The sequence below is a fragment of the Anguilla anguilla genome, chromosome 9 (genome assembly GCF_013347855.1).
Source record: "Anguilla anguilla isolate fAngAng1 chromosome 9, fAngAng1.pri, whole genome shotgun sequence".
In the NCBI taxonomy this organism is placed as follows: Eukaryota; Metazoa; Chordata; class Actinopteri; order Anguilliformes; family Anguillidae; genus Anguilla; species Anguilla anguilla.
The window spans coordinates 11,366,625-11,431,555 of record NC_049209.1 but is presented as its reverse complement, the minus strand read 5'-3'; the positions used below and the strand labels follow the sequence as shown (position 1 = coordinate 11,431,555).

The 64,931-nt window shown below is 41.6% G+C and overlaps 3 protein-coding genes across 12 annotated transcripts; 2 read left to right on the top strand and 1 right to left on the bottom strand.

Annotated features, from left to right (window-relative positions):
- Window positions 1–3,330: 3,330 nt before the first annotated feature.
- Window positions 3,331–21,893, top strand: tbc1d8b (TBC1 domain family member 8B). 4 transcript variants are annotated; one of them, XM_035434040.1, is made up of 21 exons: window positions 3,331–3,579; window positions 7,035–7,145; window positions 8,172–8,290; window positions 8,477–8,702; window positions 9,389–9,629; window positions 10,072–10,279; window positions 10,967–11,134; window positions 13,384–13,545; window positions 14,065–14,215; window positions 14,798–15,012; window positions 15,132–15,249; window positions 15,455–15,740; window positions 16,028–16,157; window positions 16,296–16,394; window positions 16,564–16,632; window positions 18,082–18,322; window positions 18,451–18,516; window positions 18,757–18,861; window positions 19,264–19,317; window positions 19,749–19,846; window positions 20,149–21,893. In XM_035434040.1, the coding sequence occupies exons 1-21, from the start codon at window positions 3,453–3,455 to the stop codon at window positions 20,542–20,544; spliced, it is 3,390 nt and encodes a 1,129-aa protein (XP_035289931.1). In that variant the 5' UTR covers window positions 3,331–3,452; the 3' UTR covers window positions 20,545–21,893. The 4 variants fall into 4 exon arrangements, with proteins under 4 accessions (XP_035289931.1, XP_035289933.1, XP_035289932.1 ...); XM_035434042.1 differs by lacking the exon at window positions 18,757–18,861; XM_035434041.1 differs by lacking the exon at window positions 19,264–19,317.
- Window positions 21,894–28,812: 6,919 nt separating this feature from the next.
- LOC118235727 (zinc finger MYM-type protein 3-like) lies at window positions 28,813–55,458 on the top strand. Of its 7 annotated transcripts, none has more exons than XM_035433434.1 (25): window positions 28,813–28,955; window positions 30,953–31,754; window positions 31,996–32,066; window positions 32,188–32,257; window positions 32,531–32,948; window positions 33,161–33,335; window positions 35,438–35,650; window positions 39,020–39,170; window positions 39,266–39,381; window positions 39,935–40,021; window positions 40,160–40,310; window positions 40,533–40,705; window positions 41,314–41,479; window positions 42,005–42,048; window positions 42,839–43,004; window positions 44,734–44,849; window positions 45,424–45,598; window positions 46,112–46,261; window positions 46,941–47,044; window positions 48,752–48,899; window positions 49,065–49,216; window positions 50,201–50,315; window positions 51,890–52,144; window positions 54,736–54,853; window positions 55,200–55,458. In XM_035433434.1, exons 2-25 carry the CDS (start codon window positions 30,968–30,970, stop codon window positions 55,384–55,386), a joined length of 4,308 nt encoding a protein of 1,435 aa, XP_035289325.1. In that variant the 5' UTR covers window positions 28,813–28,955; window positions 30,953–30,967; the 3' UTR covers window positions 55,387–55,458. The 7 variants fall into 7 exon arrangements, with proteins under 7 accessions (XP_035289325.1, XP_035289323.1, XP_035289329.1 ...); XM_035433432.1 differs by having other exon boundaries at window positions 28,828–28,972; XM_035433438.1 differs by lacking the exon at window positions 41,314–41,479 and adding an exon at window positions 41,181–41,256 and having other exon boundaries at window positions 28,828–28,972.
- A 2,832-nt stretch (window positions 55,459–58,290) lies between these two features.
- Window positions 58,291–64,442, bottom strand: cx39.9 (connexin 39.9). The gene is made up of 2 exons (XM_035433439.1): window positions 63,988–64,442; window positions 58,291–60,136 (listed from the first exon to the last, which is right to left on the bottom strand). Exon 2 carries the CDS (start codon window positions 60,085–60,087, stop codon window positions 59,002–59,004), a length of 1,086 nt encoding a protein of 361 aa, XP_035289330.1. The 5' UTR covers window positions 60,088–60,136; window positions 63,988–64,442; the 3' UTR covers window positions 58,291–59,001.
- Window positions 64,443–64,931: the final 489 nt, after the last annotated feature.

Here is a 64,931-nt window from a genome sequence, read left to right as displayed (position 1 = left end):
TTAATACAAGAGTGAATGTCTAGCGTGTAGGCCACTTCGATATGGACAGCTCTGATGGTCAGACAGGAGAAGAACACACCATATCTCTCCACGATGCTTCGGCCTTGCTTGACTTCAAAGCTTCCAAAGAAATACACTCCAACATTTGTGAAGGGTGCTTTGCCTGGTAACGAGCAATCTTCTGGGAGCCTTTTTCAGCCTTTTTCTGCTCTCCAGCTTTGGCACAAACACTTCTGCACAATTTGCAGCTTGAGATGAGCTTTCTAATAACTGAATTAGCTTGCAGGGTTCAATATTTTTGTTGCAGCCTTAAGAGCTTGTGATTCAATCCATAATGTCCAAACTCTTGGTGGATGTGTCGGAGAATCAGAGTGGTGACCTTTAAATCTTTGAAGAGAATGAATGGGTGCCTCTTCTGGCATAGTGGATTTGTTTAGTCTCCCACCAACTCTCAGTACTCCAGCTTGCAGAATGGGGTCCAGCTTGTATATGTAACTACTCTCTTCATGTCGCCTTTTGTAATGCTTTGATTTCCTCAGGGTACTTCTCTCTACAGTGTATGATCACTACCTCCGCATTGGACAAGGTAAGAGATTGCATTTGAATAGCACTTTTTTGCCTTTGAATGTGTTGTTTGACAAGCATGGTCTGTTTCACAGGATCACTCTCAGAATGGCTGACTGTCTCTTGAAACTCCTCTCTTCTTATTTTCTGGTGTAGCAGCACTTCTCTTCAGTCTGAGAAGCCATGCAACAGGTTTCTACAGTTTGCATCATTTTGAGTAGCGCTCAATACACTTGTTCACTGTGTCAAAGTTCCCTTCTGCACTTGTAAGACTGGCTGTGATGGATTTTTGAATCACAATGCCATCCTCCAGAACTTCACTCACAGTATCTGGTTGCACTGGCCAGTCACTCTCTGGTTTCATCAGGAAACTTGGGCCTTGAATCCAAGTCTTACTCTGCTTGAAGCTTTCAGCCTTTAAACCTCTCTAAGCTTGACCCTCAGGATCCACTAGGCTGTTGACACACTTCTACGTTGACGTTGTTAAAGCTTCTCAAATAGCTGCGATTCTATTAGCCACAAAGATCTTGAAGTGTGTAGTCATGTTCTAAACATACGGCGATGCATAATTTTTTGGCACTGGCAATAATTTGTGTCATGCTTAGAAAATGTGGTCCTATGTCTTTGACTTTGGTGGATCTTTCTACCTCTGGGGTAGACACTAAAACAGCTCTACTATTGCTCGCCCATTTCAAGTGAAACCCTTCACTGGAACACAAAATTCTGAGATCTCTTGATCCCTTAACTGCTTGGTCTTCTGAAGACACAGACTTTAAACAGTAATCAATGTAGAAATGTCTAAGTACTGTCTTCCATCTTTATATTCATGTTCATGGCACCACTTTTGCTATTTAAGTTATGTGACACCAGAAGAGCAATACACTGCATTTGTTTAGTTCCGTCCACATCAGAATTGTAAGAAATAAAGTGAGAATTCCGAGAAATAAATTGTGAGAGATAATTGCAATTCAGCAAACTTTTTTTCTGTGGCGAAAATGGGCTTCCGTACATAACCACGGTTTCATTCTTGAACAGAGTTTTTTTTTATTAAATGTAGTGACACTGTCTGCTGTTTTCATAGAATGCAGCCACTTGAATTGTCCATGTAAACAAGTAAACGATGAAAACATGTCACAATGTAACTTTGTTAGAAAAGTTTACATGAAAGTAAAAGATACAGACTTTATTCAACAAACTGATGACAGTTGCCTAATTTAACATCTGAAAAGATGTAAAATTAGACAAACTGAATTTAACAAACTGAAAAGATGGCGATGATGTAACAGTAGTATAATATAACAGTGCATCAAATAGGGAAATTTTTATATAAGTAAGAAATTCCAGTGTACTTACAAATTTTTATCATACTAAAATTGTGGTTAGTGTATTTATCTAACAGAAGGTTCACAGATTACAGTTATTAAATCACTCATGAAATCCAAAACATGAAATATTTTTCCATTTTCTTTACTTATTTATAGCTCATACAGTGGAATGTATCTTTTTAATATCTGTATGTAGTTCATCAATTTTTATGTACAAGTTTGTTTCCACTACTATTTTTCTTAAAATCTTATTTCTGATGTATGTCATTCAGTAGCATGCTTGCAGGTGCCACACTACAATACCACTTGTCACCTGCCCCAGGTCAATACATATTTGCATAAGTATACATCTATGCATATTAGATATTTTCAGACACTACTTCATTAAGCCTGCAGCCATACCACCATGCACCATGCTCCTGTAAAATGGCTGAAGCTAAGCAAATGTGGGCTTGGTTAGTACCTGGATTGTACCAGCAGGGGGCAGTCTTCACGCTAGAAAATCCCCAGTGCGGTGAAGGGGACACTGTGCCAGAGGAGATGCCATCTTTCGGGTGAGATGTTAAACTGAGGTCCTGACTTGTTGTGGTCAGGTAGAGGCTACACATTGGTGGTGGCTGAGGTGAAGCACTGTGAAACACTTTGTGCATCTGGAAAAGTTCTCTATAAAGGCAAAGGTTCATCCATTAATGATGCTGACAGTACACTACTGACAGCATGTACATGCTGACATTAATCAATCTAAAATAATCATTAAAATCCATGTTATTATTAAGAAATATGAATGATTCAAAGGAACTGTCTAAGAGGGCACTTCAGTTGTAATTTGAAATATGTAATGCAAAATAAATTTCTGTTGAAAAGTATTATGTGTTATGATGCTCTTCATCTAATCTTTTAAATCTTTGAAATGTAATTGATAGGTACACTGTTTGAAATGTGCTGGCAGACCCATGGGGTGAATGTAATTGGGCAGTGTATCCAGGGAGGGTTTTAGTCGCCAGGACTGTCCTCATCTCAAGTCCTCCAGTGAGTCCACCTGCGGTCTGCCTGTGTGACCTGCGCCTGAACTGTATTCTTTGATACAATGGCACTTAATAATGAGAAGCATTGGCCCTTTAAAACATACGTATTCAGCACTATTTGAAAAATAACTTGAAGTTATATAATTTTCCTGGGATTTATTTTTTGTGAAATAATCACTGTGCATGGTAAAACGATTTCGCCGGATGTCGTTATAAAACTTACAATGCGCACATTAATTTGCAAACATGTTCCAATTGCTTGTATTACTGAACCAGTTTTACGCTGTAAAAAATCCTGGATTTTAGTGACTGAGAAGGATCATGGGAAACGAAGTTTTTATGTAGATGGCGCTCGTGCTATACGAACAACCAAAACATTTAATAAAACTACTGTCCCAGAAGCACCTACGCGATTGACTCTGGCAAGCTTTCTGTCGACGTGGGAAAGAATCCACTTGCAAACAGAAACATTCATGGGTGTAGGTGGCTTCCGCGATGAACATCTGGACATGCAAATTGGAGATATATGAACTGAAATATGTGGCTAAAACCAGAAGAAGTGCTCCTGAAGAATGCATTGAAACTATGGGTGACGGAAACATCAAATGATTATTTCGTTTTGCAAAGGAGACGAGGGTATGGAGAGGGAGGAGGTGGCTTGACAGGTAGGGGACAATTGAATCAACTGCAAAATGTGATACCGTAACGTATTAAACTGTGTTTGAATGTGCTAAACATCCCATGTTACATTGTGTCTCGCTGTAGACTCCGTCATTTATATAATGTACGCATATGTACGATCATGGGCAGCTGTTATTCTCTATTTAAGTTTTGTTTTTCGTTCGTAGGCTATTCCCTCACAAAGGTCAATTCCCTCTTTGGATTTGTGTTTGGTCACTAAACTATACGTGCTCATTTAGCACAGTGTCGACCAACAAGTGTTTTCCATATTGGTCGCTCCTGTGCACACGTTTTGTAAGGTAGCCTATAACTGTGACGACCTGTCCGTCGTTTTGCTGCATCTTACGGCGAGTAAAAGGGCGCATCAAAATACGTCCACGGGGCACTGTGACTACCAGCTCACCCGGTCGCTTTACAGGCCAGCTAGTTTGCCCCTTGTATACTCGTTCTGGTATTTCGAGTACTCTAATCGCATGTCTCTCTGAAGGGATGTGGCAGTTATGTAGCCTGTTTACCTACGGTGCAAGAAATCGTGTCCGAAGAACAGAATCCTGCTAATTGTGACAGTTTTAGGTCTCACTTAGGCGCATCAGTGACGCATAAGTCATAAATAAGTTTATTGAATGCAGCCTCTGCATGACTTAAAATCATAGGCTATTTTGTCTTTCATTCCGTCGTCATTTGGTGGGCGTCGCTACATGATCAACAATGGCTCAAAACAATACGTTATAATTGTGCAAATAGCTGTATTATTGTTCAGATGTGTCCAAGGGACTAAGGGTACACTGAACTTTTCTTTCGTCAACTGTGTGGTTTCTAAGTACGGATATACAGTCATAGAAATAATATGAAATCATGCCATGATCCAGAATTGTACCGCGGTGAATATCGGATATAAAACAAACTTCACCGCAGTCAGAATTGTTACACAGCATCGCATGCCTTAACAATGCAATATTAGAAAATTTAGTCCACTGCCACTTAGATCATGCAAGTCTTTTTTAGTAACCTTTGATATTGAGCCATACTGACGGCATTTTGTGGAAATGTAGCCTATTATATGGCATAGCCCCAGGCATTTTCAAGCTTGAGATTGTGAGAAAATTATCCAGTCATTGCTTTGTAGACAGTGTTTGTTTCAGAAGTTTGATTTGCCAGTGCTGCCCTGCCCCTGACAGCAGGCTGCTTCTCTTTTCTTTGCTGAAGTCCTCTGTTTTATTTCCCCGATAAGCCTGAAATTGTTGCATTTGAGGTTGTGTTGCTGAAGTAGTTGTACTAAAAGTGACCAAACTCTGCTGTGCCTCCATGGGATGTGATGTTGTTAGGCCTCAACATTCAGACTAAGAGACTTGAAAGGAGAAGAGCCAAAAAATATACATATATCATTTGGAGAAAGTGTGTTTTTGGCAGAGGTGATATCAAACAGTCAATCACTGAATACAGGGCTGCTAGGTGAAATTCCCAGTCCTGGTACAAAATTATATTATTATTATTATATTTTTCTGGGACTGTGACAGTAATCAAAAATATTCTGCCAAACGCACATTTTCTTGCCTGTTGAAATGTTGATTCTTGCTCAGTGGACAGATTTTTTTTAATCAATAAAAATTGATTGATTATTATTGATTAAAAATAATAAATTCTATAGAATCTCACTCTCATGAGTGCAATGATCCTTGTTTCACATGGAAGAATAATACTGGCTTCAGAAATGGTGAAATTTTAAGAAACCTAGGCTGAGGCCACATGCTTTTAGCAGTATTTAGACTTGCATCCATCCCATTAAGCCATGAGCCAGAAATATCATTACAATCCTATCAAGAAAACTGGGGGTAAATTGCAGTTTAGTATAACCTGTATATTGCAGTTGTTTCTGCAAAGGGAATTGAAAATCTATGAGATAATTTACTCTATGTAAAAAACACTGCCCATTTCAGTTCCCATTACACTCTGCTTCTCAGAAGATACATTTTACTCTATGATAATTGAAAGGAAAATCAGGCTTCATATTTTCAGATTCAGTTTTGCCATTTTTTAAAATATGCACAGGTTATAATGCTGTGGTCACTGAATCAGGAATAGCTATTTATTAGGTGTAATATTCTGTGCTTTATTCTGTGAATTCTTACAACAGGACTGATTGCTTCTCCTTCAAATGGCACTGGACATGCTAATAAATATGTTGATAACCATTCGTATAAAATTGTGGATTGTGGATTGACATGAGGTGGATATCGGTAATCTCGTGTATTGAATTAAATAAGGTTTGAATCAAAGCACCTCAACACCTCTCCCATCAGAGTGACTTCTCTGACAAACAGAAGGTCATGAGCTCGGCCCCTAGGGTGAGTCATACCGGGTCCCTCATTTGGCTGAATTAGATGGCTTCAGCATTAGGATGTAGCCTTTGGAAAGGCTTCTCACAGTGGCCACCTGCGCTGTTCTATTTTTCTCTTGACAGGCTGCGAATGGGTTTTATTGAGGGTTACTACCAAGGAGTGACTCAGAGAAGAGTGGTAGTTGTGAGCACAGTCCCCATTACTCTGAGTGCCGGGGCCGCAGTTACGTCCAATTAACAGGCTATGACATGAAATTAATCGTGATTGTGGTGTTGCCCTCCCCCCAGTGGCACTAAAGAGGCTGCAGGCACTCTCCACTCTCTTAAGAGCCTCTTCTAGTGCCTTTTCAGGGTCATTTTCTGATTGGTGTATGCACCCAGATCACAAAATGCTACCGCAGGCATTGTTTCTATATGTGGCTAGCCTTCATAGGGAATCTCTGTGGACAGTTGTAACCTGAGCAGATGGTGCAGATAAGATTAATGGGACTAATGTTTATGTGTTGCTTATCCCTCTATACAGCGCCTCTGCTTTGGCTAATAGTGTCGTTGTTTGCTACTGCTCGCAATTTACAAGCACCTGCAGGCTGAATTTGGAAATGTATGTCATTTTAAAATGCTGGTGTGTCACACACAAGAAGGCTGCTAAAGGAAGTGGGTGTTACATGGAAGGACGCATTTGTCCTCGAGGCTCAGTTGCGGATATGATTAGGTGAACAGCCTCTGTGTCACACTCAGCAGGTAATCAGGAAGCTTGAATTGTACTTCTGACCTTTATTACAATTCATGAAGGGTAAATCACAGAAGGGTAATTTGACTCAACTAGCTTGAGTCAGTGGCGGTGGAGCAGCCATTCACTTAATTGAAATGCAAATTATCCATCGGAAAGGGAAGATCTTGTTCACAGCTGCGTTTGCTGTGGGATAAATGGGATAGCGGGTCCCCGGGAGAATTTGAATATTGCACCTGACGTCCAAACAAAATCCCCATTCCTGGAGAGCCCTCCCCGTGTCCTAGATGCGCAGCATTATGGTTGCGCTGTACGCGATGCCTGATGATATTTCAGCTGTATCGTTTGTCTCTGTGTCTTCTGGGAGACAGGCCTCCTGGTGGGGACTCTGGACACGGTCCTGGACTCCACAGCCAAGGTGGCTCCCTTCCGCATCCTCCATCAGACGCCGGACTCCCAGGTCTACTGGTCAGTAGCATGTGGTGAGAGACGGCTTTACTCTAATAACATTTTAACGACTCGGAGAAGTTCGGAGTGACCACAGTGCTGCTTAACTTACTACTTCATATAGACTATGCGAGAGAGGAAATATGTGTATGCAATGGAAAAAATAGAGTCAATGCAAAATTGCATGTTTACATGTGCTGTGCCCTGGGGAAGAGTATTTTAGTTATTCAATTATTACAACTTCTATTACAACTTATTACGATTTGCTTGTGGAATTGGGCTTTGAGGCAAAGAAGATCAGATGTGAGTCTTGCACTGTGAATTTACTCATTTCATTTGGTTTGGGTCTTATTAAATCACTTGATTCTGTCATCAATTTAACCAATATTTTAGTTCAGCCATTCTATTCCACTGTCAAATGGAATCGCATCAGTCACATCATTGTTTAGTTCCCCAGGTCCTTGGCTCCATTTTAGACATGCTGAGATCAATAAGAACAGAGGGCGTTGTAAAGCTTTGATCTCTCGCCATTCTTAGTAATTCCATTTTCTGCTGAGTAATGCAGGAAAGATCACAGGCCCCAGGAACAATAAACCAAAGACAGTGGCTGCATGTGCTTCCCCTCAGTACTAATGGTAAATCTAAACTATTACTTTACATTATTTATTTTCTCAGCAGGCATCCTTATCTATATGTGACTTTGGACACATCATGCAGTTGGATATTTACTGAATCAATTTAGGTGAATTTCTTTAGACTGTTGTACTGAAGCAGTATTGCGAAGCTGTTATTCAGACCTTTAGTGTCTACATAGGGCCAGTTTTTCAAGTACACTGGGGATTGGATTTTGCAATCTATTCCCAGTTATTTTTAGGCATTTAGCCGACGCTCTTATTCACAGCTTACGTTTCGCTTACAATCAATTTATACAGCCAGATATTTTACTGAAGCAATTCGGGTTCAGTACCTTGCTCAAGGGTACAAACGTGCTGCCATCCCCTTCGCTTTCAGAATTTTTTCTGTGGTGTTTAGTGACTTGCTCTTTCTCTGTTGTTGTTCAGGTGCCACAAAAGAAGAGATCAGCCAGCACTGGGAGTGGCTCCAGCAGAATGTCATGAGGACTCTGTCTGTCTTTGACTCCAGTGAAGACATCACCAGCTTTGTCCAGGGCAAGATCCGAGTGCGTTCCTCTGAAGCGTCCATTTGCCTCACTATCATGGGGGCTTTCCATTTGGTTCCAGGGTGACATATCCGGCCCAGGCCCATTCTTTCTGCCATGATCGTGCCAGAGCCTGGTGACTGACTCTCCATGCCATTTTATAGTGATAGTAACCGTTGCCTGCCTCTCCCCTTCTTTTTTTCTCAGGGTCTAATTGCGGAGGAGGGGAAGGCCTCCCTGGTGCTGGAGGACGACCCGGAGAAGTTCCGAGAAGCGTTGCTGAGATTTGAGAAGTGGTTCGGCCTTCCGGAAAAAGAAAAGTTGGTGACCTACTACTCCTGCAGCTACTGGAGGGGCCGGGTTCCCTGTCAAGGCTGGCTCTACCTCAGCACCAACTTTCTCAGCTTCTACTCCTACCTCCTGGGGGCTGAGGGTGAGGCGGAGAGCAAGCCCCACACCCCCTCTTTTCCCACAGTTTCTAACCACATAATGCATGCATACTTGGACTTCCTCTAAGTTCTTTTAGAGGGATAAAAATGTAGTGCAAAAAGTCTCAGTTTTTGTAATTGTTGTTCTGAGTGAACGTGCAGTCATGAAGCCAACATGAATACTTGCAGAGGACATGCCTGCTTTTCAGGCAACCACACTGCTTGGTACAGAAAGCATGAAATGACATCTGTCTGGCCGACATGTCTTTATTAGTTGTGTTGCCATTTACAACCATGTACTTGGAGTCATTTAAAGTGCTGAAGAGTGAACAGAGCTGATGCATCACATTATGTTTAGAAATACTTTTAAACAGATTGGCTTACACATTGTTACATTTCTGTGTACTATTTTTTGTCTGTATTGAAGCTAAATAGTTACTAAAGCAACTCACATCACCTTGCTAAAGGGTACTGCGACAGTGGGCAGTGAACCTGCAACTCTTGGTTTACAGGCCCAGTTCCCTAACCATTATGCTTCACTGCTGCTCTCAGATTCACCTGTACTTAAATCCTCTGTGCTGTGGGACAGGCTTCTGCACAGTGATTAAGGGGAAGGTACAGACTTAAGTTCAGTAGCAGGGCCCGGTGCATTGAATTGCTGTTGATAATTATAATGTCTCTGCACCCTCAGTGAAATTCATAATTTCATGGGCTGAGATCTGGAAGCTGGAGAAGACGACCAACGTGATCCTGGCAGAGAGCATCCACGTGGTGGCGCACGGCGAAGATCATTACTTCTCCATGTTCCTGCACCTCCACGAGACCTTCCTTCTCATGGAGCAGCTCGCCGACTACGCCATCAAGAGGCTGTTTGACAAGGAGACTTTCCAGGGTGACCCTGCTCTCGGAGACCCATTGCAGATCACCAAGAGGTACTGCCTTTCACCCCACGGCCTGGCTCAGAGTCAGCCAGGACAATGACTGCTGGGAGCCATGTCACACGGTCTATCACTGCCATTGGAAAGTGATTTTTACCATTGCTCTAACAACCATTTAACCCAGAATCAGTCAGGGTTACTGTTTTGTCTGTCAAATACGCCTAAAGTGGAGACATTACTGAACACATCTTATCTTTACTGCAGTTGCTGACCAATATTCATTGGAAAAAAAATACAGGTTGCATTCAGGCACTTGAAGGTGAGGTTTGAAAAATACAATTTTATTTCCTGTCTCTCCTCTCCACAAACCATCCTCTGCTGTCCCTCCCGTCCTTCAAACCTGCTTTCCTCCCTTTCCTCTACTATCCCTCCTCTTCTGTCCCTCCTCCCTTCTTCCCCCGTTGGCCTATCGACCCGGCGCCTCCCCCTCTGACAGGGGCCTGGAGACGCGGGCGCGGAACGAGCAGTTCAGGGCCTTCTTCCGGCTGCCGCGGGAGGAGAACCTGCTGGAGGTGTACGAGGGCTTCCTGTGGGTGCCCTTCAGCCACTTCAACACGCTGGGCAAGATCTGCGTCTCCGAGGGCTACCTGTGCTTCGCCAGCCAGGACGGCAGCCAGTGCTACGTCATCATCCCCGTCAGAGAGGCAAGCAGCCGGGCCTGCCCTTCACATGTTTTCGGCTATATTTGCTTTGCTCAAATAAAAAAAAATGTTTTTATGGTGCCTTTGTATTTACTTGTGGCGCTCGCATTGTGATACCTACAGTAGAACCGCTGATATACAAATGTTTTGGGAATGTGGGCTGTTCAGAAAAATATTTAATAAAGTCACATGAAAGTTAAGTCAATCCTTCTTTACATCAAACACTATTGACTTCCCCACATTGTATGGTTAATTGTAACTTTTTTAGCTAATAGGGTTAATTTTGGAATTATTTCTTGTTCTTTGTCAGTTGAAAGTTTCTATTTAATGTTTCCTTTTCTGTATCAGCAGTGATAAAAAAAAGAAAATGTTCATCTGATAACAAGGAGCTTGATAAGGCATAAATGTGCATGCGACTTCTGGTTTCATATGTGCTGGGTAGACCGGTCATTTCCATGAAACTCACGATTCATGTCTCTGAAGTTCTGCTAAGCTCATTAATGACTGCTTGGTACTGCCAACCCAATGCCGTCCCTGAGCTATATTGTTCTATGATAAGTCTGTCTTTATCAGACGGTATAATGACTGTGTCGTTTTATAGTTCTCTAGGATTCTTCCTCAGCAGTAATAAGCCAGATCAGCCTTTGAGATAGATCTTCCTGCAGCTCCTGAGCTAGCCTCTCTCTGTAGGTAGTCAGCGTTGAGAAACCGGACAGCTCCAGCAGGGCGGTGACCGTGTGTGTTCGTGGAAAGCGAGCGCTGCGCTTTTCTGAGGTCCGGGACTACGAGCGCCTGGCCAATGGGATTCGCAGGAGGTGCGGGGCTGTGGCCAGCCCCCAGCATGTAGCAGGGGGAGAGGTAAGGTGACCCTTTGTCTTGGTCATCGACTTAACTAATTTGATCCATCCGTCACCCCGAGTTCATCTTTGTGTATACCACATTTCATACGCAGGCCTACAATGCAATTTGCTTCACAGTAATAAAAACAATGAAAAAGTAATTAAATAAAATGAAAAAATAAAAGGCATAATCATGCTTTCTAACTCTTGGAAGCAGTGAACCCATTTGTGTGTGCTGTTGATTGTATAATAATCCTGTCACAATGATTTCAAACCATAAAGCAATGGTCAGTACTGCAGCATGTGAATTATGAGAAGAAAACTAAAGCCTTTGCAGCTATTATAAGCACATTTCACATTATGATAAATAACGTCCATGACTTTCCAAGTTCATCATTAGGGCAGCATGTTCTGTCACTGGTCCTCCCCTGAGGTATCGCAATGAAAATCTGAACTGGGGCTCATGAACCTAGAAGTTCACTCATTTCAAATCTATTAGTGAATATGCATTGCAGTAGGAATTATTTCCAGATGGCCTGACAGAAGAGGCGGTGATTCAGGCTTCAAGTCACCGAACCAGTAAATGTTCATCGAGCTCTGGAATTATGTCTGTGGGAATGCTCAGTGATCCATTTTCACTGGCCGCTTTATCTGGTTCCTCAGCTTCTGTTGTAATCTCATTGCGTACACTTTATATCGTATCATTGTATCAATCTGATTAATATTTTAGAATACATTTTCTGATGATTCATGGTCTTAAGTCACAGAACTTTAAAACACATACAGTGAGCTCCATAATATTTGGGACAAAGACATTTTTTCTTCTTGATTGGGTTCTCTACTCCCATGCACCGGGCCCCAGGTCCGATGAGGTACTATACTCATTTTGTACAGTTATTCGTAGCCATACCAAACACCTGTCCGACAAATCGGAAACACTCAATAGGAGGAGGGGTAGAGCGCTTGCAAAAAATATTTTTAGTAGACTCCAGGTAGCGCAAACTAAGGTGCTCTTGAAGGCATGGTGCCTATAAAAAATTTGACTTGCTTGAAACTTCAGGCACACTTGCACAAAGGAAAATATTTTAAAAGTCTTTATTGTAGGGGTATATTTGCTGATATTAAGTTTAAAAAAAGGCTTTTTTTTGTGTCTTCATCTAGGTGTGTCAGTTTTAATGCTTTTTCACATTCACAAACTGGTCAGAAATATTTCCAAATGATTCTTACAAAAAAAAAAAAAAAAAACCTGGGCTGAACTTGGCTTGCTTTCCTCCTTAGCTAAACGCCAGTAGGTTGGGTTAACTGTATGTTAGTTACGGTAACAAAATATGTTAAGCCCAAAGAAATCCTTTGTACATGTAAAATGTCGTGCGGACACGGCAAGCTAAGTTGAAAAGCATTGCTCCTTCTCTGGATGCAGAGAAAGCAATATGCTTTTTTATTTTCCTAAAAATGAAGATACCTGCAAGAAATGGGTTTTATTTCTGGAGCCCACAGGTACTGCAATATTGCAACAACCCTTACAGATAGAATTTGCAGTGCCCATTTTCACCCGGAACTTGTCACTGAACAGACGCATGATGGATGAGTAAGGCCTACCATTAGATAGCGATAATTATATAGCTTTCAAGCTTCGACATGCAGAATCAAAGCCTTTCTTTATTCGGGCGTATTGTCCGGAGTTTCAGACTGCTGTAGAGTCTAACATTAGTGTACGGTAGCTCAGTGTTACAACTTCATTCCGCATTGAATGATCTTCAGTTTTAACTATACGATGGGAATGCCTAGTTTATGTTGCTGTCTTTCATTGTGTCTGGCAGTGTTACTGCATGACACAATCTATCTAGCAATGAGAAATGGTTTACATATGACTGGTCTTGCGGATACGAATGTTAATGGGTTTGGGGTACACGCCCACCTTTTCGTTGTCTGCTGAACAGATCATGATAATATAATAGTGATAATTACAATTTAATGGTTATAACTGGGTTAAAAACTTGAACGAAATATTAAGAAAATAATCAATTGTCACTTCTGAGTAATGTAACCACAATTTGAATCCGGTTTCCTGGACCGTTAAATGTAGTGTACGTAGGGTTATTGAGTTTAGGGTTCATTGATCCGGGATGAACCGAGCTGCTTTCCGAGCTGCTGTTTGAGAAAACCTGTGAAATAATCGTCGTCCAGAGATTTCTTCCCAAGCTGTTAATCTGAAAATAGCGACGGGTCGCTCGTCACTAACGAACGTGACTGCATGTTCCCCTGCAGGTGTCCGGAGAGGCCTGTCAGGCCCTCATCGAGCACTTTGAGGACAACCCAGAGGAAGTGACCTTGATGGTGGGACAGAAAAGCAGTGGCCAAGCTGTCAGCACCGAGGCGCTCATGACTGTCTTCCACCCCCAGGATGCAGAAAACCTCGACCCTAAAATGGTACTGAGAAAACCATGCCTTCTGGATTTCGAATAATTATTAACAGGAGAGTCTGAATTGTCCACTATTTCAGTAGTTTAGATGTTCCTTCAAAATGCTGATGTGATTAATCACTTGCTGCTCATTTGGATGTGAGGAGATCACTGGTTTTTATTTATGAGATGTTAGTATCAATCTCACATGCATTGCCTGCCTTTTATGTATTCATTTCATTTTAGAAAATACACGTCACATTACATTTTCATGATAATAATTCAAAGCTCCTAAATAATGCAGTTAATAATAAAGCGGTAATCATTCGTGTTTTTGCCTATTTTCTCTTTATCAAAATAGTTTTTAAAAAATGCCCAAAGGTATACATAAATGACTATTGCTGTCAGTTCTTGAATAAATGCATTGTTTATATTTATTGAAGGGGGCTATTGCTTTTGTTTATTGAATGAGTGCATTGCTTTTAGGATTTATCTGCTTGGGAATGTTGGCCATGAGTGTTCTTTTTGTGCGTTCTCTGTGGTGAAGCTGAAGGAGAAGATGAAGGAACAGTCCTGGAACATTCACTTTGCGGAATATGGACGCGGGACGAGCATGTTCCGTACCAAGAAGACGCGGGACCTGATCGTGCGTGGAGTCCCAGAGGCCCTGAGGGGAGAGCTGTGGCTGCTCTTTTCAGGTGCATTCTAACCTCCAACTCCTAACCCCAGTGGCCTTGGAATACTACTGTAAGCAGAGAGCAGAGGAAGTGGAGCATGCATAAAATCTGCTGTGTTCTGTTCATAGAAATAGTCCAGAACTATTTCCATTGTTCTAGACCCTACAGAAAACAAGTGGCTGTTACTAGACAACTCTTAAGAATTCTGATAAAAACAAGGTTACTCTTGTATACAGTAATAAAGGTAATGAAATTAGATTACTAAAGTATGGTGCCTTTAATCTCAGTGTATTTTAATGAGGGGCGTGATTCATCTCAAGCGTCACTATAGTGTAGCATCAAAGACTTTTGCTGCAGAATACTCAACACAAATCAGTTGAGATGGAGAGGAGAAGATTGGCTTACCCAGTTGAACTGGCAGGTTACCACAGGGTAAAATTCAGAGTATTTGGAGTTTGGTCTGGGTAGTGGGGAAGCCTTTCTTCCCTATGCTCCTTTGTAAGTGCCGCATTGAGCCAGGACCTGGACTACTGGCTTTTAAGCTGATAATGAAGGGGTCACTGTGAATGCTGACTGTACCTGTTGCTTAATTCCTCGTGCCAGGTGCGGTGAACGACATGGCCACTCACCCGGGTTACTACTCGGAGCTGGTGGAGCAGTCGCTGGGCACGAGCACCCTGGCCACCGACGAGATCGAGAGGGACCTGCACCGCTCCCTGCCGGACCACCCGGCCTTCCAGAGCGACACCGGCATCTCCGCCCTGCGCCGGGTCCTCACCGCCTACGCCTACCGCAACCCCAAGATCGGCTACTGCCAGGTACGGCGCTGCTCGCCTCAGGCCGCACCTCCCTCCGCTTCCCCTCCCCCTTCCCCTTCCCCCTCGAGGTGGGATTCTGTGACTCAGATGGTGTGACAGCGCGCCTGTTCTCCCCGAAGGCCATGAACATCCTCACTTCCGTCCTGCTGCTCTACGCCAAAGAGGAGGAGGCGTTCTGGCTGCTGGTGGCTGTCTGCGAGAGGATGCTGCCCGATTACTTCAACCGCAGGATTATAGGTGAGTCATAGGCGTTTCAGTCAGCTTGTCATTTTTATATCCCCTTTGGCTCTCTGGATATTAGCTCCGATCAGGCCATGATACAAAAATGAGACGGGGAAAGATGTAAGAAATAATGAAACGTTTGTTGTTGTGTGCGTGTGTGTGTGTATGTCTAATGGTGACTGTGCGTGTGTGAATGTTTGCGTGTGTGTATGTGCCACAGGTGCCCTGGTGGACCAAGCGGTGTTCGAGGAGCTGATCCGGGACCAGCTGTCCCAGCTGACGGAGCACATGACGGACATGACCTTCTTCTCTTCGGTGTCCCTGTCCTGGTTCCTGACCTTATTCATCAGCGTCCTGCCCATCGAGAGCGCCGTCAACGTGGTGGACTGTTTCTTCTACGACGGGATCAAAGCCATCCTGCAGCTGGGCCTGGCTGTGCTCGACTACAACATGGACCACCTGCTAAGTTGCCGTGATGATGCAGAGGCTGTCACAATCCTCAACAAGTGAGCAAGGATAAGACCACTGTCACCACAGGACACCAGAAACACAATCACACCGCATTGATTATATCTAGCTGTGCAGTAAACACTCTGATGACTTACAGAAAGGAGTATTACATAAACCCTGGTTGGCAGACACGCCGTGTTGCAATATTTGCTTGAATTTAGTATTTTGTATCATGTAATTTTACGGTGGCGTTATCAGGATCCCCTCGTCTTGTTCCGGGGCTCCTAAGGTTGGCAGATTTAGTTGTTTATTTTTATTTCGCCGCTCACTTTTTCATCTGCAGGTTTTTCGACAGCGTGACCAACAAAGACAGCCCCCTGCCCCCCACCGTGCAGCAGGCCCCCGTGGGGAACAACGACAGGACGTCGCACGCCAAGGTGGACATCATCGACCTCATCCGCGAAGCCTACGAGGTACGCGTCCGCCGCGTCTAAGTCCGGATCCTTCGTACATCCTGTGAAGCAGCACGATGTGCCAGCAGGTTCTGATGACATGGCGGTAACTCTACACACACCCCCCCCCCCCACTCACAAAGCGCTTTCGTCCCGCAGAAATACGGGGACATCCGATCGGAGGACGTGGAGAGCATGAGGAGGAGAAACAAACTGTACGTGATCCAGACTTTAGAGGATACCACCAAGCAGAATGTTGTAAGTCAGCCTCAATCACATATCAGTGCATTTCAGCTTCCGTTGATCACACAGTGCATATCTCCCCAGGATGGGTCTTTACCCGAGGGGGCTGCGCTTTAAATATACGGTAAAGCAAAAAAATAGATGTGATGTTGATTGGGTCTGACCTGAGCTCTGTGCTTTCCAGCTAAGGGTCGTGTCTCAGGAAGTGAAATTCAGTGCTGCCCATCTAGAAGACCTTTATGCGCTGTTTAAGGTGAGAGTACACTTTGTTACCGAGTCATATGTGTGGCTAAGTCAAGATGATCATGTGCTGTAACATGATCATATTTTTAGTAACATTCTTTTGGCTGTCTAAAAAAAGACACAAAAAATGTCATGCAATATGTTCATTAATAACTGTTTACCCCACAGTGTTACTATGCTGTGTTCCCATTGGACACTGAAGAGCATGTGGCTTGTACCGTGATGTCTTGGAGCTGTTCAAAATGGGAATTTCGGTTTTAAATCATTTTACATAGAATAGCATAAAGTATTAAAGCTGAAGTTCAGTTTTCAGTTTCAATTTCAGTCAAATGAAGGACAGCAAGTACATGCAAAACAGAGGCTACCACAGAACTGTGGCTCCTGCATGAATTAAATGACATCCCAGCTGCTGGCTTGACTTGCTGATATTTACATGCAGAGGGGTCTATGGCGAGGTCAGCACGAAATGCCTAGGTGAATGACATCATCAGTATAGGGCAGCCTTGACACATGCCCCAGGATCATGATGTCCAAGCATTCATTTGAAGTGAGAGGCCAAACAGACGAGCAACTTCAGGTCTCTTCACTGTAAATTGCATCATGGGGTGAAAGCATACAGTTGAATCAAAAATGGTGGTGGCCCAACACTTCAAGTGACTTTACATTGGTGGTTCCTTTTTCTTTGTTTATTGCCTATACTTTACTGTAATGTGCAAAAATAATGACAATTATCAAAACCAAAATGTGGAAAATGAAAGACGAATGACTGTATAACCACCTCTTTTTTTATAATTGTGCATCGACTTTTGATATTAATTACTGCTACCAAATCCCATTTGTATCTATTTATAGGGATGTTAGCAGCAAATAAATCAGATGTGTACTTTGAACTCGGTGGTAGCTGTACAAAATGAATTAAATTAAGGATATCAAGTTTAATGTTGAGTAATTTAAATTTTTAATTTCACGATCTGCATCAATCAACAGCATTACAAATGCATGGTTCGTCTCTCAATCAGCCCTCTTTCTCCAACAGTACGCTCCTAGAATATCATACTTTTTCCCTGTTTGACTTTCTTCATTAAGGCAATAAAAATATTAGTCATTTTGATCATAGTATGGGATGTGTGTGTGTATGATTTCAGTAACAATCACGCAGTGCTTTAGCAACATTAAGAATCATATTTGAATGTGAGATGGTGGAGACCAGTTTTAGCTGAAATGTACTTTCATTTATCACGTAAATGTGGTGCAAAACCACAGTTGTATTGAACTGAAACTGGGCCTGCTGAACATGTGCATTTGTAGCCTGGACAGGTACATAGCCTAAATGTGATGGTAAATTCAGGAAAATTCCATGAAAACATACAGGACTGTCATTCAGTCCTCTCAGGTTTTAACCTTGGTGTTGCATGGACTGACTATAATACAATAAATCTGTCTGTGGCTTTGTCTGCAGAGGCAGCATTTTCTCAGCTGCTATTGGACAATGAACAGCCCGGTACTCTTGCACCATGACCCTAGCCTGGCCTATCTGGAGCAGTACCAGCTGGGCCAAAGGCAGTTCCGCACACTCTTCTCCCTCCTGGCACCCTGGACCCACTGTGCCAACCAGGACGACCTCTCCCTTTGGGCCTTCCGACTGCTGGATGAGAACCAGGACGGTTTGGTGAACTTCAAGGAGTTCTGCTGCGGCCTGGGTGAGGGTCCTCTACACCGCTGCGTGGTGATAACCATGTGTGGTCATCACATCCGCCCATACACCGTCTCCACGCTCTCTGTTTCACCGGCACTGACCAAAAAAATCCTGTTTGTTCTGTCCACGCAGATGTGCTATCAAGTGGGTCTTTTACAGACAAGCTGAAGTTTATCTTTAAGTTGCATCTACCACCAGGTAATTAAAATGGCTTTTCATTTCCTTCGCTGATACTGTTACTGCTGCAGTGAATTTGAATGCTCTTTCAGCACTGAATAAAGCTTGACTTTCCTCTGTTCTGGTGTCAGCAGTCCCGCAGATGTGTTTATGGGTAATGGATTGACGTAATGAGCTAATGTATTTCTCTCAATGTCCTTCTCACACTAACCTTGCTCTGGCCTTTGCTCGGCCACTTTTACTAACCGCTGTGTTTTCCAGCTTTCACAGAGGTAGAGACAGGGAGCCCTGTCCTCTCAGAGGTTCACAGACTGTCCCACTTTAGTCCATTGAGCGACAGCCTCTCCCACCTCAGTGGACTGACTGGTCAGCTTGCCTTTCTCCTATCTTAATCCCACCCTTTTCCTTTCACTGTCCCTGTGGCTTGCAAGGTCTTTGTCTTGTATGTTCCGTGCATCTCTCGACGTGCCTGTCGTGGAACGTTTTCTCCGTTTGGGTCAGAGTGTGTCCGCTATATTTCTTTGCGTGAGAGTCACGTTCCAGTCTAAATGTGTACTGTGCCGCTGCTTTGTAAGCTACGCTCTGTCTTAGTCGCTGAACATGATCAGTGCTTGGAAAAAAAATGCTTTGGGGTATGGTTTACTCGCACTGGTGTGTACAGAATACAAACAGATACACAAGTACCTGTACCTGTATTTGGTCATCTGCGTCAACGTCTTTGAGTTTTGTCATGTTTAAATGTGAACACACTTGATTTGCCTGCTGTAGTGTCCTCCCTTGATGTTTCTGAAGATGGGGTCATTAGGAAAAGTCCAGAAAGAGGTAATGATCTACTAGTGAAAGATGAAATAAGAGATATTTCTCTCTTCCTTATTTTTCTCTTCTTAAGCAGATAATGGTTTATGTGAATGGAAATACGTTTAGCGATTGTGGGATATATTTGATGACCACCAGAACTGTCTGTATGACTTAAAATGCACAGGATTTGTTTGATTTTAAAACATGCTGACGTTTGTTACTATTTCAACATCCCCGGGCAATTTTTTAGAATAGCCTGTACTTGATGACCTTTGGTAACCTTTGGTAATGCTGTGGGTGGTATCCAAATCTAGGGTGCAGTAAGTAGTGATATTTGCCCAGGATTGATCTTGGACAGTATAGAAGTACCACTGAGAGGGAATTCAATGAGGGAGTGTAATGCCTTATAAATCATTGCTGTCTGCTAGGAGACTCAACTTTGCTTTTTGTTTTAGGCCGAGGGAAAGTGGATCTGCAGGCATACCTGAGGCAGTGGCAGGATGAGTTACTGAAGAAAGAGGAGAGCATTAAGGATTTACCCAGAATTAACCAGGTGAAGTAAAACTCCTCCCAGGCATTTGCTCCCTTTACATTCGCATCCGTGACTCAGCTGCTCCTTAATTTCGTTTTATGGACTGTGGATTCATTAAATTAGTAAATGCAATCAGAAATGCAAAATAATTTATGTGTACATATTCAGAGAAAACATTTTTTGTTAAATTAAGTTGTAAGATTCAAATTGAACTTGAACAGTCTTGCCTGGAAAAAAGAGCCAATTTTATTGTTTCATTAAACCAGGTTAGTTAAAATTATTTTATCTTTTCACCATTTAGAAGTTTTTTAATTCTTTTTCAGGGTCAGTTCATTCAGTTTTCAAAGACCCTGTACAACCTGTTTCATGGCGACATGGAGGAGGAGTCTCTATACCGGGCTGTTGCCCGTGTCACCAGCCTCCTGCTTAGGATGGAAGAGGTGGGCCGCAAGCTGCAGCAGTCTCCCCCGGTGCAGGTTCTGGCAGATGGGGAGGTCCCCAAGAGGCCCGACAGCTCCGGCGAAACCCTCATCCCCCCCGGTGAGCCGGATACCGCGTCCGGCCCGGAGGAAGTGGAGTGGTCCTTCGCCTTTGAGCAGATCCTGGCCTCGCTCCTCAATGAGCCAGATCTGGTGCGCTTCTTCGAGAAGCCCGTGGACATTCAGGCTAAACTGGAGTATGCCAAGAGCACTCAGCTGAAGGCTCAAGCAAACCAGTAAAGCTAACTCTCTCTAAACTCCCTTATTAAAGCCATAAGGTCTCTACACTTTCATGCTTTATGTTTGGCCATGGAGTGGGTGCAGGATCAGGCCCCATTCTCCAAGTGTTCTCCCCCAAACACTTTTCTGAGGGAGGACTGGAGCAAAAGAAAGCATTCGCATTGGAACCATAAGGGATTGGCTATTTCTGCTATTGATTTCCTGTTGATACACCAGCCAGTCTGATAAAGCACTTGCCACCGTTTACTTGACTGATTTGTGTGTTTGTTTAGCCTTAAGTTTTAAAAGTTAATCTTGATAACACCAGCTTTGCAAGTGGAGATGTCTGAAGTCCATTGTGACGTTTTTTCTTAAAATGGTTCTCCTTAAAGCTCACATAGGGCATTTCAGGGAAAGGGATTCTTTAGCATGGTAGAATGCTTTGGCATATGTTGTGTGTTGACAACAATTAAAGGGAATATAAATGGATTTCTCTTCATATCCATATGAAAAACAGTTGCTATATTTGCAAATTTCTTGCATGAGAGATGGGAAGCAGCTATTTGTTTTATTATTAGAAGTGGGAGGACTGAAATGTGTGTCTGTCATTTTTGACAGCTGGGTCCTGCCTTACGAACATTTTTGTTTTTAAATCTGAAAGCAAATTGTGGTGTTGGATATAAATGTGCACAGCATTTGAGAATGCTGAGTTGCAACATGTACCTGTTGGCTTTTGAAAAATCATTGATCAATGTGATAATCTGTGCTCTTAATTATGCTGATGACAAAAGTTAGCTCAGAAGGTTATGGCACAAAATCACTTTTCATTCTCTGAATAATTTTCTATAATGGACACAACAAGGATTATTGCATTCATTTTCACTTGCAAACAGTGGGACATTTCTGCTAATTTATCAGGAGAGGGCAGTGCTGCTCCGAAGGGATGCATTGTTGATATTGTCAGACTTGGTCTGTTAGAAACGGTATCATAATTTCTTTTGATGCTTTGCTGATTTTTCATGCATGAATGCACATTTAAGTAATGTGCTCTTTTTGTGTTCATAGAGTGTGAACACTTTTTATTGTAATGTTTTTTGTATGATTTAGTTTATTTCTAGAGGGGCACAGAGATTGCTTTATGAAATGAATGCTGTAATTTTTGTCAGTTCTTTATATTGCAGTTTTGACTTAAATTTGTGCAGTAGAGGTGTGGACAGTTCAAAACACATTCAAACTGAAATGAGACTATATTTGAGTCTTGTATGTCTCGGAGTATGCATTGTTATATTTATGTTGTACTGTATGTCAGACAAAATTAAGTAATCTTGACATACCTGTAATGCATAAATACATGATATACCAACTGTAAAGACATTCCTTATTTTTTTCTGAAAGAAAATGGCTGGAAAAGCATGACTCTGTGCATGTGCATGAGCATTGATAATTATAAATGTGTTATTCTGAAAGACCACAGTGGGCAGGGCTTGAATGTTTCACTTTATTGAAGATTTAAAGTGGTATGGAGTAAAAAAAAAATGAAATGACTTTTAGGATTTAAAAAATATTTTCCCAGCTTTCTTAAATAAACAGTACGGTGTGCATTTGAAAGGGAAATGATCGGAATGGTTGTTGGAACACATGTTGAGAATTAGACAGTTGGTTATACACAACATTTGTTTTCAGAAGTTAAGGACAGTGATGTGTGTTTATAAAAGTTTATTTGAAAAGTGGTGAAACTTTATTATGCAGGTGAATGGTAATCCACTCAGAAACAACTACTTGACAGTTGACCTATAAATATGCATATGTATTTTATTTTATATGTCTCAGCCTATCAAAAAGAATGAAAGGTCAGGAAATACACTATATGACCAAGAGTGCCTGGACTTAGTCTGGGGCTGTTTGGGCTGTTATGGTTTGGGCTAGGCCCCTTAGTTCTAGTGAAGTAGCTCTTAATGCGACATTCTAGACGATTCTGTGCTTCCCCAACAGTTTGGGGAAGGCCCTTTCCTGTTACAGCATGACAGTGCCCCTGGACACACGGCAAGGTCTATATAGAAGTTGTTTTGTCGAGAACAGTGTGGAAGAACTTGACTGGCCTGCATGCAGCCCTGACCTCAACCTCATCCAACACCTTTGGGATCAATTTGGAAAGCCAACCATGAGCCAGGCCTAATCGCCCAATCAGTGCCCGATTTCACTAATACTCTTCTGGCTGAATGGAAGCAAATCCCTGCAACAATGCTCCAACATCTTGTAAAAATCCCTCTCAGAAGAGTAGAGGTTGTTATAGCAGCAATGGACAAACTCCATATTAATGCCCGTAATTTTGGATGAGATGTTGTATGTCAGGTGTCCATATTTTATGGCCATGTAGTGTATTAAGGAAAATGATAATTACATATTATGTGCACCTGACTGTATGAGTATTGAAAACGTAATGGAACTGGATTCTGAAACCTAGCCTGTTTTTGGGGAAACCAGTCTTACCAAAAATGTGTATGTCAACACATTTACACATGATTATTTTCAAATGGAGTTAATGGATTATTAAATAAAAAAAGCTATTTCTATGTTACTGTTTTTACAGTTAAGTTTAAATTATAAAAATGTTATAAAATTATATTTTTAAAAATACACAGTTCTTTAAAATGTTCTACGTACAGTACATTCTTTAAAATATAGTACTCATTATTTTCAAAATCCTTTTGTGAACAAGCAAATTTAAGGGATCATTAACCATAAAAATCCATGTTATTCATTTGTTTTCTTGCCTCAGAAATGTATTTCTAATCCAACAATGACAGTGTATTTTTCAAATTTGATTAATCCATCAAAAAGGCTCCACAAGGTCTCATTTAAAAAGTAGATAAATAAATACTAAATTAATAAATAAAATCTTCAAATAACAATAAGAGGTGAGAATCATTATCAACGATAGTCCTACTAGAACCTACATTCAGCGCAGTGATTGGTTACCTAGCAAGCTGTAAACATATTGTGTGTCATTGAATAAAAGTTCTAGAAAGTTAAGCAAGTTACAAAACCTGCTGTGATTATGATGACTGCTTATGATGGCAGTCGTTTTTATTATTGACTAATCACAAATGTACAACGATGCTGCTGGAAGCTGTCATTGTAGGGTCAAAAGACATCTTGAGAAAAGGGGATGAATAACATTCATTTTTAGGGTGTGCTAACTATCTCTGTCTAAATAAGTTTTGTTTTTGACGTTACTGTAAGGGATGATTGTGCCATTATTAAGGCAAAAGATCATCTCTTCCAACTGTCTGACTTCAAAAATAACCTAAAATCTGTGTTTTTATTTTTGTTGCTTTGTTGGGTTTTTTGCTCTTATGACTTGACTAAAAAAATGTGCAAATTTTATTTTATTAATTTTTAATTGTGCAAGAATGAATGGCAATATCAGAACTTTGATATTTTTGATCATCTTCTGAAAACAGTTGATATTTATTATAAGTTAACAGACTCCCACACACACAAAATATTCAGTGTATTTGGTTGTTCGGCTATCAATAGAGTCCTTACAAGGGTGTTGATAAATTCCAGTATGAGCTATCAACCACTTTCCCTGGCTTAATATATTTCATAGAACTATTTTGTTGTCCATTATGAGCTGTTTTTGTTGAACTTTCAGGGAAGAAAAACACCATTTGCACATTATGTTGTACAAAACCAGCCATGCAGAACTAATACAGACAAATCCAACATCCTGTTTTGGCAAGAAAACAAAGATATACAACTGTACCATATTAAAGACTTGTATTACTGTATAATAACCTATTTACGGATATACATATATTCATTTGCTTCCAGAATATTTAGTTTAGCATTTCAGTAGCCTTTATTTGCTATACATTTTATTGAGAAACAAAACTGACTAAAGAGGCTTAAAAGATTTAGCTTTCCATACTTGTTTTTGTAGGACAGAAAAAAATGTTTCTTCTCCTGTGGGCATAGATTTGTGCTCCTAGCTGCTAGTTGAGTGAAATAAAACCTATTTTGGACAAACACAATTATTTCAAATGTTATGATGTAGGAAATATGTACCTCACAGCACAAGGCATAAATGATAGATATTAATTGTATGTCTGTTGTTTTTGTGCAAAAATTAAAGAATTATAGACTTGTATTTATAATATTAGCTAAACATTTTAGGAGAGATTGGTAAGTCTTAAATCAAATCGTATTTAGTTTAGAATTTTAAATTAAACTTAGATTGTCTAGGCGTACTTTTTCAAGTTATAAAATGTAAGGCACAGGTGATAACGACACAAATATGCTGTTTTACACAATCCTTCAATTCAGTTTTTGCCATAAGGTTGCACATTATAGTCACCCAGCTAGAACACATTGACAGTGACACAGTATTTATGTGACATCTTGTAGTGTCTGTTTAACTCTGAAGTAAAATATTTTGCAAAGATGTGTTCTTAAGACATTCGATATAAACTGTTTGTGCCTATCACAAGTCACTTTATGTAAAATGTCCTTGATCAAGACAAAAATGTATGTAAAAGTGCAACCTGATAAATAAACTGCCATTGATGTTTTCCACTGTGTGTATATTTACTTGAGACATATCAACACTTATGTGGTGTAGTGGTATATGAATCCCATGGCATAGCATTAAATATTACAGGCAGACTATGCGGGATTTTTTTTACTTGAAAATATTATTAAATAACCATGCGAAGGCATATCTATGATGCACTGCCAATCTATGTCTTTACTTAGTTTCACCAAATTCCTGCACCTTTTACCAATATTTGTTATTCTAAAATGTGTTTGGGACATTCCTGGACGTGGCACTCTTTTCTGTGTGGGGAGGGGTGGGTGTGGCTACAGAGCCTGTGGTTTGGGATCAGATTCCACTCCTAAAGTGCTTGTTGCTTGTTAGCTGCTGCAATGATGGATGCTAAGAAGTCTAGAAACAGCGAGGCAAAAAGACAAGCTGACAGGGCTCATTCAATAACTAGAGTCAACCTTGGAATTGCTTTTCCTTGATGACGTCAGCTGAAGTTTGCCAAGGGGATGAAAAGCAACACAGAGTTGCCCTGTTTTCTGTTGGACCTGTAAATAATTTACCTTTAGCTAGTTAGTAAGGCAGCTAAATGCCCACGGTTGGGGAGCTTTTGTATTGAATTATGTGCTCCCATCAAGATGTCTTTCTCCCTATGGGAACTGCTGTTACTGTTTATAGATGCAACTTAGCTAGCTCGGTAATTCAGTAGCATTTATTTCAATTGGGAACTGAATTGCATGCAATCCTGCTACGGGTAGCCAACTTCACTAGCAAAGCTAACAAAGTTGCAAACAAAGACTCTCGTCCTCATAAGGGTTCACTGATTATAAAACACTGCATAACTTGAAATATTTTTATTATTTATTTCTGACTCTATACCTCACATTACATTTACATTACATTTTATTTGGCAGTGGCTTTATCCGAAGAGAAGCACAATAACTGCATACCAAAGGACATTGGAACAACTACAGAACACAGGTCAGATAAGGTAGCTTCAATTCTCATAAAGTCTACAAAATATTACCCCAGTTCTAAGGAGCAGAAGTGAACTTCAGTTTAAAGAGATATTCCATAACTGAGCTGAGCTACTTACTACTACTACGTAAGACAATGCATGTTTTCATAATATCATAGTACTTAGCCCTGCTTCAAACAATATAACGCGACTTTAATATGTAAATTTCATTTTCAGATAAGATGGTCCCTGTCTAATCCTGCTCCCAACACTTCACACTTCACCCAATCAGTGCAGCCACCAGCCCCACTCTTTCTCAACCATTTCTCCCTCCCCCTTGGAATAACTTTAAAAAGCAGACTTTTCTTTAATTAGCCAGAAGAAATAATTTTGGGTGCTTAACTTCAGCCACTTAACATCCTGTGTTGGACATTCAGGGGTTGCTACCTGCTGTTGCCAGGTGAGGAATCTGAACCTTGCATCTGGGCCTGGTGTGGTGTTCGGTGCATGCAGAATCTGACATTTTTGTCTTACAGCCCACCTGGCATTTTTACATTTTCATTCCAGGCTTTTTGGAATATTCTGATGCATTTTGGTTTTTGGACTTTGGTCTTTGGACCAAAGAGAACCAGAAAGAATCAAGCTGTGGTTTGGTATTCGCTTTCATTCATGTATTTTGTGGCTGTAACTTGTCCCTGTCTGTAACATAGTTAATTGTTTTTTTTTTAAGGTAGTCAAACTTCATCTTTAGATTATACATTGCATACTTGTTGTAATTTAATGAATCTCTTAATTGTAATCTGGCTGTGAGTTGTACATTTTAACAAAGGTTGATCCAACAGGTTGCTATGCCTATCAATGAATTTGACCATTTAATTGATGTCTTTGATAATAATTAACAAATTAAATTGACTAAATGTATTTTATGTTGAATAAGTGAGGGGTTTTAACTGTTGATGCACTTGTGTTCGGTATTCATTGTGCCAGATATCAAACAAGGGTTAAAAAGTTAAAATCACTGGATTAAGAAAGTGAAACATATTTTACTTAGGCCTTAATACTTCATTCCCCAGACAACATACAGGCAAACACATATACAAACTAGCTCAAAGAATCACATAGGTGTAGATTCAGTTATTTTGCTTTACCATGAATTACAATTTAATTAAACTGTTTTGTCAGATTTTTAAATGGATCACAGTTTTAGTTTTTAATGGGATATATGTGATACATACTTTTATATGTCAGAAGATGACATAGGCCTAGCTACCATTAGTTTAAAAACTTGGCATTTCCAAGATAAGTAGCCTACAGTAGCCTAGTTAAAAAGTAGGCTACTGTAGCTAACACCAAAAATGCTACCGCCATTGCCACTTTAAGTAAATCAATAGATCTTCCATCATTAAATTCGTAATGCTCCACTTCATGACTTTTTCTAAACATACTGAACAGTCTGATATAACTATCAATATTGCAGGAGGAAATAAAGTTATAAACCCTTATTTACTCACTTAAATGGCCACAAAAAACCCTTCTGTAGTCATGAACCAATATTATGTGGAGTTTTTGTGTGAAATGACTGAGAATGCATTTCAGAAATATTCATTTGTTTCTCACAAAGATTATACAGCTGTAAAAGCAATAGTTTTCTTTTTTGGCAATTATCAGTTAGCAAGCAAGCAAGCTAGCTTCTACACAAAACAAAAATGCCAACCACAAAGCTTTAAAAAATGTGTCCAATTGGATGAAATGGCATCATTTGCACTTCCTTATGTCCATTTTGACAGTGTATCCAAAAACAGTCATTTGATCGGATGTTGTTATTGGCAGATATGTAACTATGTAACTAACTGCCCAATGGGGAGAATTATTGATTGTGGCACTGAAACATTTGTGATTTTGAAGTCGTCTGGAGGAGGAGGAGGAGGAGGAGGAGGAGGAGGAGGAGGAGGAGGAGGAGGAGGAGGAGAAGAAGAAGAAGAAGAAGAAGAAGAAGAAGAAGAAGAAGAAGAAGAAGAAGAAGAAGAAGAAGAAGAAGAAGAAGAAGAAGAAGAAGAAGAAGAAGAAGAAGAAGAAGAAGAAGAAGAAGAAGAAGAAGAAGAAGAAGAAGAAGAAGAAGAAGAAGAAGAACAACAACAACAACAACAACAACAACAACAACAACAACAACAACAACAACAACAACAACAACAACAACAACAACAACAACAACAACAACAACAACAACAACAACAACCAAAGTTTGAGGCTTTGTTGTGTGACATTTTAAGTTGTATCTGAATTCTGTGTATTTACATGAGGCCAAAAGGCACAGAAGGTAATGTGCTTATGAGCTGAAAGTCTGTGGTGATTGTCGTTATTTTGCTTAGTTCTGTAGGAAACCCTGAAAAGTGCCACCAAATCCGTGGTTCCAAGTATGGGGCATGCCCCGCCAAGGCGTAATTTGGCGGATGGCATACTTCCCATCCCAATCTTGATGAATTTACCACATGCCTGCATGTTTAGAAGTCTTCTGGTGTTATCCAGTCACACATATTTCTATTTGTGCACAAGTGAATTTAAACATTGAACCGCACAAAATTGGTAGCTAGCTATTCCGTAATATAGCCAATTTAACAGTAAGCTTCATCAGCCGGTTGCTTCAATGACAGCTATAATACATCCAGCTGTACGTGCGACGACGGAACCAACGTCGTAGATGAACGACGTCAGACAAAATTAGCCAATAAAAGATAAATTCATTTGAAAATACATCAATAAAAATCTGTTTTTTGTACGATTCAACCAACCAGTCTCATTAATGACAGTCTAGTTTTTAAAGCAGACATGCTTCCGTCTGGTATCTGAGCACGTCCCTCCCCCTTTGTGATCAGAAAAGGTCTGTGGTGGTTAGAAATTGAGGAAAAGGATAGGATCTGGAGCTGGTGGGTGCGTGACATAGTGTCGTGAGTAATGTTGTTACCGAACAGATTCTTTTGGTAATTTTCTGTATACGCCCTGGCGGTTGTCTCCCCTTAATGTTGCGATCAATACGGTAATTCTGGTTATTGATGGGTCGTATTCGGTTAGTTAGGTAGCGTGTATCTCGTCTTGTGCCGCACAGTAATGGCGGACTTGGCGCAAAGTGAGCTGAGAGGTTGAGCTGTAGGCTTGCTACTTCAGCCTGCTAGCTACTTAAGTAATGCTTTAGAAGTGTCCACAGAGTAAAGGTGAAGATGATTAAAAAGGGGCGTGTATACGTAGAAAATGCATTCTTTTATTTTTAAGAAACGCTAAGCTGATGTCAGGGGAAACACCTCTGCACGCAGAACCCCGAACTAGTTAGCTAATGAGACTTAGCTAGCTAGCTATATGGTTGAAACCACAAACATTAAGTAGTTATTCCACCCTGCTACCTGTCTTATAGAGCACCATTTATTTTGTGCGGGATCATTTTGGGCAAATTAGTGAGCTAGCGTAATGCAATCACATGTTGCTCAAGCATACAAATAACAGCGCTGTTATACGAGCGCTGTGTGTTTGGATGTATGCTCAGGCAGTTTAAAACGATAATTGTAGTGATTTCATTTATGAAAGTTTAAATGGAAACATAATGGTACGTTTCGGTATGCAGCAAGCTGCATGGAGTCAGATCCTGTAGTGAATTCGTGTGTGCCATGTCAGCTCATGAGAAGTCCAGGTCGTGTTTACGTTCTTGCCGAATGTCCCCATAGATCCATAATCAGTGGAAGATATGCTACTTGTGTGAACTTCGTGTTCAGTAGGCCCAGATGAGGGGTGGTAAACCGCTACCACGGTGTTCTTTCAATATATTCAACCCGTTGATAGTATGCTGCGAGAAAGTTCACTTCATATATATTTATTTACGCGTTTGCAAACTTGTTTTGGCTTTGCCACAGACCCAAAGCGTGGCCATCTAACGGAAGCACAAGGGAGTATCTGTCGATAGATTTTATGCTGGTTTGTCAAAATTTCCCGCTTTCTTAAAATATTGCTGATCATGAAAAAGCAAGAAGAGCTGAAGCCTTTAATATTGACACACTACTTAAGAGGCCGAAACTTACTGTGTCGTTTTCCTTCCTATATATTTTTGTTTGTAAGCATGACACACATTGGGAAATAAGAGCATGCGTTTGGAGAAAAAAACATCTTTGTTATTGCTTGTGGTCCTGAAAACCCTGAACATCGCGAGGTTTCATCGGCACATAAATCGGCCAATGAGCGCAAAGGTCTGGTAAAGCTGCCTGTTTGCAGGAAAGCTGGAATTCTAAATGTACAGATCCAGTCTATGGTACATATACAGTTTGGAAAGGCGTGGACAATGTCTACGTTTATCATTAGCAGCCGAAAGTGCGTACATCTTACTCTCGTTTTAAATGAGCGTTTGTCCAGATATACATTGATGTGTCAGCTGGACTATCCTTCATGTTGAAGGACGTAACGTTATACGCTCTAAAGTTAGTTGGTCGTAAATGCGAACGAACCTCCTAGCTTGCATTGCTAATTTGGGTTCAGATGACTTCAAAATGTCTCCTACACTTTCACCGCCCAATAAGACCTTCCATTTGTTCATTCTGATCATGTAAAAATAAGTAACTTTCTTTTAATGTAATCGCTGAATGGTTTAGCAAGGTAGCAATATATAGTTTTGAAAAACCGTAATTACACAAGGCCATGTCTGGCCTAGCACGTTATCAGTTCTGCTGTCTTATGAAGGTTTTAGTATGGTCGTGACGTGAGAGTTTTAATGGTGCCCACGTTTTGAGTACCAAAAATCAACTAGTTTGTGTCGTTGGTATGCAGGTACATTAAGTGACCTTGTTTCGTTATGTTTGAAATATCACGCCCTCAATGCAAAATTTAGATATGCACTTCCATCCCAGTCACTTACATATTATAATACTCTTCCTTGCTTTTTAAATCAGTAAACCTGGTGCAACATGGAGCCCTCTGAAGGTCCAGGATCTTTAGACTCATTTCAACTTGCTAACGAAACTTTACGACGAGACTTGCTTTCTGCACAGACCAACATGGAGGTCTCCTGTACAGATTTCCTGGGCGCAGATCAATTCGGTGCCAAACAGCAGGCTTCAGAGCCACCGTCACTAACGCAATCTGAAAGGGAACGGCAGAAAACACAAGACAGTCTAAGCATATTGGGGGACCCAGACTCACTGGAACTATCCAAAACCCAAGTAGAAGAGTTCTACAGCCGAGTGTTTCCAGAATCATCTGAGCCATCCTCGAGTTCCTGGCAAAAGGATTCTACCAGCCAGGACCACATAGAAGCTAAGTCACCAAAGGGAGCCGAGCTGGCTGAGACCAGGCACAAAATGGACACTCGTGAGGAAAAACAGGACACTGACCGTGAACCGAGAGGACCCAGCCTGGCAGGTTCTACTGACCTGCAGCCTTGCACGTCACCAAAGATGTGCGATGATGATGTACAATCGTTTGCCGAAGGAGGAACTCTGAATTCTGAGAATGAGCCCCAAAAACTAGAGGACTCAGCAGATCACAGGATGATATCAGGAAAACAGGAGGAAAACAAAGTCATACTTGACCCCCAAGAACCAGAATCCAGTGCAGATGCTCTTCCTCTCAGCAGAGATACAATGAAAGCCACTGGGCCTGAGAATAGAGTGGAGGAAAAAATTGGAAGTACCCCAGCAGAGGGCAGTGTAGGCCCACAGATCAGTGAGGTCAAGCCTGGAGCAGTGACCGAAGGTGAGAGTGCTGGGGCTGAAGTTTTAATTAATTGTCATCTGAGACTGGAATATTGATTATAATTTTGCTAAGTGGCTCATTTAATCTTCCAACGGTTTATGATAATTTCTGAACTTGGAAAAAAGTTGGAAAAATAAAAGTAAAACTGAACTGTTTAGATCAATTAAATCTTCATTTAGATAACATTTTCACAGGTATCATGTGGTCGTTAATGTTATGAATCCAATTTCCTTTTCTGTAGCTAAGGATTTCCCTGCAGCTTCTAGCCCCACTGAAAATGCAACGGAGTCTGAAAATGCACGTGATAAACTGGTATGCTTGGCACTACCTGGTTGCTGCTGATGCCGTATAATCGATATGTTGCCGCGTTTAAAATGGTGTTTTAAGCATGGCAACATATTTCTTTCTTGGTCTGACTTTTTGAAATGTATAGGAGAGTAGGAGAGCCCAACGTCTGAGGAGAGGAGACTCCAGGCGAACATCGCAGAACTCCTCAAACAATGGTGAGTCACCACAATAACTGCACAGCAATAGTTCTGCTACTAAATAATCATTTAAGCATATTTTTTGGTTCATGATTAAGTCCGTTTTTAACATTTGTCTTTGAAATTTTGCGAGGCAACTTAAAAATGCTTGAATTAAAAATTAAATAATGTTCGCCAAACAAGGCTAATAATAAGACATTACTAGAGAAGCTTTGTGAAGATGTACATTTTTTTTTTTTTTTTTTTTACATTTAAAATGATTTTGCAGTTAGCTATTGTGTCTTCCTGTAGTCAAGCTCTCTGATGACGATGACTCGGACGCCATGGTGGACGACCCCAAGGACGCGGACTTTGTCCCTCACGCGACGACGCTGCCCCGCCGCTCCCCCCGGGTGACCATGCGGAACCAGAGGGCGGCGAGCAGCCCCTACTCGGCCCCCGAGCCCGCCCCCCACACGGCGGCCCGAAACTCCTCCCCCTCGAGCGCCACTCACGGCCACGCCCAGAGGCCAGGGGCCTGCCCCAGCTTACCGCGGAACGCGCCGCGGTCGGCCACCAAGATGCACTGCGCCCACTGCCGCACCCCCCTGCAGAAGGGCCAGACGGCCTACCAGCGCAAGGGCATGCCTCAGCTCTTCTGCTCCTCCACCTGCCTCTCCTCCTATGCCAAGAGACCGCCTAGGAAAAAGCCTTGTGTCTTCTGTAAAAAGTAATTTTTTTTCCCCCCACATTCTTTAAAAATTCCTTTTCGCTGACAATATTCAGTGCAGTCGTAATGTAATAATAATGCAACATCACATCTGCTTGTAGTAATAAAATCCAGTTTAGTATCTTTAGGATTCCTTGAAACTCTGTTTAGGACTTTTTCATGGTTTTCTCGACGTTTTTCAGTACTGACCTTCTCGATTTCCTTTTCCGCAGGGATATCGGAAATGTTAAAGAAACAGTTTTTGCCCAGACGGGACCGTCCAGCTCCTTCCAGGAATTTTGTAATAATATCTGTCTTTCGCTGTACGAGGCCCAGTTTGAGACGCGAGCCCCGTTGATAACGGATCCCACCGCACCGAAATGCAGCATCTGTCACAAAGTGGGGGAGGTAGGAGGAGAATCGCAGCTCCTTTCAGCCCAAATCCTCTTTGCATGTGTCGCTTCCGAAAGCTGGTGTCACCAGTTAAAAAAATACCCCCTGTAACAGCCTTGGTTAGAGCTTGGTCAGAGCTTGGTTGCGCATATTAAACATTTATAGGAGTGCTAGGTAGTGTAGGAAGCTTTAATCATTTGTTCTTGGGGATTTGAAACAACTTCAAGCTCCTGATGCACCAGGCAAAATGCACGAAAATAACAGTAGGAATCATTTTTCCTCATTTTACTTAAAATTTTGTTTCATTAAAGTATGGTCATACCTGGTTTTACTGTAATAACATGGTATTCAACCTTAGGCGTAGTAGTGCTCTGCAATGAACTGCTTGTCCGCTGTGCCTCTTTCAGTTATGGACAATGCAGTTCATTTCAGAGGTTGTGGTTCAAGATGTACCCAATTGAGCCTTTTCCATTTCTGAACATGTCATTTGCTGCCTGTTATAGTTCGGGTTCCTCATAGTCAGCAACCAGATTGTGTAACTTGTGTGTTGGTTGTAAGCTGCTGTATGTCTCTGTAGCTGCTCTAGGTGACCATCTAATACGGTTATTGACTGTGAGCATGCAGTAATTAATTAAAGAGAGCAATTTTAACGTGTCTGGTGTAAACCAACATATTTGAGTGTTAACTGAGTGCGTTAGAATAGAGAATTTTTACAGTAGAAGAAAAGCTTCTAAAGCATGGGACCTTCCCTTTTGTTTCACTCTGATATTTTGCTCTTTGTGAACAATCATTTACCCAGATTTCCTGCTTGAGGGCCATTACATTGCACACTGGGACTAATCACTTTTAGGGATGCCAAAGAACTGCTATGAAATTACGAAGGGTAATTTCAGCATATTAAAGATAAATGACTGGAAAGACAAAATGTTCTAAGGAGCTGTAATGTAATTACATTGTTGCGGACTGTATAATGTTCAATCTTGTATGCCATTCAGTCATATAGTGGTATGGTTATGCACTGTGATGAAAACATTTTAAGAATATAAATATGATACAGTGTCTGTTCAGTTAAGTGATTTAGCATTTCCTGTCAGTTACTAGTTTACAGAAATCATTGTTCTTAAATCATATTCTGTCATTAGTAAGTGTTTTTATATTATTGACATATTATGCATTATGTTTCAATAGACTTTAGTGAATATGTGACTTGTGACTATTGTCAGCTTCTCAGAAGAAGGCTTCATGAGGAAACTGTCCGCTTCATAGTGCTGGAGCGCTGAATTACGAGCTATAAAGGCAGGTTGCTGAAAGTATAGGGCCTAAGTGATAAGCCATAACGTTTGTGACAGCACTGGCCTGAATCAGAGGGAATCTGAATGAAACCAGCATAGCTGTTATTCTTTCTAGCAAGGCTACATGAATTGTGTCTCTGAGCTCAGCATTAACTGATGGAGTACAGCTTAAAAGCCCAAGATGTGTTCTAGTGTGTTGAGTGAACATGTCTGCTTCTTTATTTCAAATGTCAACAGTTTATGTTTACTCCAGAAAGCTGGCACGTAGTAGGCCTTTTCTGTTCCGACTTTCCCCTGCCATCTGTGAGCCATTAGTAAATCGGTACAATAAAAGTTATTAAAAATAAGTAAGCACTTTCTGATGCCAAGGTCTGCGGAACCACACAGTGATATAATTAAGGTATACATTCTTTACTGCAGGCTATGCTGGGTGGCTAGTGCTGTTTTAGTGGTGCTTTCTCCAGCATGGGATATACGCACTTTATAATTACCTTTAGCATGTTAACTGAAGGCAACTATCAGTTTGATGACTGTCCCACATCCTATCCTATATGTATTTGAGTTAATATACTTAAATGTAGCAGGTTTTAATGTCAACTGAGGTCCGTGTTGCCATTGCAATTAAGAAGGCAGATTTCTGCTTTAGAAGGTTCCTTGAACAAGGGTATCCACCCTGCAGATGATTAAGGATAAAGAGTGTCCGGCAGCGGTTGGTTGATGAGGCATCTTCATTCAGTAAGGCAGGAGTGATGGTAAAGCCGCTGGACGCCCGATCGCGAGGCGGCTTTCAGAGTTTGTGCCCTCTCTCTCTGTCCGTTTCCTCAGATGCTCCACGAGGTGAGCAGCGGGAACATGGTGCACCACCTGTGCAGCGATGCCTGCTTCAACCGTTTCCGTGCCACCAAGGGCCTGAAGACCAGCTGCTGCGACAGCTGCGGGCTCTACATCTACGCCAAGGCCGCCCGCGCCGAGTACCTACTCCACGACGGGCAGCAGAGGCGCTTCTGCAACACCACCTGTCTGGCTCAGTTTAAGAAGGTAGCCAATCAAATTCTCCCTGATGAGCGCGCAGATACGCTATTGTAGGGGTCTCTAACTCAATTGATTGGCTAAAGGGCTCACAGACTTTGATTCCAAGGCCAACATTGGCTGCTAATTGAAAGGAAATCACAAAAACCAGCAGAGACTGTGCCCCTCAGACTGTAGTTTGAGACCCCTGAACGACTGTCTGTTAATATATACACTGACATCACCCGGTGCATCGAAAAGGAGCATGAATGTCATAGACCAGCTGTTTGTTCAAGCAGAACGGTTGGTGTGGTTGTGCCTACTGTCTTTCAACCTCAAATATTGAATCCCAGCAATTAACAGTATGGCAATTAAAAGTAATACATTTTTCTTCACAAACGCTGTTTGGAGACTTACTCGCCCAAACTGAGTTTGTGAAAAAAAGTGCAACACTTTCCTTTACTTGTAATAAAAATTTAAGGACTAATATTGACCGCATGCAGGCAATGTCTTTTGTCCAAGCAGAAACCCATGCAGAAGTGCAGCGATGACTACGCGTACATTAGCTGCAGTGTGTTAATTTAAGTACTAACCCATTCAAATAATCAGTTGGGCTGCGTAAGCCCATCTTATTTAAAAGAATTTCTATTTTTGGTGAAATTATTTTGCATGTACGCAAGCACTGTTTTGGCATGTGATAGAACAGAAAGATACATAAATAAAAAATAAATTTATTAGATGGTAAATCAGGCAGAAATTAGTATCAGAAATCAACGTGCATATTAATGAGTGCTTTTGCCTGTTTATTCAATTTTATCTGGTTGAATCTTGACCTTGCTGCTACTTGTCTTTTTTCTAAAGCAGGGGGTTCACAATTGTTCGTAGGGATCCTCTATTTACATTGATGTTTGTTATAGTCAGTCTCTTAACCACTTGTTGAAAGCACATTTTTTTAGTTCTTCTGTGACATTTTGTCCTTGAACCTATTTTAACACAAGGCAGGTTTATTTTTGAACCCTTCGTTTTCCATTAATGGCTTAGTGGCCGCGACCAGGTGTCCACTCTTTCAGAAGTTAGGACCCCAGCTGATCAAGCATTTGCACCTCTTCCTAAAGGAATCGCCTTTTGGCACATTACAGACAATGAAAGCATTCGTTGATCTGACTTATTAGAAGTACTGGATGTGAACATGAGACATTTATGCTTCATGGCATGCATGGCTAGGTATGCAGTAACGTGGCCTTTAAATGGACATTAAAATGGTATAATTACGAACAATGAACAGCTTGTTACAATTGAGGTTGCATTTATGGTTGGAATGAAAGCCAGCATACACAGTGGGTCCCCAGGAAAGAGCATGAAAACCCTTTTCTAAAGTACACCATGCGTCATTCGATCTCAAATCAGACACATTTATTAAGGTTTATAGACTTTGGTCAGAGGTTCTGTGTAGATATGTTTTTCCCACGCTCCTTGACCATACAGATGGTTCCAAAATGGCCACTTTCTTTAGGGGCAGTATTTCAGTATACAATATCTCTCAGGCAATAAAATTTAAAAAAGACCTGATTTTTTTGTGGTGGCTAACATCACGCCCAGCACAAATTCAAAAATATGAATCCACTTGTGGATTGAGACAAAACATTAAAAATAATTTTTGAAGATCAACACATTGTATTGTGTTGTATTGTATTAGCTTTGGTTATTGTGTTTTGAATTATATTATCAATTTCTAGATACAGAGAACGTACTTTTCCAGATACATTATTGCATGAATTAATATATTAATATGAGGTTACTTTCTGACAAATAAAAAAATATTTTGTTTTGATGTTTGATGGTGTTATTCCTTCTACGCTAACTTGTGAATGTTGGAGATCATCAAAACACGGCAAGTTTACAAATGAATAGCAAAATGAAAAAAAAAAAAAGTCCTGTCTATGTACATTAAGATATGTTTTCTGTTGTCTGAGACATTGACAAATTATTCAAAAGTTTAAGTTGAGCTGGGTGGTCAGGTGCCACACAGAAAGTGTTGGCAAACAGGTTGTGGGCCTCCAGTCTTGTTTTGATGGAGCATTTCTGATTATTGGGGCCTGAAAGAGCATTGTTAATGCATCTGTAAAAATTCAAATTTGCCTTTGCAATGTTGTAATTAGGCAATAACATGTGATAAGCCATCCTACATTGTAAATGTTTTTTTTTTCTGAGGGTTGGGCCAGAAAATGTGGGCCTTTAAGGTCTCAACTCGAGCGAAGGGAAAACCCAAAATGTTAAAAGGCTAATGTAGCTATATCGAGCCTTTTTACTTAGAATAGAATGGGAGGTGAACATGCAGGCCACATGGTGAGCATTGGAACCTTGTTTTCCCTGATGTCTTTTATATGCATTTCACTATGTGAGGCCTGCCTCTGCCATTGGTAATTATACCTCGTGTGTGTTAAACGGTATGGCTTGTGAGAATGAACAATTAAAAACTAAAATGCCCCCACTTATTTGTTTCAAGTTTTATTAAATGCTTGGTGACTTGCATGGTCTAGCATGTTCTAGTTAAGCTGAGTAAATATGAAATTTGTAAAACATGAAATTTCATGACGTGCTAATTATAAAACAACATTTTATCACTACCAGAAAAACATTGCTGCACATCTTACCCTTAAAAACAACATCATTGCATTGTTAGCAAACTACCTATGAGCAAACAGTAAGTGAAAACGTTGAGTGTCATCGGTAGTCTTGTTAGGTGTGCGGCTACGGGCTGCCAGTCGGCTAACCGCACATTACACAGCATTCCAAAGGAGCACGGTGTAAGGAGTGGTTGGCTGCACTTTTTTATTTACATGGGATAATCCCTTGCTGGATAATTTACCGATGCCATGTTCCTTTTCAGAGCAGTAGTTGTGTGGGCAGGAGAAGGGAGGGGCACTCCTGTCATAACCAGTCAAAGCTGAGAATGTAAAAAAAAAAAAAAAGACATGCCACACCCACACATCTATATAACTCCACTTGGTAGACCTAGTGGAGTTATATAAAATTGTCAAAAAATAAAATAAATGAGGAACCTAATAGAGAGCTTTGGGATTTTTGGGAGTTTAGACTTTTGTTACAGAGGCAGCCCAGCAATTAAAAGCATTTTCAGGTGCCTGCCATAAATCTTTTGGTAGATTCTTTTGGACACCAGCACCCCCTGGTGTGCAAAAGCAATTTTTCAATTGTCTGTCCATAACCAGGCTGTTATTTTGCATAGAACTTGGGGAATCGCAGTAAAATATGGTTGCAAATAATGAACAGTATTGCTTGTTATCACTGTATTTCCTGTACGCCATGAATGTTTTGGTGCCAAGGTTGCCAGTCTTTGTAGCTGGTCGTGCGCTCTGATCTTGTCTCTTGTCGCTTCAGAAAAACACTAAAGTGCTCCCGTGCCAGTGGTGCAAGACTCTTTGCAAGAACTTCGACATGCTGTCCAACCCCGATGGCAACGGCAAAACGCTGCTCTTCTGCTCGGTGTGCTGCATCACGTCTCACAAAGTGAAAAGCACCTGGGACGCCGGTAGAGTCCCTCTCCCTTTTCTCTCACTGGTCTTCCGAACGGGCTCTGAACGTGAACGAGCTGTCCGTGACAGTGTCTCCTTTTCCCCGCGCCAGCTCCTGCTCGACCGTGCGGCTTCTGCAGACGCGCGCTCTCCGAACCCGCGTACTACTACAAGACCGACCAGGTCGTCTACCAGTTCTGCAGCCCTAGCTGCTGGACCAAATTTCAGGTAGGAAGGCTCCATTTGCGGTTTTGTGTGCAGAAGCACCCTCAGCGCCTCAGTAAAGGCGTACATACGTGACCTTTTGAAATTGACTGCGTTCTTGTTTTCCGATGATTTTGCATTCAGGTGTGCGCACCAGATGTTTGAACTTGCAAGATTAATAAATGTTTGTTTCTCTGTTGTGAAGGTTATTTTATAAAACTTTAGGGCTTTAATGCCTGATTTTTAACAAAAGAGCTCCAGGTAGTTAGCGTTTTTTTTAAGGAGTTTAAAAGTGAAAAATGAACACTTAATATTTACAGTGTGATGTACGGGCTTGGCTGGAGATGCCTGTAAAGTGGAAATATTCTTGTTAAAATGTACAAACTAGCATCTATAGCCGAGCGCGTCGACTGACTTCTGGAGCCCATTAGAGTCCAAGCAAATCATAATGTGCCTCAGTGTGCCGAGAAGGGTTGTTTGTTGGATGCTTGTTTTTGCCTGAAAAATCCATTTTTATTTTCTCAATGTGCGGTGAAATCAAACGGTTTAAAAGGTGCTGTCTGATTCTTCCTTTCAGAACAACAGCCCCGACGGTGATATTCACTTAAGTTGCCACTCCTGCCATACCATGTTCAACGGGAAACCAGAAATTCTCGATTGGCAGGTAATGACTTTGCTTCTCGTTTCTAAAATCGGAAAATAATGTTGAATCTAGAGTCACACCCGTCGATAAAAAGGACTGACCGGTTCGTTTCACAAATTCAGCGGTAAAACGACGCGGCCGTTTTTGTGTGGGTTTCAGGACTCCATCTTCCAGTTCTGCTGTAAGGAGTGCTGCGAGGACTACAAGCGGCTGCACGGCGTGGTGATCGTCTGCGAGCACTGCAAGCAGGAGAAGCTGCTGCACGACAAGATCAGGTTCTCCGGCGTGGAGAAGAACTTCTGCAGCGAAGGTCAGAAGAGCAGCCGACCGCTCGCGCCCCGTGGAGGAATCGAGCCGCGCTCGGGCCGCCGCGGCGCGAACGCGCGCGACGGCGCCGTCAGAAATGCCCCCGATCCCCGCTTGTGCCTCGCGCGGACGCGCAATGCGGTTTTTTTTTTTTTTTTGCTTAGAAACGTGAATGCTTGTGTCTGTGTGACTTTCGTTTCATTCCCCGTCTCTCTCTCTGTGAAAGGCTGCATCTTGCTGTACAAGCAAGACTTCACCAAAAACCTGGGCCTGTGTTGCATCAACTGCACGTACTGCTCCCAGACCTGCACGAGGGCCGTCACCGAGGAGCTGGACGGAAACACGTGGGACTTCTGCAGCGAGGACTGCAAAAGCAAATACGTCCTCTGGTACCTGAAGGTATGCCGGGTCGTACTATTTATACAGTGTGGTCGTTCGCCAGGCCGTGAGGAATGTGGAACACCTGTCCGGTGTCATGAGATGCGCGGAATGTGCACAGTTCCTGGTGTACCGCTCCAGGGCTTGCATTGTAAATACTTTGTGGTTCATGCTCTGAACTATTAAAAATGATGATTGAAAGATGTTCATTTTAGCACCTAATGCGATGCATGTTATTCCTTACTATTTTGGGTAGTAGAATGCTAAACAATAGTCTTTCATTGTAAATGTTTCTTTTGCTGGATCAGAGATAAATGTTTGTCCACAGTTTGATTATGGTCTTGCTAGGAAATGCTACATTCACACTTATTGGCTAGTCTTAAATCAGATACCCATTTGCAGCATTAGTAATTTAACTGCCCACACAAAGATAGGCTCAAATCCTTGAGAACTGGATGATCAACTTCCCAACATATTGTCCTGTGTTATGTACCAGAAGGAGCGCAGGCCCTGGACACCAGCACTCACAAGCACCCAGTCACGCGGCTCCACCCAAAACGCCTTGGCCCCAGGTCTGTTTTCACCACCTCCCCCCTCCCCCCCCCCTCCTCCCTCCCTCCTGTCCCCAGGCTGCCCGATGCCACGCCTGCAAAAGGCAGGGCAAGCTCCTGGAGACCATCCACTGGAGGGGGGAGATAAAGCACTACTGCGACCAGCGCTGCCTTCTGCGCTTCTACAGCCAGCAGAACCAGCCCAACCTGGACACCCAGCGGGGCCCGGAGAGCCTGCTCAACAGTGCGTCAGGAAGCCTCCCCCCCCCCGACCCCACCCGCCACCGCAGGCCCGCTCGCAAACTCATAACCAACCGCGTTAGGCTCAGTCACTCATTACAATCCCCCAGCTTTCACGGCGGTAACGGGCTTCGTGGCGCGCGGTCAGTGGGAGAAACGTTGGTGGGCCCCGGGGATCGTAACTCGCGATCAAGCGCCGAGCTCCGGCCAGCTGCCATAACGAGTCCGAGGAACATGAAACGGTCCTCCGTCAGCGTCGGACGGCCGTAAAATGCACACATCTCACATTCTTCTGTTTGGCTCGGGAGAGGGGGGTTTGTTAATTTAACGAGCTGGGTGAATTCTGCCGATTATCCCGCCGTCGAGAAGTGCTTCTGCAGTAAAGTTTTTTTGGAACCGTTCTCGACGCTGTTCTGAAATTCTCAAAGCCTTTGTAATTTCCACTGCGTCTATAAAGTGTTTACATGTGCAGGCCGTTGGCAGTAATTGGCTGTTAAACTTGTATACATTCGCTCCGTTCACGTTTCAGGTCAATCCCCAGAGTCTCCCCCTACCACTGCAAAGAAAGTTGAAGTGAGTCTCTTCTTTTTCTTTACGCACCACTCCACATGTAATCCGTAGCTTCACATTTTGAATTTATATTGATTTTCATTTTATTATTATTTATTTAAACTTTAAAGATTCCTTAATTTGGTCATACAGCTCCTTTAATTAAATCTCATAATTGTGTTAGTTGTCATTCTAAAATTTTATATTATTCTGCGCCTTACATTTCAGTAAGCAAAGAATAAACATACACAATTTCCTTCCGCAATTTTTTCAAGCTTGGACATCATATTGTGACATTCACTCTCCATAATACATGAGAAATCTCATATGTACATGTTTGAACAAGTAACAGCTCTGAAAATAAATCATTTAGATTTTTAGATTTGTTTCAGCTCTCTGTTCTGTGTGCCTACAGTACCCAGAATTCAGTGTGCTTATGCATATATCACACAGCAAGACATCTGGCATACAATTCAGAGTTCCGTTGAGAATTTATCATCTATATTTATGCTTTTAGGTGATCAGGAACTTTCATAACTGTGTACAAGTTTGATTTGCAGATATAATTTCATACCTTCCGCAGGAAGGAGAGACAGAGAAATACGTTTTGTACTTTGCATGTTAGCCTGGAGTAAGACGTTTTCATTTTTTCAACACTGATACCTGTTTTGAAAAAATAAGGAACAGAATATTAAATCCTCTATATGGCCACCACAGGCAACTTTTTGAATACTCCTCCTGAGAAGTCCACTAAGAAAAGGAACACCCTTATGAGTATGCTCTGATGCTGAAAGGCCTGTGTACGTATTCTTAGGTCACAGTAAAGGTGCCGCCAGCTCGCCTTTCCCCATCGCCTTCTCCTCCACTCCCACCCTCTCCTAACGAACCTCAGAAGAACAAAGCGTCCATCTGCAAGCCCTCAACGGAGACCAGATGTGTGACCTGTAAGCCTAAAACCAGGTCGCAGGGTTGCCAGACAGGTAAGGTCACACAGAGGTCTTTCCTTGTCACCCTCTGCTGGTTTAAGTTGAAGGGCTTGGGGTATCGGCGCAGCATATGCAGAGATTTCAGCCCTTGCGTGGAGATCATATATCTCTTGGTTATAAGAGCACAAGAACTGATGAGCGTCAGCACATGTACTGTAGTTGGCCTCACGCTTAGTAGTAGCAGGGGGACTCAGTTATAGGAGGTGTGTTCCCACCGAGAGTTAAGTTCCCAGAACAAGGTGTGTCGTATGGTGCATTACTTGCCTGTTGTTTGGGTAGGAGATCTCCTGGAGTGTGAGGAAAAGCTCTTGCCCTGGGCGGGCTTAGATCCAGTGGTTAGGGTTTGTGTTGCATGTTGGTGAAGGTGGCTTTGAGCTTCTACGGGTCAAATTTGCACTGAGCCTCCACGGTGGTCTTCTCTGGACTTCTGCCAGTACCACATGCTAGTAAGGGGAAGCAACATTTTATTTGGAGATTTAATATCTGGCCACAAACCTTTAAGAGAGGTACAGGTTTATGGGGCAGTGGGACTCCTTTTTGAACAATGTTAATCTGTAAAACGTACACATGAACCACAGGGGTTCTGTTCTATTTGGCCAGTGTAAGCTTTGTGTAGCGAAGATTTTAAGCTAGGGATCAGGAGCACAGGCAGATAGATTACTCGTAAGGTTAGGGAGGTGCTGACTGCCTGGATGGAAGCTATCAAGGCTACATATAAACATCTTTTAAAGGAAAATCTTATTACAGTTGGCTTGGTACAGCTGGGGGTTGGGGAGACAGAGAGGAAGTGTACAGTACCCTGAAGTTCCTTTGTATGAATCCTCGAATAATAAATAAAAATAAAATGCATTTTCGCAACTAGACACTGGGATTGGTGGACTGTAGAAGGGTATGATAATTGCCACAAGAATGCTACCTGTTAAGTTTGGTGGAGGAGGAGCAATGGTCTGGGGCTGTTTTTCATGGTTTGGGCTAGGCCCCTTAGTTCCACTGAAGGGAAATCTTAATGCTACAGCATGCAATGACATTCTAGAGAATTGTGTGCTTCCAACTTTGTGGCAATTGTTTTAGGATGGCGCTGTCCTGTTTCAGCATGACTGTGCCCCCACACACAAAGCGAGGTCCATTAAGAAATGGTTTACCGGGTTTAGTGTGTAAGAACCTGACTGGCCAGCGCTGAGCCCTGACCTCAACCCCACTGATCACCTTTGGGATGATTTGGAACGCTGACTGTGAGCCAGACCTTATTGTCCAGCATGAGTGCCCGACCTCACTAATGCTCTTGTAGCTGAATAGATACAAATCCCCGCAGCCATGTTCCAAAATCTAGTGGAAAGCCTTTCCAGAAGAGTGGAAGCTGTTATAGCAGCAGAGGGGGGGCCAACTCCTTATTAATGCCCATGGTTTTGGAATGAGATGTTCAACAAGCACATGTGGGTGTAATGTTTGGGTGTCCACGTACTTTTGGCCATGTAGAGTATGTACATGCTAGGGGTGTTCAGACAACATCAACGTCTTCTGGCAAACAACATTACTTGTGCCTGTATATGGAAGGTGGGATCTTGATGATTTTCGTGGTTTTGTTTTCTGTTTAATGCTAGTTTTTTATCATCTTCTCAATACCATTGGTCCACTTCTTGGTCAGAAAAATATCCGTGTACAACCAGTGCAAATCCTGTATTGACGTCTTAACTGGTGGCTTCTTCATGTGGGTGCGTTGCAGACGATTTTGTGATGCCCCAAACCTTCATGCTGCCCATCCCGGTGCCTGTCTTCATCCCTGTGCCACTGCACCTGTACTGCCAGTACACCCCTGTACCCCTCACCCTGCCCCTGCCGGTGAGTCCCAGCACCCACTGTGGGGGCCTCGGGCCCCGTTCATGAAACCGTTCAGCCTCACTTCATCTGATAAAGAGAGGGTTCGATTTCAGCTTAACCCGCTCTGTGACTTGCATGTCCTAAATGTAGAACATTGCGACTCAATCTGTGGGTATGTGAAAATCCATTAATTAATTTCATTAACCGCGGTACTGGTCACATTTCAGGTATTTTATCTTGACCCGTCTTCAACACACTGTTCTTGTTTGCTTGCCTTTCCTGGAGAAATACAGGTCTTTGTAACCTGGGAAAGGTGGCAGATGCATCCAACAGATGAAATATTTAATGGTGACATCACCTGCTTTGTGATTCAGAAGCTTTTCTGGCATTAGATGAATGTAGTTCTGTGCTTCATATTCATCTTTTGATCTCAAATCAAAATGCCAAAATAAAAAAACATTCACGCTTCCATTACCATACTTTTGGAGGACGCTGTGTGTCATCAATCAAGGTGTACTGAAGGAGGATTTGGTTTAGTGGCCATTCTGACACACTGTACTAATAAAGTCTGGTTTTTGTTTTGCTCCTCAATAAGGTTCCTGTCCCCATGTTTCTGCCCACAACCCTGGAGAACGCGGATAAGATCGTAGAGACCATCGAGGAGCTGAAAGTCAAGATCCCATCAAACCCCCTGGAGGCGGATATCCTCGCCATGGCCGAGATGATAGCTGAGGCCGAAGAGATGGGCAGAGCCTCTTCCGACCTGTGTGGTAATTATCTGGCCTGCTGTGAAAAGCTTGCCACTTTTAGATGCTTCTGTTTTAGTATGCCTCTTGAGCATATCCGTACACTACAAAAACTGGAAGCTTGGTGCCATTTTGTGTATAGTTGGCGTAAGTGTTGCTACACTACTATTTGTTGCTACACTACTATTTTGTACTATTTGTTGGCAGCACCTTGCCTGTACCCAATCTGACCTAAAGTCACAGAGCTCAAAACAGGCCTCGGTATCACAAAATCACAGCATACCTTTGGGTCTCACCGTGTTCGAGTCATGATGCAGATCTCTAAATCCGATAACGTAGCTAATTCATTAGCCAACTGGTTTGTCAGCAGGATTTTAGAGTTAATGTCATCCTGAAACATGTCTGAAGGCTATACATTTTTAGTACTAATTGTTCTTTAATATGTATGCAGTACAACTATGTGAGTGACTTATAGCAACGTGGTTCGTGCGTGCATGCATGAGTGTAGTCAATGTTTTGTCTTTGTTTCCTGTTGAGATTTGTCCAGTAACCAGAGTGCAGAGGGCTTGCTGGAGGACTGTGATCTGTTCGGCCCAGCCCAAGATGATGTGCTGTCCATGGCGGTCAAGATGGCAAATGTTTTGAACGAGCCTGTTCCAGAAGATCTGAGTGCTAGCCTCCCTAAAAGTATGTTCAAGCTGAATCATATAGATGAGATGTGAGTAATGCCAAACTTACATTGGACAAACTTGGATTGTGGGAACATATACATTATGCTATTAGGGGCTCGCAACTGGGACGGTACATTGACTTTACTGGGACAGGACATTTATTTTACAATCATCCACTGAGTGGAGATGCAAGTTTCTAGCTTTGGAACACAAATAAAGATGGTATTTAATTTACATCTATATTACCTCCTCTCCAGGTAAGCCACATTTACTGTTGTGCTTATGAAATGTATGCAATGTATGTAGCCTATGCAGACACGCCAATATATTGTATTAACTATTGGATATTTAATGCTGATTAGTCGTTGACTTACTCGGTTTTTATGGTCTGATGTTTCTTTTTCAGTCACGGTTGTCAGATTGTCATTTGTCTGTAGCTGCTGTCTCAACAAATTTGCCCAACAAATTTGTTGAGACATCCTGTGATTGTGGGGAAGTTGCAAAGATGACATCCCAGTCGTGAGCCTCACTTCCCAGATTTCGTCCAATTCTAATCGCGGTTAAACTCTGGCAAGGTCATACAGTGTAAGTTTGGCATAAGCATGGTTTGTGAGTGTTATTAACTTCAGAGAAAGCAAGGGCTAACATACTGGAAACAAGTCATTGTATGCCTTGAAATGCGTTCTTCTTTTTAGCTCCTCTAGACTTGAACCCCAGTGTTGAGTTCCTGTTTGACTGTGGGATGGTTACACCAGACAGCGATCGTCCAGAACATGAGCTCCCTGCAGCGGTGCAGAAGGTAAGGAACTTCACAGTTCCTCACGCTCTCCCTCTCTGACACGCTCCTTTTCTCTGACCAGCCTTCACGCAAGTACCAAGAGGACACACAGCAGTCTTCCAGGCCGTTTATTGTAGCTCATTTGCAATTAAAATTTATTAGCAAGTCATTTTATCACTGGGGCATGAGGTGAGGTTGCTCCTTGTTAAAGTATTGACTTCAAAGGCCAAACAGCCCAACAGACCCTGGGCCCGTTCATGGCTTTGTGTATTCCTTGTGGTAGAAAGTATTTAGTCTTGAAAGCTCCTTTCATTTGTTTGCAATGTTTCGTAATTATGCTGTTTAGTTGTTGGAAAATGTGGTTGTTTTATATGGACTTATAGTTATTTAAATGGGTCTTCTCCAGATTTATACATTTTAGCGGGGTCTAAATGTAAGTAGTACTAGTAAGTAGGAGTTCATTTCTTTCTGCTTAATGTCATTTTGGTAATCATCAATAAATAATATTTAATTCACCTTCCTTCCAGTAGACTTATAGGATATTGAATATATTAGGCTTAAGAATGACATGATATTGATTAAATTGTACGATTCATTTGTTAACACCTGTGTTTCACTGATGGCACCTCGTTCATGCATGATCTCACACAGGGTTACTAAAGGCAGGTTATGGTACTTTTGTTGGACCATAGTGTAAGAAGGAATCCCACATGAATTCACTTTAAAATTGCTCAAATATCTCTGGTCGTGTTTCATTTTCCACTCAGCGGCCTGAAGTGAACATTGATTTTGTTATTCTTCTTAATATTGATTATAGATGACAGTGGTGTGATTTGTCTTCCATTTGTAGTGGGATTGCAGCTAACTGAAGAAGTATTAGTTGATAAAATTGGAGCGTTAGTTTGTCACATCTTTATTAAAGAAAGGTGATCTTTTCAGTAATTTAATTTCTTATTTTTCTGGCTTATTGATAGAAAGTTGATGGAAAATCCTTGTAGAGCTGTAGGACTTTGTTAAAAACAAGTACTTTTAACTGCATGTCCTTTGAAAAGTGCTGTCTCGTACTCCAAGCCTGTTTTATCCCACTGTATGTCTTGGCTGTAGGCAAGGCCTCATAAAGGGGGGGGGGGGGGTGCTCATCAACTGGTGGAAAATCACAGAGTTCAGAGGCAAAGGAAATTGTGTTGAACCAACCTGCATCGTGTTAAAATATGTTTAAAATGATCAAAGATCTTTGGAAGATTTCAACAACATTAAATGGCCAAGAGATCTGCTGAAACAAAAAAGCAGAGGGCCAATGACCACATTTGCAGGATTTGATATGTGCTCAACCTGTCAGATCATCAGCCATCAACATTGTGTCCTACTTTAAAATCAGAAATCAGACATGACCGTGTGTTTTCTGGATTTTAAACCTGTAAATACTGTGTTAGGTGTTTTATGAATGCAGTGAGTGCAAGCAGGTCGGAGTGTAGCACAGTGGGTAAGGAACTGGGCTTGTAACCGAAAGGTCGCAGGTTCGATTCCCGGGTAGGACACATCCGTTGTACCCTTGAGCAAGGTACTTAACCGAAAATTGCTTCAGTATATATCCAGCTGTATAAATGGATACAATATGTAAAAGTTGTGTAAGTCGCTCTGGATAAGAGCGTCTGCTAAATGCCTGTAATGTAGTGTAATGTAATTCTGACTGAGGCCATGCTAAGAAGAAGTGCCTGTGTGCTGCAGGGATCAAAGCAACTCAGGCTGTCGGAGAGCTCTTCCAGGGACCCGCTACCTGCCCCAGCCAGAGGCACAGGGTTAAGCTGCACGTTTGGGGTCAATGCTTGGAAAACCTGGGCCCACAGCAAGCAGCCAGCTTCAGAGGAGAGAAAAAGTGAGGAATCCAGATTTGGCTCAGTCTATTTTCTTCACCATTCAGAAGAGAGCATTTATTTTTTATCAGCTTTACAATGCTATTCTATATCCCTGTACACATTGCAGTGCGCTCAACTGTCAGAGTAATACTATGATTTGTCATGTCTTTTTCTTTTTCTCTCAGCGAAACAAGTTAAAATAAAAGAGGACCTTCTTTCTTGTACGGCTGCTGAGCTTAATTATGGTCTGGCGCAGTTTGTGAGAGAGGTCGCAAGTTCTGATGGAGAAGGCTACCAGGCGGACATTGTGTACTACATGTGTCTTGGGATTCAGCAGGTTTGTCAGAACATGTCAGCAAAACACACCCATAAAAAATACATTTTAACGAATAGAAAATACATTTAATGTATTGCAATTTGATATTATCCGTGTCCTTTGGTAATTTAGTTAGTTGTGCTTAATTTAGTTGAATGTTTCATTTTTCAACTAAGTAGTTGACAATTCAAAGGTGACCAGTTCAGGAGCTGCAATATTTATCATTTATCCTGAAAGGTAGCCAGCTATGTTCCTACCGTTATCTGTTAAGTTTGCTGTCTGGTATTAGAAGTTTTTCTAGTTTTGTAGCCATCGGGGATGTATAGGTCATTAGCTACTTTAAGTTTATTCGTCAAGCATTGCAACTAGCTACCTACCTAGCTCAGTCTGAACATTTGTCAACAGAAATTTTCTCCATTTATCTTATAAAATGATTGTTGGCTAAATTCATAGCTTTCCTAATGGATTTGTGGTAGGTGTTCATTTTATTTTAGTTTATATAGCTTGCTAATGAATTGACCGTTCAATATTGCAAGGTATGGATTTTGTTTTGTGTTTTGTAATAATCAATGCTAGGTCAACTGACTAGCTGGCTGGAGTGTCACCATTGCATTGACATCCTTTTTGAATATGTTTGTTAAACCCATAATATTTAACAAGCCAAACTAAGCTAAAGCATTGCTATGTAACTATTTTGTAGCTTGCTAGCTGGCTAATTTAGACTTTAGACTGGCTAATACACTGCAATTACAGCAAATATGAAGGCATTTTTCAATTATATGCAAAATGTCTTTAATAAACCACTGTCATGTTGATATGCATCAAGTTAAGGAAACAAGGAGGACCTAAACAAATACTTGTTTTAATGGCTTTGGATATTGAAGTTTATGCAGCAAGCAAAATCGCTTTGAACGATAATTGATTATGCAAGCTGAGTAAAATGTGATATTCTGAGGCATTGTGTGCAGCTTCACTGAGAGGGTCTTTCTGCTGTTTGTGTTGCAGTACCTTCTAGAGAACAACCGGATGGTGAACATCTTCACAGATCAGTACTACCTGACCTTTGTGCAGGAGCTGAATAAGATACTGAGCAGGTGGCAGCCCAGAATGTCTCCAAATGGTATGTCCACAAAGGACCGCCCCCCCTCCCCTACAAAACGTGTAGGCCTGGCAGAGATGGAATATTATACAGAAAATTGTAAAAACCTCTCTAAAGCTACCATATCAGCATGCCCCAAAGGCAGTATTTCCTTTCAGGATTTAAGTAAGGGAAGAACAGTGCGCTAATAAATAAAAAAACCTCCACACAGTGTCTCATTCAGGGCAGGAAACGAACTTTTTCATCCACTGGCCACAGTGGCTGGGGCATCCCAAAATTCTCCAGCCAATTCACTGTTTTACCAGACAACTACAGTAGATCCTTTGAATGGAACAGGACCTCCAGATGATTGCCTGCCAAAGTGGCTGGTGGAGTTGGACTTACCACAGATAAAATCTACCCGCATTTGGTTGGTGGCTGGTGTTGATTTCTCACTCTGGTTTCATTAAAATATTGTGTAAACAGTACATATATTTAAGAATAAGTTCATTTTGTTTTATTTTGTTGTAATTGTTGTTAGTAGGATTGGTTACGTGATTGTGTTCCTATTGAACATGTTTGCCTGTGTGCTGGCCCTGAGTTAACTTCTAATCCTGAGAGTTTGTAACCACCGGCAGAGAGATGGTTCAGATCAGATGGTGCTGATTGACAGTTTCCATTTTCAACTGCTCAGTCCAGTGGTCTGAATATATCATGAAACCCTGTCAGAGCTAAAAGGGTCAGAAGTGTCCCCACGGATCTCTCACTGTCTGGTTTCATCTCATCAGTTCCTTTGAGCTTGATGTCTTTGCCCAAAGCAATACAACTGGTGAAATAACAATAATAGACATGTCCCTGTACACATGTTTTTCAAGAGTCTGGGTCTTCTGTAAACTTGATGAAATTCAAATGCTTGGAAACGTACATATTTATTTGCATGTTATGTGAATTCTAGAGCTCTTCTGTAAAATTCCAAGAATTTTCCAAGCAGATTATTCAATATTCACTCTATTTATAGTGATATAACATTAGCGAAGCAAAATGTGTAATTACACATATTTAGGATTACAAGAAACTATTTCTCATAGAGTAGATGTTCACAATGGTACGTGATGTTCACGTTTATATAATTACCTTATCACCATTTTGTGGCAGCAATATAAGTAGGAAGGCCTATTATAGTTGCAAACGAAACAGCCTGTTGCTAGCTAGTAATAAAATGAATTTATTTGAACTGTTTTAGGTACCATAAAATTATAATATTCAAATTTGGCACGCTACATTTATGGTGATTATCTAGCCCTGTGAAAAGGGTATGCTTAATCAATTATTGTAAGCATATGGATATCATCATTGAATATTACTCTCTTAACTATTATGAAGTCCTCTTTAGTACCCTTATAGGCTATTAAGTTTCATTGTTACAAATTGGTTTGAGAAGCATTATGGCCATCAGCATGTATGGGATTCTCTAGAATGGCTGCTCACAGCTGCTGGGGGCCATTTTGAATTCTAGTGTATTTTATTCCTGTTTACAGGTGCCTTTGTGGAGAGCCCTTTTTTTTTTCTTAATTGAAGTGTGTTGAGTGTGGTGGTAATGAATGTGCGTGCTGCAGGTGACCCTTTGTCGCAGGTGGAAGAGGAGCATCTGTGGGAGTGCAAGCAGCTGGGCGTGTACTCGCCCTTCGTCCTCCTCAACACCCTCATGTTCTTCAACACCAAGTACTTCGGCCTGCGGACCGTGGAGCAGCATCTCCAGTTGTCCTTCAGCAACGTGGTGCGGCAGTGCAAGAGAAACTCCACGTCGCAAGGCCCCGCTAAGATGCTCAGCATCTGCTACCTCCCCAGCCACCGGCAAAGGACAGCCAAAGGTGAGGTTCTGCAGTCACTTACCGTCCTTGTCCAGCAGAGAAGGCTTTCCTCAGCAAGAAAGGAAGCCCTTAAATCCATTTTGTACCTTTATATCAAGCGCGACTCATGCGGCTTCCATTTTTGTTTTACTGTCTATTTATCGAGCTGGATAATTGAAGGAATTCAGGTTAAGTACCTTTGTCAAGGGTGCAATGGCAGCACTACACCTGTGAATCAAACCCACAACTACAGTGTTACAGGTCCAGTTCCCTAACCATTACACTACATTGCCATATTTTATGGTGAAAGGTCTTGATCTGAACTGGTTCAATAAAAGCCTCGTTTTTGTAATAACTGTGTAAACTCAAACTGGTATAAGAGTGCATGTGAATGAAATGGAAGGCATAAATCCCTGATTGAATTGCTCGTCCTGTTAAACTCAGTTGTTCAGCTAAGGAAAACATGCCAATCCTATACAATAAAATGAGAACATCAATGTAAAGTCATACGTGACCATTGTGAAATGGTCTACCAACACCTCTAATTCTTCTGGAGGAATACAAAACCACTCCCCCATGAATACAAAACCACTCCCACATGAATACAGAATCAACCCCCATGAATACAAAACCATTCCACCATGAATACAAAACCACTCCCCCATGATACAAAACCACTCCCCCTGTGAATACAAAACCACTCCACCCGTGAATAAAAAACCACTCCTCCATTGATACAAAACCACTCCCCCCATGAATACAAAACCACTATTCCATGAATACAGAATCACTCCCCCATTGATACAAAACCACTCCCCCATGAATACAAAACCACTATGCCATGAATACAAAACCACTCCTCCACAAATACAAAACCACTCCCCCCATGAATGCAAAACCACTATTCATGGGGGAGTGGTTTTGTATCAACGGAGGAGTGATTCTGTATTCATGAATACAGAATCACTCCCCCATTGATACAAAACCACTCCCCCATGAATACAAAACCACTATGCCATGAATACAAAACCACTCCTCCACAAATACAAAACCACTCCCCCCATGAATACAAAACCACTCTGCCATTGATACTAAACCACTCCTCCACAAATACAAAACCACTCCCCTCATAATACAAAACCACTCCTCCACAAATACAAAACCACTCCCGCATGCGAAAGTCATTCAATGAATGAAAGTCAGTAATGTTATTTAGCAGCCTTTGCCTTATATGTATTTATTGTTCCTCATTTACCCAGGTGTTTCTGCACTGCCTGTGATCTACAGTTATATTGTGTTCAGAAATGTCACCAGATACCTACAGTAGTAATAGTTGGTCATTGCTCGAAAATGGCATGTTGATGAAAGGGGAGACTGACTGACTCAACGTGCTGTAAAAAGAGGGATGCTAAATTTAGCTCAGAAGGAACATGTTCAACATTTTTATTCAAATCATTGAAGTAAACTTTCCTTTTTTTCTTCTGCATAGTTTCTTCTCCATTACCCTCTATTTTCATTTTAGACCATTTTAAAGTAACTCCAGTACAGACTGTACCTCATAGGATGATTTAAAAGGAGTCTGAAATGGATTTCTGCTTCTGTATGACCACATAACCAATGTTTTCTTGTTTTACACTGTGTAGAAAGTTTAGTGTTCAGCTTTGTTGATGTGGAGTAAACGCTTGGTGTCCCTTCCCCCACTTTGGGATGTGTTGCTATTCTGAGTGTGCCTGTGCACTATTTATACTTGTGTGAGTGGAGGTCTTCTGAAGTGCTGCTCTCCGTGTGGGATGCGTAAGACGGTATGCGGCTTGGAAAGGGGTGACTGGACTGTTAATTTGAAACTTGCCTCTTGGCTGCACCCAGGACTGGAGGGAAACAGGGTTGTGGTAGTGAAAGCTAAAAGGAGCATAGAGACACGATGGATTGCTTTTTTCCTAAAAATACACCGGTGTCATTGAACACTCTTCCTTTGCATTGCTGTGCATGCTCAGTAGAATCCGTACGTGAATGTTCCTGAATGTTTCTTAGACTCATGGTCTTGAAAGTCAGTTTTATTTTCCCTGAGAAACGTACTCTTGGTAAAGACAAGAGAGAGAGAAAATTGTGTGAAAATTGTTTGAATTCCAGGCCTTGATAACTTGTTTTGTTCTTGAACATTCAACACTCAGCTGTTTGTGAGGGAAACTTTTACAGCATAGGCTGTGACCTCACAAGGTTGAAATCCCTGTAGGACAAAATCTTTTTCTGTTATATGGCTATCACCTTTTGCAGATGGCCAGATAATCAGACTAAAACCAGGCAAAGATGATTCCTTTTCTTTACAGAGATTTTGGTTTCATAAATCACTGTTCCCCATGATGTGATATTTAACTTTGTCAGGGTCGGAGTCAATTGTTAAAATAATCACTTCAGGTTGTAGGTTTGATTCCCAGCTGCCATTCTACCCTTGAACAAAGTACCTGCTACAGTAAATTTCCTGCTGAATTAATGGGTTGTATGCAAAAACTTTATCTGTGTAAGTCGCTCTGGATAAGAGTGTCTGTTTAAGGACTCAGATTTAATACGATGTAATGTGGGGGACAGACAGTGACGCTGCGTTGTGTTCTCAGAGAGCAGTCTGGGAAAGAGGAAGCGAGAGGAGGACGTGGTGGAGCTGGAACAGCAGGAGAACAGGATGAACCCCCTCAGATGCCCTGTCAAATTCTTTGAGTTCTACCTTTCCAAGTGGTAAGTGCATGGGTACGAGCCAGGTACGAGCAGACATGCCGGTGTAATGGAGGTAGGTCCACTGTACTGCAAGCTTTGAACAGCGACTACACTGCGCAACACGAGTTCAGCTCGCCGAGGTAAAGACCAAGGTCCCAAGCAAAGGGAACAGTCACCTGTCCACCTGTGTCTGTTATGAGTGAATCCACACCTCAGGTATATATATGTATTAATGCGGTAGACACATTCATACATCCGTGTTGTGACGTGTGCAGCGGTATTGGGTGTGATTTACGGTGTTGAATGAAAGCAGCTGCCTCCATGTGAAAGCACAGGCCCGACTGTGCTGTGCCCTCTGCCCACGCAGCTCCGGGAGCGCGCGCAACCGCAGCGACGTGTTCTACCTGCAGCCGGAGCGCTCGTGCGTGGCCGAGAGCCCGCTCTGGTACTCGGCCCTGCCCATGGACCGGGGCACGCTGGGGAACATGCTCAACAGGATCCTGGCCGTCCAGGAGATCTACGGAGACCACGCTGCACAAGGGAACCTGGACTGATCGCCCATCCTGCTCCTGTTCTCTGCACTGCCCCCCACCCCCGTCCCTCCTTCCCCTCTCGCCCTGTCCCCCCCCCCCCCCCCCCCAGACTTCTACTTTCACATGTGTGTGCCGGAGACTATGAGCGTGAAGCCACTTGGATCAAAACAAACTGTGGCGTTGGGACGCTCCAAAATGGCGGGAAGAGCCGGTTCGCTATTCTGCGCTGCCCCAGAAAAAAAGAAACTCAACTCCCGTTTAGAAAATGTTGCCTTGCGGCTGGCTGGCTGCAGGCGAGGACTCGTGCTATGGTCATCTGACTGTTCGCCACAGAAGTGGGTTAATTTTGCACATTGTATTCATTACACAAGGTTTTTTTCTGATTTTCCCGCACCGTCAGAGTGAAATCTGCTTCAGCCGGTATTGCGATTCCGAGGACGAGGCCTTGTTGTTACTGAAATAAAGTTTGAGCGCTCCACCCTGGTTTACTGTACAGATGTGTATTTATCTTTCAGTTTGTTTATCAACCAATCAAAAGCATTTCTGGACTCCCATGCTCGATTAATCCTACCATAAAGTGCTTACTTGGTAATTTGGACCAATGATTTGATTTGGTTTCATTCTACAATAATTTGAACTAAATAATTGAGTGACTGAAATATTAGCCAAAAAATGAGAAGTATTTTGCTTATTCCTCACTGTAAACAGTGGTATAGACAGAGAAGACTAACTTGCATGTTTTCTTGTAAGTGATGTAATTTGGCTTTTTTTATCATGAAGAAGGCTGCATTTTCTGTTCAATCATAAAATATTTTAATACTGTTCCTATATAGTTACATTATATATATTGAGCTGTTTGAAGAGTTCCTGTTATACCTTTGGGTTTGAGTATATGTACAAGGGGCTGCGAGTCACCAGCACAAATTGTGAAATTCATTTTCTGTTGTCATTAAAGCAAACTGCAGTAAGGTGTTCAGAACCACTTTTTTTAAGCTTCAAACCTAAAGGAACTACTGGAGCGGGTTACAGTTGATGCTGCCTTAATTTCCTGACATAATTGCGTAAAAGCAGAATTCGTTTTTTTGTTTGATTTTCATTTTTACTGAACTTGTTTCACCCTGTGTTTGCAATAGCTGAGAAGAGAATTGGCTGTACTGTAAGTTTGTATCGTGACCAGAGGAGGCGAGCAATGAACATGAAGGCAAATTTTTGCTGTGTCTGTTCCTAGTTTGCATATGAACTGTATTTATATTAAACGTACTTCCCAGCTTGGTTACACTTAGTATGGCCTCGCTGATGCCTTGCATTAGAAAGTTAAATACTGTCCAGTTGTTTTTACGTGTCCTGAGGGGGTACTGCTGATATCCTACTTAATCAAGTGCTTTGTCAGCCATGTTCTATAATGGAGATACCAAGAAAATATATGGTTGTCTGATCCTCTGACACATGTTGATACTGCGTCAGCCTGTTCCAGCAGCACGCATAGACTTGCGTAGACTCACATGTCAAGAGCTGTGAGCATTTTCAAACACCGAACCGGATGTTATAATAAAGTTCTCTACAGTTGGTTCATTCTTGAATGTTTTTATTCAGCTGATAGTAGATTTACATTTAGTAGGATATTTTTATTCATCATTAATAGATTCCTCATTTATGTTAATAATTTGGCAATATTTTATCTAAAAATTGAATCTGTCTCTTTTAGGATTGTGAGTTTTATTTAGCAAAATGAACTATTGATAAAAGTATTCTCTTTGTAGAATATTTAATAAAATTGGTGAAATATTCTGTTATAAATGAAAGAAAGACGATAGCTTTTCAGGGGTAAAAGGGGGATCTTTTTACTTTTGTTGCCAGGAATTTGTATATGTGGCGTGAGTTAAAGTGGGAGAAGATTTTATTTCACCTTGTAGTACGGCTAATGACTACTGAAGGGCAGTTTTTATCATAGGGTACTCTGATGTCTTGTTTATTTGTTTAATGGTTTTTAGACGATGTACTCAAGGCTTGTTCCAATCAAAATCAAAATTCATTTTAAAAAGGATTTTGACTAAAATATTTATAGTATTTATAGCTAGTTTGACATATCAGTCTTCCTGTTATTTTCTGCATGGCGATGTTTCTATAACTTTATTCTACCAGAGAAGAAACATGTAGTATTCTGTAAAAAAAAAAAAACAGTACCTCAGAAACATTTTAGGGAGAGGGAGCTGCTGATGTGGCCTGTTGGTTGGATACTGGTGTATGAGTCCAAAATGTGTCCAGCACATTTTCAGGGTAAGATCCGGGTTTCAACATTGGATCGCTTCTAGGAATCCATTACAAAAACTGTTCTCAATCCAAATCTAAGGAAAATTTCTCTTGCATGTTAAAGATCATGTTTCGCAAGATTTGCATTTGTTTGTAACTTTTAGTGGCCATCTTTTTCAGAATGTAAGAATGATGTAAATTTATTATTCTGAATGAATTCAGACTACTACTTGCCATTGATCAATAGTAATTCTAAAATGTATATGATGTTTGAAGTTATCAATATCTGAACCTTGATTTTTTACAATTTTATTTAATCAGTTTTAAAGATGTGTGGTATGCATGGACCAGAATGCATTGCTGCATGTCTTTAATTTAGTACATCTTATTTAAAAGAATTTCTTTAACATGCTGGATATAAACGGAAAAATCTGATTCTTTTCGATATAAATATGTTTATTCATATAAAACACTTACAGTTTGTTGTTTGTCTATATTTCGGATCCTTAATGATTCTTTTGATATTCTGGTGCTTCCTGCTCTTGATCTCGGACAGCACATGACCCCTGCGTTTGTTCCTGCGTCGTTGCTTGAGTGATGATTAACAGATATGTCACCAGTTAAAAGCCCTGTTCTTATGGCCTGCTGCTGGTGCTGGTCAGAGATTGTGCCTTGTGATTTGTGATTTGTGCCTTGGAACTTGATCCGAGTGCTTTCTTTGTCTGTCTGCTGGGGGAAGAATCAAAGAATCATTGCTTTAATAATCCTTTAGACCCTGACAGTGCAGGCCCCTTGGGTGGAAAAGACAGGTTTAAGTGTTTGGTACAAGAAAACAAACACCCTTATGCACTAGCATATGAACATTGGGTCATTTTTTTTTTTTTAAAGCGTGTTGTCGTTTGAAGCATTTGAGAAGTGTGTGAAAGGTTTGCAAGTTATTTGTCGTAATACTCTAGTCATAATACAGTAGTGGTATGATAATAGAAGTGGTAGTATTCATAATCTCTGACTCATGGATGTATGGATTCAGAATACTTGTTTTGGCAAATACATAGGTTTCAAGTAAACACTTGAATATGTTCAACAGCGAAGTCCTAGCTTAAAGTGTACCCACATACTGGAGTACAATATTGTAGACACATGGGACCAGCCATAGAGGAAACACCTTAGGCAGACGAAAAGGTATACTACATTGTTCCTTGCCTACTAGTGCTTGCCACCCCCCATTGCTTCAGTTGGAAGACATGTACAGTCTTGTATTATGATCATTGCATACAACAATGTATGTTCATGCTTGAACATGAGACCACATATCCTCAGTAGAACACAAACAGCTTATGTCAGTTACTAGTGTTTCTCCGACTGCCTCAGTGGAGAGGCAGGGTCTCAGATCTTCAGATCGTCCAGTCTGGTCTTATTGTTGCTGTGCTTGCTGGAGCGGCTGGGCCGACGCTGGTTCTCCACCGGCGACCCCGGGGCCGAGCCTGAACCCTTCTTCACCTTCAGGTCGCATTCCTCGGGTTTACTGTTGCGCTCCACGGCCAGGTTGTCCCTGTTCTGCTTGTAAGCCTTGCTGTTGTAGGGCTGGTAAATGGAGTCCGGCTCTGTGAGCGGTGAGAGGCTGAACCCGGCACTAGTCTGAAAGGGTCCAGGGACAGGATGGTGCCTGGGAAAACAGTTGTAATTGGGTACGAAAGGAACCGCAGCCTCGCTGGGAGCCTTGGAGCCCAATTCAGATGCGAGGTGAGAGCGCCTGTACCTCAGCCCTTGGCGGCACTTGGTGAAACCCAGGTGGTACATCTCCACCAGGTTGAGCAGGAGGGAGATGCAGGCCACTACCAGCATAAAGAGGATGAAGATGGTCTTCTCGGTGGGTCTGGAGATGTAGCAGTTGACCACATTGGGACACGGCGGCCGGTTGCATGTGTAGAGGGGCTTGAGCTCGAAGCCGTAAAGGAAGTACTGGGCCACGATGAAGCCCACCTCGAAGAGGGTCTTGAAGATGACGTTGAAGACGTAGGTGCGCAGGAGGACCCCGTGCAGGCGGATGCGGCCCTGCTCGTCCCGGACCGAGGCCTTCTTGGCCTTGCTCCCGAGCAGCGGCTGCTTGTCGTTCTGCAGGGCGAGCTGAGCCCGCTCCTTCTCCTGCTGCTTGTGTTTCTCCTCCATTCGCACCAGGTGCAGGATGTGGCCCAGGTAAATCAACGTTGGTGTGGAGACAAAGATGATCTGCAGCACCCAGAAGCGGATGTGCGAGATGGGGAAGGTCTTGTCGTAGCAGACGTTCTGGCAACCGGGCTGCTTGGTGTCGCAGGTGAAGCCTGACTGCTCGTCGCCCCACACCTTCTCGGCGGCGGCACCCAGTACCAGGATTCGGAAGATGAACAGGACGGTGAGCCAGACTTTGCCCACCACCGTGGAATGCTCCTGGGCACTCTCCAGCAGCTTCCCCAGCAGGTTCCAGTCCCCCATCCTGGCTCCAGTACTGGCCTAGCTCTGCGAGGGGAGACGATCTGGGCACCTGAATTTAGAGAAAAGTCTATCACTGCCAGAGATCTCACTGGACAAGAACATTAACGTCAGATCGGACCAAGAAAATTTAATAAAATTGTACTTTTTCGGTAACCATAGACATATTGTTAGACCTGTGCTTTTTGTACTGGAATTGTCTTCTGCTTTAGGAATATTCTGCAAATATATTTGTCTTATACATGAATCTATAATACCACACTGCTGTGTTGGTATCTGGCATTACAGGACACCTATTTTAAAAATGAACCCATTGAAAGATATAGCTTAATATTAATCACAAAATCAGATGTTCTTACAAAAAGATTTATACATAGCACAAACACTGAAACTCTGGTTATACAGCTTTGCTCTTAAGTGTGGGATGAGTGGAAATCGTGGATTATATCATGGCCTCACTTTCTTGATTTCTCATTAAGTCTAATCAGACTTCTGGTGCAATACATTTTCCTTGTGCTGCACAAATTTATGTTTGAAGAGTTAAGAAAAATGTGGAGGTTGACTGCATGTTTTGAGACAATCTGCCATCATGGAATAGTCTGTTTTCTCTTTCAGATGAGTGCTTTATAGCTACATAAATACTCCAGGGCAGAGAAGTCTCAGAAAAACAAGAACTGGTTGTTTCGCTCTCCTTACTTGATTGTTTCATTGCTCTTCCAATCCCCAATTTTATGTATTTCATTTTGCACTATTAATGCTTTATGTAACAAGGAAGACAGGCAAATATTTGTCTGTTTCTGCTGAGTCCATACCTCTGTCTTCATGGCAGTATTGCATGTTTTTTTTTTGTATTCCTAAAACCAACACTGATGTTCTCCACTTTTGCAAGTCGCTCTGGATAAGACCTTCAGCTAAGTGATTGTAATATAATAGGATGCATTTGGTGAGTATATTCAGAGATCCCTGGACTTGCCACATGAGTGTTCAAAAAACATATTTTTAAAGTTCCATGCACATTAGATACTTAGTTTGCATTTTTAGATTCATAATAATTATGCACTCTAAAATAACTACCATGTTTAATAGACATTGCACAGGCAACAACAGGAAGTGCACTAAAAATTAACACCAAACTTTCTCTCTGAATAAAATTATATTATTCTGACCAGCATGACATTTATTCACAACAGACCTCAGTTGAAAAAGTTAACCTTCAAACTAAAATAGACATTTGTTTGAATAAAATGATTTACAAAGATAGAAATCATTGCAGTTTTAACATGTTATCTTGTCTAGCATGTAATAATTTTAAAAGGGTAACATTATTAGATGTATGACATTGAATACAAATGAATATTTTTTTATTTAGTTCTTAAATATGTGGTAGATTTAATCATTTTTCTTGTTTAGTGTCTTTCTTTGCAGAATGTTGCATATTGGAGCCAGCTCCATGCAGTGACAGGATAAAACAGCTTCCTGAATTGTCATTATGATTGTATAAAACCACATGACAATTGGCCAAGATAGCACAAGGACTACAGAATATGATAAACTAGATCCACATATATTTAACAGCGTTGACCATGAGATCTGTCTAATACAAAGTTTTTCTTTCAGATCTCGTAAAGATGTGTGAAAATGTGCCCACTGGCCTAAGCCACTTTCTGACGAATGTGCAGACATTTTCCCCTTTATCTTGTTACCAAGGCAACCACACCCATAACACTGTCCAGACAAGACCTCCTCCCCCCAAGTTGCTTGGGCTTGTGAACCTTTGAACCAATCAGAGAAAGCCATCTTGGTCTGGCTGTGCACATGCTCAAAATGGCAAACCGAATAGAATAAACTACATCCCACAGAACTAAATAAGAACAGTTCTGTGGTACAACCCCACAGCATAGAATTATTTAGTGCACTTCTTGCAGTTGAATTTGTGCTATATAGCGTTAGCATCAATCAATAAATTAATCTTTGTTCACAGAGCACATTGCATGAAGAATTTGTCACAATATGAAAATAATTTGGCTCAATACACACAATGCACAATAAGGTATTCTTGTGAGTGGGAAACTATTCTGAGACCTACTTAGATGTGAACCAACACAATGTACTCAGTAAACAGACTGGTCAGCTTTCTGTGAGATTCGTTGTCTATGATGTCTGATGATAACATTTATTTTCTTATGGATAATAACAGTAATGTAATGATAACTGAATTTTATAAGGACTGCAGTGCATTCTGTCATAGGATCCACCACATCTTGTTCCATCTTGAGTACATGAAGATCCCGGTCCCCTGAAAGTTGTTTTATGAAGCTCCTGCCAAACTGTGTCAGAGCGTTTTGTTGGCAGGCAGTGCATGCCAAGCACTCCTGGTCTGTTTGTCATCATATACACAAGGTTAGTCTCAAGCATGTTCCATGTTCCACGTGTATGACCTAGAGCAGGTGGCATTAGCCCGTCTCTACACATTAGAAACTGGAAAGTAAGTGGTCCCAGAGATCCATGCATATGGCCTGCACACTGTAGGCTTCCTCAGAATTGTGTTACTAGTGCATTCCCAGAGGGTGTGAATGCCATGTAGTTAACGCTCCTTTACTGCTAGGAGTCCTACACACAGAACACAATCCTGCTCAGGTCACGCCTGACGGAGTCTGAGGTGTGAAGGCCCAGAGCTAGGCCTTGCAATCTGGAACTTTGCCTCAGTACATATTTTAATATGCAGAATATAATGCACAGGTGAGTCAGCAAAGCACTGGCACAAAAATATACTTATGTTCTGTCATTCATAATATTAGGTTAAGCAATGGTAAGTATATTACGTAAATTCGTTAAGCCTGCTGGCATGGCTGTGAGGAATATGGCATAGCTTAACGTATGACAAAAACAGTTGCACTGGCAGGTTTGGGAGGATGAATTGTGGAATTATGGATCTGTAAATAAGGATTTTGAAGGCCATAGAGGTGATGTATGCTTAATACACCTCAATAATCCTTTTTATTGGGGTGCATTTTCAAGCAATTAAAATGTACTTCTTTATGTACATCAATACCACTAATTGTATTTATTGGTAAATGGTAATTGTACTGTAAGGTAAAGGACTGATTTTAAAAACCCTAGGTGTCATTTAATCTGTTAATTGCTAACAGTTTTGTTTTGCTCTTAGATAGATATACTATGACAGCATGAACATATTGCTGCAAACTCCAGCTGTAGCTGCTAATGCTAACTTTATTGGATTGGCTGGCTGGCAGGAATATTCAGACTTTCTGTTTGTAGACAACTTTCTTGTTAAAAACTCCCAGACTACAGAAAGTGTTCTCAAAATTCCTCTCTACTGGTTGAATGGACTACCGGTGAAGCCACCATATTATCAGACAGGAAATACATGGACATCCTACCGTGAAGATAAAGGCTGAATTCATTCTTAATATAATTCTAACTGTATGAGCATTCACTTGTACAAAATGTCTGAAGGTGCTAAAATGGTTGTATTACTCCATGGCTTGTATGAAATGTAAACAACACACATTTGCACGTTTGAATCTGTGCTCCAGTTTAACATTTTCAATTTATATATACAGCATATATGTGTGTGATACTGACTGGCTGAATAGAGATGTACTGATATATATTCTGTCAACATTTGTCTTGAACTTTGACTTACTTTTTTTTTTTACTTCACAAATGCAGCTTGGCAAGTACAGCAATTACTAAAATGAACTTACCAAACTGAGTTTGTGAAGAAAAGCTGTACCATCTGTTTGCTTGTAATTCAAAGTTAAGGACAGATGTAGATTAAATGCACACCAATGAATTTGCAAAAATTCCCATTCAGCAATGGGCACAGAACTCCCTGCAATTGTCAGAAGTGTTAATAAAAATACTGTAATGCGGACCCACCTTCTCAATGCGCTCATCTCCAGCAGGAAGAGTGCTCTTTTTTTGTAGTATCCATGCAGGTCACTGATACAGGTGGCGAAGTGGAACTCCCCCAGTCAATATCATGTCCTTGAATTGACTGAAACTGGGCTGATATTATTCACAACTTTCAACTTTTCACAGAAGTAAATGGAACAAGCATTCAGTGCTTGCTCAGTGGAACCTATTTCCCTGTAGAGTGAATTCAGGTCCTGCTGAAACACACAAGTCTTCTGTTTGTACTCTCCTTTGCCTCCTTGGTTAAATTTGGCTGCAAATGCACTCCCTACTGTGGACAATAAAGTGCTGCTAGCTTGATATGTCTTCAGACTTGGTGAGTGGCAGCTTAGCTATCCAATGGGGTGCTCTCTGTCTGGCACCAGAGATATTCTAAATATAATTCATGTCTGAGGGGAGGGTTATGCACGCAGGGACAACTTGGAATTTGGTTGACTGGAACTCAGATTATAGGAGCTAGGCCGAGGCTATGTTTTACAAAGGCACACGTTCTGCAAGAAAGACTGAGCTCTTCACTGTTAAGGTTTCATATCCAGTGATGGATTGTCACATAATACACATTACTTCTGATGGCCTAACAGGAATTTCGGTCTTCCTTGGCCGTAAATACCTGGCTGTAAATACAGCAGAGGACATCCTACCAGACAGGGAGAACCCAAATAATTTCATTATTTATTTGAACAAAGTGATAGCCTTGTGCAGCCAAACAAACCATGGTTCGCAAGATTCAGAGTCATCAATAAAATAATAAAAGAATGCATTAAGAAACTCATTAATGCCTATAAAGTCCATTCCTTTTTTAAAAAATGGCCAGTCAGCTGTTTTTTTAGGAAATCAATGTGTGTTATGATTTAACAGTTCAAACAACTTCAATTAACAGTTCAAACCTGATGTTAAACCAGGAAGAA

Coding starts and splice junctions, on each gene's coding strand:
- tbc1d8b (XM_035434040.1), top strand. CDS start 3,453: ATGTGGCTAAAACCAGAAGAAGTGCTCCTGAAGAATGCATTGAAACTA. Junction 9,630..10,071: donor CCATTGCAGATCACCAAGAG/GTACTGCCTTTC, acceptor CCCCTCTGACAG/GGGCCTGGAGACGCGGGCGC. Junction 19,847..20,148: donor ATTTACCCAGAATTAACCAG/GTGAAGTAAAAC, acceptor ATTCTTTTTCAG/GGTCAGTTCATTCAGTTTTC.
- LOC118235727 (XM_035433434.1), top strand. CDS start 30,968: ATGGAGCCCTCTGAAGGTCCAGGATCTTTAGACTCATTTCAACTTGCT. Junction 39,171..39,265: donor GAAAAGCACCTGGGACGCCG/GTAGAGTCCCTC, acceptor TCCCCGCGCCAG/CTCCTGCTCGACCGTGCGGC. Junction 40,311..40,532: donor GAAGAACTTCTGCAGCGAAG/GTCAGAAGAGCA, acceptor TCTCTGTGAAAG/GCTGCATCTTGCTGTACAAG.
- cx39.9 (XM_035433439.1), bottom strand. CDS start 60,087: ATGGGGGACTGGAACCTGCTGGGGAAGCTGCTGGAGAGTGCCCAGGAG.